At 39.7% G+C, this 72,089-nt stretch overlaps 2 protein-coding genes across 4 annotated transcripts; both read left to right on the forward strand.

Moving 5' to 3' along the window:
- Window positions 1–14,131: 14,131 nt before the first annotated feature.
- BNIP2 (BCL2 interacting protein 2) lies at window positions 14,132–38,183 on the forward strand. Of its 3 annotated transcripts, XM_032297288.1 has the most exons (12): window positions 14,132–14,383; window positions 21,436–21,542; window positions 23,891–23,958; window positions 24,429–24,605; window positions 26,296–26,472; window positions 29,829–29,931; window positions 31,271–31,402; window positions 32,862–32,948; window positions 33,282–33,380; window positions 34,102–34,137; window positions 36,304–36,337; window positions 37,454–37,587. In XM_032297288.1, exons 2-11 carry the CDS (start codon window positions 21,493–21,495, stop codon window positions 36,314–36,316), a joined length of 942 nt encoding a protein of 313 aa, XP_032153179.1. In that variant the 5' UTR covers window positions 14,132–14,383; window positions 21,436–21,492; the 3' UTR covers window positions 36,317–36,337; window positions 37,454–37,587. The 3 variants fall into 3 exon arrangements, with proteins under 3 accessions (XP_032153179.1, XP_032153177.1, XP_032153178.1); XM_032297286.1 differs by lacking the exon at window positions 36,304–36,337 and having other exon boundaries at window positions 37,454–38,183; XM_032297287.1 differs by lacking the exons at window positions 34,102–34,137; window positions 36,304–36,337 and having other exon boundaries at window positions 37,454–38,144.
- A 5,045-nt stretch (window positions 38,184–43,228) lies between these two features.
- GTF2A2 (general transcription factor IIA subunit 2) lies at window positions 43,229–60,674 on the forward strand. Its single transcript, XM_032297289.1, has 5 exons — window positions 43,229–43,379; window positions 48,836–48,956; window positions 50,053–50,157; window positions 58,256–58,382; window positions 60,382–60,674. The coding sequence occupies exons 2-5, from the start codon at window positions 48,885–48,887 to the stop codon at window positions 60,405–60,407; spliced, it is 330 nt and encodes a 109-aa protein (XP_032153180.1). The 5' UTR covers window positions 43,229–43,379; window positions 48,836–48,884; the 3' UTR covers window positions 60,408–60,674.
- The last annotated feature ends 11,415 nt before the right edge of the window (window positions 60,675–72,089 follow it).

Consider the following 72,089-nt stretch of genomic DNA (forward strand, 5'->3'; position numbering starts at 1 on the left):
CTTCCTTTTGAGTAATGATCTATATGTTTAAACTTGACATTTTAACAGTATTTTCAAACAATTTCATTCATTATCAAATAAACATTTACTACACTATGGCAATTTCATACCATTTACTGAACCCTTTAGACACTCCTAAACAATGATTTATCAACCAATATACAGATTTTAATGCTTATCACAGCAAATACAGAAAGTAACATTAAATAGTGACTTGACAAGAGATAAGTAAATTATCTTTTAAAAAAATCTTGATGAGTCATGTTAGTAACAGCCAGTATGCTTTTACAGCTGCACTGATATTAAAAGTATATTAGATTGTTATATTCCTTATGTATTAAGTTGATTCATTTTAAAACCTATATGAACACCAGTTATATAACCTCAAGTGTTGATTTTAATGGAAAGAAAGAAGAAAGAATATTTTAAATGTTTTAGATATTGGCCTTCTTGATAGATTTTTGTATCTTGGCTTCCCCATAGGAGGGAAAACAGTCCAGCTCAGAAAGTCATCTCTGGGTTGATAAAATCGGGGATGATCCAGATGGACCGTGTTGTATGAGACAAAGGGCTACTTAAAATAATCCTATCTGCTTGCTGCACATGAGACATATCCAGATCATTTTAATCCTCATGAGGTCTGCTCATATCCTCCTTGCTGGAGCAACCGGCAGAAGTTACATGGTTGTGAACTTTTATGGAGGGGGGAAATTGAATTTCTCTGTGCAAAGAAGTCAAATCAGCAGCAGAATGGTACTACAGTCCTGAGAAAATGCTAAGAGAAGGTTTAGGTTTATAAACAATTAACAAGGACAGAAAGGGAGGCGGGAGAAACAAGACAACTTCCTTTCAAGTAGGATCATTTACATAAAACATTAAACCTGATGAAGGTGTCTGTCAGTGTGTGGGAGGGTCTGTATTTCTTCAGTTATTCACATCCAGAATGAATTAACTTGACACTAATTGCAGAAGGATTAAATTTATTCAATCTTTATAGACTACTCCTTGACTATTAAAATTAAATGAAGATAAAAATGAATTATTCTTTCCCAGATCAAAAATGAAATACCAAACCAATTTATAAGGGTGTGGGAGAAGATGGGCAGTGAAGACCGCAACCTGTGACTTAAAAAATAAATAAATAAACAAATAGGAAGCTTCACTTTGAATAGATTTGTTAGTTTAACAAAAAGATTCCTTATTTAGGAGGCCCCTAGGACACATTTGGAAATATATTGTACCCTACCTAGAAGAACCTAAAAATACACACATTTTTATTAATACTTTATATATAGCTGAGCCAAGAAATTCATTTGCTAGGGAATGGTTTTTTTTAACAGTCAAAACACAAAAAAGAATTATTAAAATGGAAAAAAAAAAAAAGAGAAAGTTTCGAATGATTACATTTCAGCATGTGTCCTCCAGGTTGGATAAGAAACTGAGGCAAAAACTCTTACAAGAAGAGGCAGTCTTGGCCAGGCGAGATGGTTCACGCCTGTAATTCCAGCATTTTGGGAGGCCGAGGCGGGCGGATCACTCGAGGCAAGGAGTCCGAGACCAGCCTGGACAACATGGTGAAACTCCATCTCTATTAAAAATATGAAAATTAGCCAGGCGTGGTTGCGCGTGCCTGTAGTCCCAGGTACTCGAGAGGCTGAGGTAGGAGAATTGCTTCAACCCAGGAGGCAGAGGCTGCAGTGAGCAGAGATCACACCATTGCACTCCACACCATTTGGGCGACAAAGTGAGAATCCATCTAAAAAAAAAAAAAAAAAAAGAGGCAGCCTTATCGATGAAACTTTGAAGACCACGTTTTCGGAATGGGCCTTAAAAATTATCAGTTCGAGGCGATGCCTGAAACTGTCATCTGTTTCTTCATATACTGTTGCTTGGTTTCTAGTCTTAGATAAGGCAGGTAGGAATTATGTGGGAGGGAGTAGGGGTAGGAGGATCCACAGATTTAATGCTCAAATTGAAATTTTAAAGAAAATTTGCTGATTCTAAGTTCAGGGCTCTATCACCTATACTGTGCAAACCTGAAAACTATAAATACCAACATACCTTGTAAATACTCAGATTTTTAAAGTATCTTTCCTATTACCTAGCATGGAATTATGTATGTATTTGGATGGTCTTCTTGTGCTATGCCGTTTTTTTGAAGACAGAATATAGGTATGTAAAATATAATTTTCAGATGCTTATACTTCAATATCCATATCATATTTTGGTGAATTTCTAAAATGTAAGGAAATAATCATCCCAGCTTTAGGCAAAATGCTAAATTAGATAAAATGAGTCTTAGGTATGTCAAAAATTACTGAAAAGGAAACAAAATGTCAGGGGAAACTAGGTAACTTGCCCAAGATCACAGAGATTGTAGAAAAATAAGGACTAAAATACTCCTCCTAACCCCAACCAAGTTCTCATGCCTTCCATTTTAGCATAAGGTTTATGTGTTAAGCCCTTCTATGAAAAAGAATCTAATTTTAACATGGATCAGTGTCATAAGCTAATTAAGGAAAGACTAATAATGTAATTCCAGGCATTAGTCATCTTACTGATTCAAATCCCACCCCCGTACCTCAAACTACACACAAGGCATATTAGATACAATTTTGTAAATAGTGCCTGCGTGAGACATTGTTAGATGGAATGGCATCTCATTCATATATGTGTGTGTGGATGTCTTATATTAAAATCATTCATATTAAATGAGTAATCTGCTAAGAAATGAGTAAAGAAAATCTACATGTTAGAGATTAAGGATCTTTTAAAGATGATAATTCATACTAAAGTTCTCATTTCATTTCTCCCTATTATGTATATACCTGAAATTGGAAAGCTTTCTTCTTTTTCCTGGTAAGTATAATTTGGTGTTTTAGCAATTGTATTAGGAACTGTTTCTCCTTTTTTATCATTAGGGAACAATATAAATGAGAAATAATGTTATAATTTTAATATTTTCTTCTCATTTTGATGACATTCATTTTTAAAACTAAGTTAATACATTTTTATCAATTTACAGAGTTCCCATGTTTTTTTTAAACAAATACAAATAATCACCTAGATTCTCTCAGCTCAGTAAGTTACTTTTAGAATGTAAACTATTTTTGGAAATACACTTGTAGAACAATTTACTCCTTGCAACAGTGAATTAGATGATGCCACCTTTTAATTTTTATGTTTGTATTATATAAAAATGCATGTGTCTTAATGCAGCTGTATCAGTGCTCTGTTTTGTTAAATATAATAAAATTTCCAGTTGACCCAACAATTATTTGTGTATTTTGAAATGCGTTTGTTTTCTCTAAACAAATAAGATTGTGCTTTGACTCTAAAAATGCCGAATGAATGATTAATGCTTTGATGAATGAGAGTGTCATGTCATATTTTGTGTTAATGTAGATGAGGAGACTGAAATTGACTGCAAAACAGTTAGCTTTCATCAATTCTCACTTTTACTTTCCCACCCCAAAAAGAATTTAGGAAATATTACCACTGAAAAAATTATTGGTCAACCAAACAAACTGCTTTTTTCTAATTGGAGGCTCTTGCTTATTCGCGTTTTTCTACATATAGATGACCATAGTGTTACTAACATTTCATATCCTGAAGAACAGAAGAAAGAGTGAAATCCACTTCCCTCATCAAGATTAATCTCTATTTTAATTATAAACTGAGCATGCAGATACTATGTATTATTACTTTTGCATGAACATTAATTACTTAAGTGAAGAATAATTTTCGTAATGACCGCTATTTAGTGTAGACAATCTTGTATACTTCTCAGTATAGAGGATTCAGTGTACATGCATCTCTGTCCATTGGCTGCTTTCCAAATCGCAACCATGATAGTAACCAAATGGTTGCCATGATTTTGCCAAAGTTTATGATTTTATATTATAAAATATATATCCTCAGGTAATTTTAAACTCATATTTGTAAGTGTTTATGATCACAGAAATATTCTCACAGAGGACTTGAATATGGACTCTAAGATTGCTTCACAATGGCCAGGCATGGTGGCTCAAACCTGTAATCCCAGCACTTTGGGAGGCCAAGGTGGGTAGATCACCTGAGGTCAGGATTTCAAGACCAGCCTGGCCAACATGGTAAAACCCTGTCTCTACTAAAAATTCAAAAATTAGCCAGATGCAGTGGCACACATTTGTGGTCCCAATTACTCAGGAAGCTGAGCCACCAGGAGAATTGCTTGAACCCAGGAAGCAGAGGTTGCAGTGGGCCGAGACTGTGCTATTGCACTCCAGCCTGGGTGACAGAGAAACTCTCTCTCAAACAAAAAAAAAAAAAAAAAAAAAAAAACAAGACTTCTTCACATTGTTGGTTTTGATGAGTTATCTAAGCTAGTGTCAGCCTTTCCCAACTTCTATTGAGTGAAATGCACACCCCTCCTCCTCAGCAAACCCAACTATGCAACTATGTCCAGATCTGAACTCTTAGTCTTGCTTCACTGCAAACTATAACCTACCTAGTTCATTGAATGAGCTGAATCTCTAAAATCCTGTCCAATAAAATCCTCCAACAAATAAGCCTAGTTTTTCCCTCGAATAGCTATAATCTAACTGTATATGGAAGTATTTCGTAGAAATATGTATTGCTGCTTCTCTCTTGCACACTCTGGAATGTGGAAGCATCGCACAACAGTGTTGTGTAATTGTGGACAGTCCAATTTGATTTTCTGACATCAGGAAGCACAGATTCTCTCTGGAACAATTTATTTGACTGGTTCATTGTAGAAAGGAAATTTGTCACCATGCCGAAGACAAAACTGCTACTGGGTTTTGTTTGGAATTTTATAAAGTGAACAAGTGAAAGCTATATACACAGTCATTTCAACTTGACTTATGAATAATTAAATGAATATATAATTGTATCCAGTTTTACCCTCAAGCTTAACCAGCAAAGACATGTTCAGTCCATGTAAAAAGTTTACTTCATGTTTTTTTTGAAAATTATGAGCAAGCTGCCAAACATCACTGAATGTATATGCTTGTAAGTGAGAATAACAATTTCTTTATAAAATCCTACAGTGGAAAGTGAAGCATCATGCAAGTTTTGTGCAATGTATCTTATATCTTTTAAATACCTTCTTCATTCTCTCTCATCTTCTAGTCCAAGGTTGGGAGCAGTTCCAGTGAACATCATTAAGGAGTGTATGTGAATGTATCTAGAAACAGAGTTTTACATGTTGAGATCCAGTCCTCCAAAAATGCTTTGTTTTTTTTTTTTTTTTTTGAGATGGAGTTTCGCTCTTGTTACCCAGGCTGGAGTGCAATGGCGCGATCTCGGCTCACCGCAACCTCCGTCTCCTGGGTTCAGGCAATTCTCCTGCCTCAGCCTCCTGAGTAGCTGGGATTACAGGCACGCGCCACCATGCCCAGCTAATTTTTTGTATTTTTAGTAGAGATGGGGTTTCACCTTGTTGACCAGGATGGTCTCGATCTCTTGACCTCGTGATCCACCCGCCTCGGCCTCCCAAAGTGCTGGGATTACAGGCTTGAGCCACCGCGCCCGGCAAAATGCTTTGTTAACAGAACAATAAAGGAGTCTTCTTTTTCATTAAGAGAGGGTCTCGCTCTGTCGCCCAGGCTGCAGTGCAGTGGCACAATCTCAGCTCACTGCAACTACCACCTCCTGAGTTCAAGCGATTCTCCTGCCTCAGCCTCCTCAATAGCTGGGATTACAGGTGTCAGCCACCACACAGGCCTAATTCATTTTTGTATTTTTAATAGAGATGGGGTTTCACCATCTGGAACAGGCTTGTCTGGGATTCCTGACCTCAAATGATCCTCAGGCCTCAGCCTCCCAAAGTGCTGGGATTACATACTTCGGCCACTGTCCCCGGCCCAAGGAAGTCTTCTTATTATAGGAAAAATAATTACATGTGGCTCCAAGACTTTGGTGGAGAGGTAGGCCAGTCTGCCCAGTTGAGCAGGTTGCGCCCTGCACATAGCACTCAGCTGAGGGAGCACTCCATTTATCAAGCCACATGCTCTGGAGCAAGGCTTTTCCTGCCCAGCTGGGAGGGCTATCTTTAGAAGATTTGCACAAAGATGCCTATTGAGCTTTATCAGCTCAAGACACCAAGGAGCTTTATCAGCTCCCTGGGGCAAAGGGCTGAGCTAAACCAGAAGGGCTCAGCCCATTCTGAAGTCCTCCCCATTACCCAGAAGGGATTCCTTGGTTAATTTGCAGAAAAGTGTCACATGGGATGGCAGCACTGTGTGAGGAATTTTCCCATTCTAATAGATATCTTGATTTTGCCATCTGTAAGGTAGAAATTATATGACACACTTAGGGGAAGACTGTGAGAGGACATGCTTTTCATTATTTACAAAAATGATTTGAAGGAGTACAACATGCCCTCTTAGTCCAAAATAATAGCATACCCCAAATCCTCCATCTTCTGGGACATGCAGTGAGGCTGGTTTGATGAAAGGAGGAAGGACTAGCAATGGAAGAGTAAAGCATAAGGAAACAGAAAAAAAGTTCCCCAAGAATCTGGGTGTGGAGCAGGACTCAGCAAGACTCTCACACTTCATGGTAGAGTGGGCCAGAGGGAGAAGGGAAGCAGGATATAAAATGTATCCAGGTGGGGCGCAGTGGGTCACACCTGTAATCCCAGCACTTTGTGAGGCTGAGGTGGGTGGAGTTCGAGTCCAGCCTGACGAACATGGTAAAACCCTGTCTCTACTAAAAATACAAACATTAGCTGGGCATGGTGGTACACGCTTGTAATCCCAGCTACTCAGGAGGCTGAGGCAGGAGAATCGCTTGAACCCAGGAGGCAAAAGTGGTGGTGAGCCAAGATCACGCCACTGCACTCCAGCCTGGGCAACAGAGCAAGACTCTGTCTTGCTTATGCATCCCAATACAGAATAACTACAAACAAAAAAAGAGGATATTTGGGGAGTGAGGGACCGGAGGAGTAATTAGTAATTCCCAGGCTATACATGTTCCTTCCCTATGGAAACTCTGTGCCCAGTAACAGAGACAGCTTCCCAGAGAACAGCCACTCCACCACGTACCCTGAACACTGTTATCATTTTTTGAAGAAGTTGTCAGAGGCCTGTGCTCACCAGAGTCTGATACATCACTTCCTGCTAGCACAGGTCAGATGGTGCCTTCTGCCTCCCCCTCTAGCCCTCCTGTCCTTGCCTGTGGTCTTTCTTCGCTCCCCACCCCTCTTGGCACAGGCTCAGCACCTCTTCAAGTTCATGTTGGCTGAGCACTTTTATTTTGGTGTATGAAGTGTGACAATGTATCATAAATACTTTCAACACATATTGAAGCATATATTCAAATGAGTGCAGCCTTCCTCAAAGTCTATCCTCTTAGGAGAACTTATCCTGTTAGGCACGTTGCTCGTGTAAACAGACCAGCAGGCAGGCTTTGTGTGGGCAATGAGACCATTTTATATCGCGATTGGGTGCAAGCGGGCCAAGTCCAAGAAAGGAGTTAGGCAGGGGGTGTAGGAATGGGGACTGGTTATGTGGGTTGGGGCAAATGGTCAGTTAAAGGTGGTAATCTATTTTAGGGAGGGGAAGGGCATCACAAGATGCATAGTCACAAGGGTAGGGGTTATCTATTACAAACAGGCATGGTCATAAGGGTGGGGGTTATCAGTTGCAAGCAGAGGGAAGGATGCGGTAAATTACATGGTTACAGGGGTGGGGGTCTTGAGAAACCCATGTCTAGAGGTGAAGTTTCGCAAGGCTGAGCAGGAACAATGGTGGAATGTTGCAGGGGGAGAGCAATCAGCTGAGGCAGGAGCTAGTTGTTTCACTTCTCTTTGTGGCCATCTAGTTACTTCAGACTTTCTGGCTCCTGGAGACCATCAGGAGGTGTACATGCAGGTCACCAAGGCTATAATGGCCAGGCTTGGACTTGGAGGCCTGACACTAACACTGCTGCCACTGTGCAGGATACCTTTCAATCTCTTCTTTTGGAATGCAATTATTAATTCATAGGTGATTGCATTTCCACATAGCTCATTATATTGGCTGCAAATAAATCTTTACTATTAAAAAAATCCCTTTTTAATTGGGCCTTTGACTACTTCCGTTTTGTTAAGGGCTGTTCATAGCCACGCCTTCTCCCATTGCTTGTGCTCTGGTCATGCTGAATATTGCAGTTCCTTGAAGCCTCTGTGAATTTGCATATGCCAATTCCCTCTGCCTGAAAGATCATCCTCTTGTTACTAAGCTCAAGATTTCCTCCTTCAAAAAACCTCTACTGCCTTTATCTCCCACTCCCTAATCTGTTTAGCTCCCTTCAATTTAGCTGTACCTTGAAAGTACCAAGGTCACCTCAATCCTCCAAATGGTTTATTGTCTTCATTGCTCCTCTCCCTAACCTGTTGATAAGCTCTTTGAAGGCAGATACTATGTCTTTTTTTCCTGCATCTATGAGGCATGTCGCTCACGTAAAGAGACCATGAGGCAGGCTTCGGATGGGCAACAAGGCCGTTTTATTTCATGTTTAGGTGAAAGCGGGCCAAGTCCGAGAAACGAGTTAGTCAAGGAGAGCAGGAAAGGGGACTGGTTATATAGGTTAGGCAAAATGGTCAGTTTAAGAGTGGTAATTTACTTTGGAGAGGGGAAAGTGGTCACAGGATACACGGTCACAAGGGTAGGGGTCATCTGTTACAAACGCATGATTGTAAGGGTGGGAGTTCCTGGTTGCAAGCAGAAGGGAGGGTGCGGTAAATTACATAGTTACAGGGGTTAGGGTCTTGAGAAACCTAATGTCTGGGGGGAAGCTTTGCAAGGCTGAGCAGGAACAATGGTCAAACATTGCACCGGGGAGAGCAGCCAGTTGAGGCAGAAACTAGTTGTTTCATTTCTCTTTGTGGCCATCCAGTTCCTTCAGACTTTCTGGTTCCTGGAGATCATCAGGAGGTGTACGTGCAGGTCACAAAGGCTATAATGGCCAGGCCTGGACTTGGAGGTCTGAGAGTATCCTCAGGGACCAACAGCATTGATTTATAACATTGTTCAACAAAGATTTATTGGCCAGGTCAGGGGGCTCCCACCTGTACCCCCAGCACTTTGGGAGGCTGAGGCAGGCAGATGACTTGAGATCAGGAGTCCGAGACCAGCATGGCCAACATGGCAAAACCCTGTCTCTTAAAACAAACAAAAAAAAAAGTTTCAGGTGTGGTGGCACACGCCTGTAGTCCTGCTATTCAGATGGTTGAGGCACAAATCCGGAAGGTAGAGGTTGCAGTGAGCCAAGATCTTGCCACTGCACCCCAGCCTAGACTGCAGAACGAAACCCTGTCTCAAAAAAAAAAAAAAAAAAAAATACCTATATATATCTCTCCAGTGGGCATGGCAGAGCATTTTTAGTGGCTGAGGCAGGAGGATTGCTTGAGAGAAGGATTGCTTGAGGCCAGGAGTTGGAGACTAGCCTAGGTAACATAGCAAGACCCCATTTCTAAATAAATAGTTAAATAAGTAAATAAAGAGATATCAAATGAATGGAGACTTGAACAAAGTGAGTAATCTAAAATGACAACTTTGAAAGTAAACATTCATTTGACTGAGTCCTAGTTGAGTCCAAGAATTACTGAGTTATTCAATAAATGCTTTTAGGCAAACTAGTCTGTTTAGTAAAGTTAGATTCCCTATTCATATCATATACAACATTCCAATTGGATTTAATATTCATATGTTTAAAAAAAAAAAAAAGAAACTATAAAACCACCAGAAGAAAACAGCAGTGACTGTATAATTTTAGTGTGAGGAATGCTTATTTAAACCAAAGCCAGAAACTACACAGGAACGGGTTGATCATGGCTCTGAGCTAATGTATCACTTTCCAAGTGGTACCTTCTATATAAGGGGTAAGGCTGGAAGCCACACTCCCCCTCCCCCGCCAACTGAATTTTTCCCCAATTTTTAAGAGCTTAAATGTCTGCCTATTCAAGGAAACAAGTAATTGTAAAACTACCCTAAGTCTTGTCCAAAAAGTCTGGTAACACAGGAAATACAGTGGTTTGTTTGTTTGCTAGTTTGTTTTTTGAGACAGAGTCTCGCTCTATCATCCAGGCTGGAGTGCCATGGTGTAATCTCGGCTCACTGAACCTCCATTTCCCAGGTTCAGGGGATTCTCCTGCCTCAGCCTCCTGAGTAGCTGGGATTACAGATGTGCACCATCACACCCAAGTAAATTGTTTATTTTTAGAAGTGGGGTTCCACCATGTTGGCCAGGCTGGTCTGAACTCCTGACCAACCTCAAGGGATCCGCCCACCTTGGTCTCCCAAACTGCTGGGAATACAGGCAGGAGTCACCACATTCAGCCTACAGTGTATTTTTAATATCATATTTTGGATTAACAATTGGATATATTGCCTTAGAGACACCTGAGACAGTATGTGGAAGTCGAAAGAAAATATATTGAGCAATATTATCTCAAAATGTTACGAATGCATTGTTTGAAAATAAATTAGTTCTATGTTTCTGACTTTTTGAACACTCTATGAAGTGTTGCCCAGCACTTTGGGAGGACAAGGCAGGCAGATCGCCTGAGGTCAGGAGTTTAGGACCAGTCTGACCAACATGGTAAAACCCCATTTCTTCTAAAAACACAAAAATTAGCCAGACATGGTGATGCACACCTGTAATCTCAGCTACTTGGAAGACTGAGGCAGGAGAATTGCTTCAACCCAAGAGGCAGAGATTGCAGTGAGCCAAGATCATTCCACTGCGCTCCACTGCACCTCTCTTCCTGACCCCAAGATCTTACAGGGGTCGGGGAAGGGGCAACAAAACGAGACACCATCTCAAAAAAAAAAAGTGGAACAAGATCAGGTGTGGTGGCTCAAACCTGTAATACCAGCACTTTGGGAGGCCCAGATGGGCAGATCACTTGAGCCCAGGAGTTCAAGAGAAGCCTGGGCAACATGGCAAAAACCTGCCTCTCCAAAAATACGAAACTTAGCAGACATGGTGCCACTGGCCTCTAATCCCAGGTACTCAGGAAGCTAAGGTACGAGAATTATTTTAACCAAAAAGTCGAGGCTGCTGAGACTATGCCAGTGCACTGCAGCCTGGGCCACAGAGTGAGACCCTGTCTCAAAAAAATAAATAAATAAATAAATAAAGCCACATTGGAATATATTTATTGACTTGAAAAATAGTTTATAACATATTTTTTTTTTTTATAAATAGATTCCCATGTCTTTCCATAGACTGTAGAAGGTGAAGCCTGGGAATCTGTATTTTTAAATTTTATTTCATTTTTTTTTGAGACACAGTCTCACTCTGTCACCCAGGCTGGAGTGCAGTAGTGCAATCTTGGCTCACTGCAACCTCCGCCTCTTGGGTTCAAGTGATTCTCCTGCCTCAGCCCCCTTCCCCACCAGCAGCTGGATTACAGGCGCCCAACACACCCAGCTAATATTTGTATTTTTAGTAAAGAAGGAGTTTCTCCATGTTGGCCAAACCAGCCTCACACTCCTGACATCAGGTGATCCACCTGCCTCAGCCTCCCAAAGTGCAGGGATTACAGGTGTGAGCCACTGCACCCAGCCCATAATATATTTTAAATGAAAAGAAAAAAATGGAGATTATAAACCATTAAGTATATTATCTGATTTTCATAAAGACTTATATGTGCAATTTATACATAAAATATGCGTGTCTATATATATAATCTGAAATGCTGTACATAAATATGTTAATAATGATTATCTTTTTGGCTTACCTATAGTTGGTAATGTTTCAACAATAAGTATGCATAATTAATGAGATTGGGATAAAAAGACAAATAGTAGGATGGCTTACTGAAAACCAAAGCAAACACTGATCAAGCTTATTAAATGATAAAGTTACTCAAATGAAGAAGGAACTAAAGATCTAAAAAAAAAACTCATAACTGTGTATGATTTCCAATGATTTTCTGCCACCCTGTGGGGAATTCTGCACATTGCAGAACTGAATAAGCGAAATCTAAAATTATAAAAAATTCTTTAACTCAAGATGAAATTTCTTGGCTCAAGAAGTTGTTTAGCTAAAATTCTGTTGACCAGTTTTATTTTCTATACCAGCTATTTAGTGAAATTGCTAGCATGGGATAAAAATAATACCCAATACTTCCAATACTTAAATGTGATTATGACAAGCAAGGTCCTAATGAATATATATGACTTCATCTCAGAAAAAACCTTATGAGGTAGGTATTGTTTTCTTCCCATTTTGTCAAAGAGACAGAGTTTAATCTACCAGTGGTGAGTAAATTTTGCCAAAGCAGTGTGAAATCCAGACAGAGTGCTGCATTTTAGGTCAATGATTTAAATTTTTGAGTTTCTCTGTTTCCCTCAGGCCTGATCGTTCTGTAATGGAATCACCCAAATACCTGACTGCTGAGTCTTTGGATTTATCAGATGAAACTTTGGAGAGGGATTTTTTTTTTTTTTTTTTTTTTTTTTTTTTTTAGACAGAGTCTCACTCTGTTACCCAGCCCAGGCTGGAGTGCACTGGCAAGATCTCAGCTCACTACAACCGCTGCCTCCCTAGGATCGCCAGCTCAGCCTCCCAAGCAGCTGGAACAACAGATGCATGCCACCACACCCCTCTAAGTTTCTTTCTCCTCTCTCTCTCTCTCTCTCTTTTTTTACCGTGTTGGTCAGGCTGGTCTTGAACTCCCGACCTCAGGTGATCCGCCCGCCTTGGCCTCCAAGGCGGATTACAGGCCTGAGCCACCATGCCCAGGCTCCCTCTCTTTTTTTGGTAGAAATGGCGTCTCACCATGCTGCCCTGGCTGGTCTGGAACTCCTGAGCTCAGCCTCTCAAAGTGCTGGGATTAGAGGCGTGAGCCAGTGTGGCCGGCTGAGTGAGATTATGATGTCCTCCAAACAAATCTCGTTCGGTTGAGGCTGAGTATGGTCTAATTTGAATAGTTTACCTTGAGTACTCTGACCATGGTCTGCAGACCTGGGCTTTTCTGAGAACTGTTTGTAAACAGTCTACAGAGAGATAGTAGAAAACTCTACAGCAATTTTCCGGGTAATTTTATGGATGTTAACTCTAACGATAAAAAGTTTTCACTTGGACTTTGTGTGTCTTTTCATTTGTCTGTTTTATCAACTCGTGGTCCACAACTAATTGAAAAATTTTTAAAATTAACATATCATTCCCCACATTGAAGAGAAGCACTACCGTAAGCTGTTCACACTCGAAATTACCAAACACCAAGGACGCTTCTGAGGCCTAGCTCCCCAAAATGAGGTCTCGGATATTTTTCCTCCCCTTTTTTCTTTTCTTTTTTTTTTTTTTTGTTTGTTTGTTTGTTTGTTTTTTTGAGACGGTGTTTTTGGTCTGTTGTCCAAGCTGGAGTGCAATGGCATGATCTCCGCTCACTGCAAACCCTGCGTCCTGGGTTCAAGGATTCTCCTGCCTCAGCCTCCTAAGTAACTGGTACTACTGGTGTCCGCCAGCACGTCCCAACAATTTTTGTATATTTAATAGAGGTGAGGTTTCACTATATTGTCCAGGGTGGTCTTGAATTCTTTTTTTTTTTTAAAGACGGGGTTTCACCATGTTGGTCAGGCTGGTCATGAACTCCCGACCTCAGGTGATCCACCCGCCTTGACCTCCTAAGTGCTTGGATTACAGGCGTGAGCCACTACACCCGGCCTGGTCTTGAACCCTTGACCTAGGGTGATCCACCCGCGTCAGCCTCCTAAAGTGCTGGGATTACAGGCGTGAGCCACCTCGCCCGGCCTCCTCCCCTTATTTCATCCATTTTACAATTCACATTATTCACATTATTATTGATCGTTGATAATTGCACCTATCGCAATGATACTGATAGTTGCACCTGTTGTCATAATATTGCTATTGGTAATTGCACCTATTGCATTATAATATTATTGATATTGATAATTTCACCTATTGCAATGTTCAATAAAAACAGGCAAAAAGAAAACAAAAATGACTGAGACTACAGGGCAGCGTCCCAGCGCACAACAAGGAAGAAACGCCACCAATAAGGAGTCGAAGCGACGGGTCTGCCCAGAGACAAGGAAGGCTGACGCGAGCGATAGCCGGTGAGGCCTGCGTGGGCTGGGGGATGCTATGTGGGTTTCAAGAGGACGGCACGCCCCCGCCACCGCCTCCTCCGCTGCCGCGCCCGGAGGTCGGAGTGTTGTCACTTCCGCCGGGATCTTTCACTGCGTCCGGGTCAGCTGCCGCCGCCGCCGCCGCACCGCTGCGGCCGGGGAATTGGGCCGGGGTCTCCAACGCCGACCGAGGGGAGCGGGCTCCGCTCGGCACCGCTTTTTGCGACCTGGCCGTCAGCCCCACGTCGCCGGCCTGGAGGGGCGAGGAGGACGAGGGGGCCAAGGCTTCCTCCGGGGTGAGTGCGGCCTGGGAGGACTCGGCACGGTGGCTCCGGAGCCGCACTGGAACCGGCCTAGGGGCGCAGATTTGTCGGGCGCTTACCCAAGACGCCCGGGGAGAGAAAACGCAGGTTACCCGTGGTAGGGGGCGCCATAGAACCTGCTCGGGAGGTGCTTCCTGGATACCCGCCCAGCATAGGTCCCCGCCCTTGGCTCGGGTCCTGTTTGTATTTGGCAGTTTGGCCCCCACCCCACTCCTTTTCCGTTTCTGGTAGTTGTGCTCGGGATAGAACCTTGTCCCTCCTCCTCTCCCCTACCTTTACCCCGGTGTGGGTGAAGTGGCTGGGCCACGATGGTTCAGTATTTATGACCAGCCTCGGTCCTGGTGCAGAACAAAGAAACTTGGACTTCTGAAATGCCTTGTAACCTCGGGGAATAGACACGGGAGCAGCATAAGTAATCAGGGCTTTAATAGATCTTCCCGAGCACGCTAAACCAAATCTGGAGTGTGTACGTCAAAAGCCGAGTCCCGGCTTGGATCCAGACACCACCTTTTCTGTTTAAATACCTGGCACAATGGTTTGTATTTCTAGATGCATCTCTTGCCGCCGGAGAGTTACTTGTCTATCCTGTGAGCTCTTTGAGGGCACAGCTTTTGCCGTGTTCATCAAGATAGGCACAGCCTCCTGTTTAATCGAATGAATTATGTGATTGCATTCTAGTGTTGCTTTTTTCATTCTCACCTTCTCTTGATTAGGATCTCTGTCTCTCGTAATACCTGATTTCTTATTTTCAGTTAAATGTATTATTTTTCTAACATTTTACAGGAATATCTGCAGTTGTAGAAACAAATACTGTAATTTGTGAATGGATGTTTCCAAAGAATTACAACTGTTACCCCTGCAGACTAGTTTCTTGATTATTTTGCACATATTCTTCTTAGTTCTTGTTATTTTATGGTTTCTCTAAACTCTGTTCCTAGTCTTCATAATCTGAAGTGCAGCCTAACATTGTTGGGTTTAGACAGGAAGTATGACAGATCGATTTCTGCAAACGGAACTTGAACTGGATTATCATAAGTCAGTGCTATTACAGTCTTCAGGCATTACAAGATCTTTGAAGCTAAGTGCAACCAAATCGGGCATTACAGGCTTATTCTGTATGAAGTTGTCAGTGCATTGCAGACGGTGTGCTATATTAGAAGCAGTTCTGGACTAGGTAGGTGGACCAGGATGTGGTCCCTCACATGTAAGATGAAATGAAGATAACACGAGTGTCATGCATCGCAAAGTTACTGCTTGGAACATGCGATGATGGCTATAAAAGGGGTTAGTAAATGTGAAAAGCACTCTGGAAAAATTCTGTTCATTCTATCTTGAGTAATGCTGGTAGAAGGAACAATAGGGTGAAGGGTGTCCGAGAAAGTATGTGTAACCAGATCCATTAAGTTAAAGTTGGCTGGTAGTAGATGGAAGATGTCTTGTCACTTTGGGAGGCCAAGAAAGCGGATCACCTGAGGTTAGGAGTTCGAGACCAGGCTGGCCAACACGGTGAAACCCCATCTCTACCGAAAATAAAAAAATTAGCTGGGCCTGGTGGTGCATGCCTGTAATCCTAGCGACTGGAGAGACTGTGGCACAGCAATCACTTGAATCTGGGAGGCAGAGGTTGCAGTGAGCTGAGATTGCAGCACTGCGCTCCAGACTGGTCCAGCCCGGGCTACAAAGTGAGACTCTGTGTGTCCCCGAGCCGCCACTCCCACGAAGAAAAAAATGTCATGTTGTGTTCACATGCTGTGAAGCAAAATACTAGTATGATATGATGATAGTAATATTCCACGATTATAGTTTTATGTTACAGTTAATTTTTCTAACTACAACAAACTAAGGTCTCAGCATTTTCAGTACATTCTGCAATGATAATTCAATAAAGATAACTTTTGTAGGCAGCACAATCATCTTTTGCTTTATTTTCACAATTTTGAGAGAAGTCATCACCATTCTAGTTTTTCTTCTTAAATTTTTTGTTAACATTTATTTTATTTTATTCATTTATGTATTTATTTTTTGAGATGCAGTCTTGCTCTGTCACCCAGGCTGGAGTGCAGTGACTCCATCTCCCCTCCCTGCAACTTCTGCCTCCTGGGTTCAAGCGATTCTCCTGCCTCAAGATTGCAGGCAGACACCACCACACTTGGCCAATTTTTGTATTTTTAGTAGAGATGGGGTTTCACCATGTTGGCCAGGCTGGACTCAAACGCCTGACCTCAGGTGATCAGTCCACCTCAGCCTCCCAAACTGTTGGGATGACAGGCGTGAGCCACCGTGCCTGGCTTGTGTTAACATTTCTGATAGAGCATCTTCTTTTATTGTTTAAAAACTATATACCTCTCCCCTCATGGAAGCAATGACAAGCAAGTATATAGGATTTTTCCAAGGATGTTTGGTGATCTCCTAAATGTATAGGCTGTTCGTTAAAAAGTGAACATAAATGTTTAGAATGAAACCATTTCGTTTAAATGGGGAAGTGAAGGGCTTGCCTGGGCATTTTCATCTGCCTACTGGAATTGATTTCAGCATAAATAGTCGTTTCTGGCGCATGTTGCAGCAGCACTGTTAAACTGCATATACCGAAATTATTGTGTAAAATTGTGTTACAATCTAAACACTTCTAATGTGATCTTTAAAAAAAAAAAAAATGTAGAGACAGATCTCACTTTGTTGCCCAAGCTAGGCTTGAACTTCCGGGCTTAAACCGTTTTCCCACCTTGTCCTCCCAAGGTGTTAGGATTACAGGAGTAATGCCACTGAGCCTGGCCTAAATGATCTTAACATTTAATTTTTGCATGTGTTGCTAAACTGCCTGGGGAAAGTTTCTTTAGCCTGGTTGAGTTTACCAGTACTACTCCCCTTGAAGCTCTACATCAGAAGGAATCCATTATCTCTTTGATTTTTTTTTTTAACCTAAGATCCACTGTTTTGAATTTATTTTTGACTTCGACAGGTAAGTGGCATAAGTAAGGATGTCCCACCACTACCAAGAGTCAATCCATTGAGAAATTAAGTTATTTCTGTCGCAACAGCTTATTTTAACAAATAGCATCTTAAAGTGTTATTTCCCATTCTAATTTACTAAAAAAATAACTATATGAACAAGAAATGGGAAGCAACCACAGTTAACTTGTGAGTCAGCAGTATCCTGATCTTCTTCAAAGTGGTTGTGGTTATATTAACTCCTTTCTTATTTGTTTCCTGTTCTTAGCAGCTGCTTGATAATAAAGTGCTTCCAAGAACAGTATGCCCTCAATTGTTTACATTGTTTTCATCTACCTAGTGTACTGTCCCCTAAAATTTGTGATGAAATGGTAGACTAAATCTATCTATATCTCTCTCCCCAAGTTCCATTTAACTAGATTAATTAATTATCCTCAAACTAAATACCCATGTCTGTATACTGAGGTATTAACACATGATTCAATATGATATTAAGGGAAAAATGGAATAAATAGGGTGAGATAGCTGAAAGACGTGGGCTTTCTGTGTTTTGAGAAGCTATTTTCTTTTCTTTTCTTTTTTTTTTTTTTTTTTTTGAGGCAGAGTCTCTTTCACCCAGGCTGGAGTGCAGTGGCACAACCTCAGCTCACTGCAACCTCCACCTCCCAGGTTCAAGTGATTCTCCTGCCTCAGCCTCCCTAGTAGCAGGGATTACAGGTGTTCTCCACCATGCCTGGCTGATTTTTGTATTTTTCATGAAACAGGGTTTCACCATGTTGGTCAGGCTGGTGTCATACTCCTGACCTCAGGTGATCTGCCCACCCCAGCCTCCCGAAGTGCTGGGATTACAGGCATGAGCCACGTGCCCAGCCCCAAGGAGCTATTTTCATGGAGATAAACTTGTTCAAGTGGTTAAGCAGCTGAAAGGCCTGGTTTGTCCTCTGGAATTTCCCAAGATAAACCTTTCCTCTTACCAGTGAGGAAAATTTTACCAACAGAAATTATTATTGCAGATGTGTAGGTTCCCACAGAATATTTTTGTTACATTTTTGTGGGGTAACAAGGGGCAAATCCTACTCATGTAGTTTAATAAGCAAAATAAGCCTAAGAGATTGAGCAAAGGTTTGCTGACCAGTGTCATACCCTACAGATATTATTCATTTAACTAATTTTTATAGGCCTGTTATGTGCTAGGCACTGTGGTAAGTATTGGGAATACATTGGTTGCAACTTTCAGTCTCTGCTTTTATTTTTGAAATGCTGAATATTTTTCTGAGTATTTGAGATATTTGAAAAAGACACCCAGATGCATTGGAACCCAATCATTTTCTGTGTGCTTAAAGAAAAAGACACCCAGAGAACATGCTGGTATTTTTTTCAACACTCAATAAAAAGGTGCGTCAAGATAAGAGAGCGCTTTTCTGATTATTGAATTTAGGAAAATGCATCGTTCACTTGAGAGTGAGTACCAAAGTCTTAAGAAAACTTAACATTGGGAAATCACTAAATTAAAAATCTAGAAGAGAGTATCAGTTTTCAGTCTTTAGTGATAGCATGCTTTGGTCTCACTTGAGCATTGTAATTCTAGAGTAATAAGTATTTTCACCATTTGGGCTTGTTGATTGTAATAGTGGGCTCCTTTCTATTTGTGTTCTAAACAGAGGGGATGGTTTTGTAAGGTTGGTGTCCCTTTTTTTGCTTATTTTTCCCTCAGAGAGGAAAGGTTGCTATCAGAAAGCAATGTATATATAAAGACATTATTGAAGATGGGTATTAATTACTTAACAGTATAGGTGACATATTAGAAACAGAGAAAGTGCTAAATAAGTCATGATTATTGTTTTTTAAATGTTTCTCATTAATTTATCAAAATTGCCTGGATCATTGTTTTCCCAGAGAATTAAAAACCTTACTCCTATATGTAAATGACTTTTTAAAGCAAATAAGTTGGTGTGAAAAAGACAGCATCTGCCATTTTCTTTCTGTGCTAATAAGTGTATCGTCAAAAATTGAAACTTTTTGAAAATGTTTAAAACCTTCTCTTGAGTGTAAGGAAAAAATCAACAAGGCAGAGAGCCTTCCAGCCTTGGCAGAGATACAAATTTAGTTTACCTCGTGAAATCTAACACTTGAGGACGTTTCCATTTTAATTTTGTTGTTCCGGAGCATAAGACTTTTTTTCTGTATAACTTTGTGCATCTTTTGAATGTTATAGTGACGTAGCAGATAGGGCAGCTGTAGGACGTGATGACATTTTTCTTTTAGAAGACTGGTTGATGTGAATGGCTGGCATAATTGATTTTATTTATTAAATACTTTTTAAAGTCATATATAGTATAGTTTTAAAAATCAAATGGTGTAGAAGGACTCACTACGATGAAAAGCGTTAGTCATTTTGTCCGTTTCACCCTCGTTCGTCTTCTACTGGTGTCAGTCACTTTTCTTTTTTCCTTTGAGACTGAGTCTCTGTCGCCACACTGGAGTGCAGTGGCGCTATCTCAGCTCATTGCAACCTCCACATCCTAGGTTCAAGTGATTATCCTATCTCAGCCTTCTGAGTAGCTGGGATTACAGCTTCACACCACCACCCCTGGCTAATTTTTTTAATTTTTAGTCTGATGAGTTTCCACCATGTTGGTCAGGCTGGTCTCAAACTCCTGGCCTTGTGATCCTCCCACCTTGGCCTCCCAGAATGCTGAGATTACAGGCATAAGCCACCACGGCAGCTTTTTTTTTTTTTTTTTTGGACGGAGTCTTGCTCTGTCACCCTGGCTGGACCTTGGCTCACTGCAACCTCCGCCTCCCAGGTTCAAGTGATTCAACCTTCGCCTCCCAGGTTCAAATGATTATGCTGCTTCAGCCTCTGGAGTAGCCGGAATTACAGGAGCCTGCCACCATGCCCTGCTATTTTTAAAAAATTTTTTTTTTATTTTTAGTAGAGATGGGGTTTCAACTGGTTATCAACTCCTGACCTCAAGTGATCCACCCACTTCAGCCTCCCAAAGTGCTAGGATTACAGGTGTGAGTCACCGTGCCCGGCCTGGTGTCACCCGCTTTAAACTTTATTTTTAGTACTGCTAGTGAGGCTCTGTACCTCTTAAGAAATATATTACTGCAGAATACCTATATATATTTGTCAGTGCTGGTTTTTGAATAACTTTAGATGTCTGTTGACTTTAATGTAAATGAACTAAATACTCATTGATACCTCTTCTATGGTTTTTGCTGTTTCATTGCATTGTTAACCAGTTGATCTTTACCATACCTAAACTTCTGTTTCTTTCTCTATCACCAGAAGGAATATCTCTAGATTTCTCACTTTTAAAATGAGGATATTGGCACTCACATCCATCCTTGGAAAAACTTAAGACCAAAGTTCACGGCATATGTTAAAATATGTAGTTGCATACACAAAGACATTGACCAAGTTGAGTGTTTGAAAGTGTATGCGAAGCTATATGAGAAAAGCATAGCATAGCTGTGGAAGAAATCAAAAGATAACATAGTTTATTTACTGGACGAGTTACTGAATAGACTTCTTAAAGGAGCTCAGGAATTGTGGCATCGAACTATTGAGAAGAAAATATAAAAGCATACTACTTAACTCTGCCGAATCATGAGTTTAAATATTATTTATTTACTGTTGTTCACTCTCTAGATTCAATCTCTATCCAAGGGACAGAAAGTTTAATTATGAATCTGTAATAAAGAACATTGTTATTTCTTACCCAACTTCAAATTTTTTAATATAATCCATAGTATGAAATTTTAATTTTTATTTTTTAATATAATCCGTAGTATGAAATATGTTTTAATTCATAACCTGAGACACTATACATGCAACTGAAAACAAGTATTTTGACTGAACAGTATCCTTACTATAAACACTATTTTACCAGAGTACATATAGTCTGAATAGTCTCTAATTTAAAAAAAATTACAACCCAGTAAATGAATTTCATGACCAGACTACTGTACTAAACATCAGGTATGAACTAAGATATAAAGTTACTACACCTTTTTATTGGATAAAAAGTAAAGTGGCAATTAAGTTATACATTTTTCTCTCTTCATAGGACATTGGCCCTCTGGATTATCAAGAGTTTGTAGTTGACATTGAATCCAGGCTGAGGATGGAAGGTGTGGAACTTAAAGAAGAATGGCAAGATGAAGATTTTCCAATGTGAGCAGTGCTTTTAAATGAAAACAATTTTAGAACAAAACTTCAAAATTTCTTTATTGAGATGTCATTTTTTTGAGTCTCGCTCTGTCATCCAGGCTGGAGTGCAGTAGTGCAATCTCAGCTCTCTGCAACCCCTGCCTCCCGGGTTCAAGCAGTTCTCCTGCCTCAGGCTTCTGAGTAGCTGGGACTACAGGCATGTGCCACCACGCCCAGCTTATTTTTGTATTTTTAGTAAAGACTAGGTTTCACCATATTGGCCAGGCTGTTCTCGAACTCCTGACCTCATGATCCACCCACCTTGGCTTCCCAAAGTGGTAGGATTACAGGCATGAACTACCATGCCCCACCGAGATGTCACTTTTTAAGTGAATATTTGGCTTCTTAAACTCAGTAATACAAGGTGATCATGTGATGCTAGGAAGTAGAAGTTTCTTTTCAACAGTTAGATTGATTCTCTTGTATCTTACTTTCTAACCAAATATATATGTAGTCTTCTGTAATCTTTCATTTTTGTTTTGGACATTTAAGTTTCCAAACTTTTATTTCCTTTTTGTTCTGAGACGGAGTCTCGCTCTGTTGCCCAGGCTGGAGTGCAGTGGCGTGATCTCAACTCATTGCATCCTCCGCCTCCGAGGGCCAAGCAGTTCTTCTATCTCAGCCTCCCAAGTAGCTGGGATTATAGTCATGTGCCAGCACACCTGGCTGATTTTTTTTTTTTTCTGTATTTTTAGTAGAGATGGGTTTTACCATATTGGCCAGCCTGATCTCGAATTCCTGACCTCATGATTCACCCACTTTGGCCTTGCAAAGTGCTGGGATAACAGGCATGAGCCACTACACCTGGCCCCCTTTTTTTCCTTTAAACTAGGTCTGAGGGATTCCTCAGAGAAGGGGTCTTTAGTTGTTTTTAAAATTTTTCTTTAATTTTATGACCAGCTGCAGTGGCTCACACCTGTAATCCTAAGACTTTGGGAGGCTGAGGTGGGCAGATCGCTTAGGGCCAGGAGTTTGAGACCAACCAGGCCAACATGGCAAAGCGCCATCTCTACTAAAAATACAAAAAATTAGCCAGGTGTGGTGGCATGCATTTGTAGTCCCAGCTGCTTAGAAGCCAGAGGCACAAGAATTGCCTGAACCCGGGAGCCAGAGGTTGCAGTGAGGTGAGATCATGCCATTGCACTCCAGCCTGGGCAACAGAGCAAGGCTCTGACTCAAAAAATAATAATAATTTTGTGGGATCCCCTCCCCCCCCCCAAAAAAAACCTTACTAAGTAAATTAACAAGGATTTTCTACCTCCTCTGGCCAGCCACCTTGACATGTTGCATTTGTATTTACAATTGTATTGGCACCAGGTTGGCTAATGAAAAGAGAGCAAAGGCAGACCTTATAATGAAATACTGCTTCCATGCCATAGTGATCAGAAGATATCCTAGTCCATAATCAGGTGCTTTAGCAGTTGGAAGATGGACAGCTGATAGGAGACCTGAGTCATTGTTGCACATGGTGGTGACAGTAATATAGGAACGCTGATCTCAGAAGAAATGAACCATTGTTACTGTAGTCTCATTGTGAGTAAAAATTGAGCTTCATACATTGCATCATAGATCACATTATATTTGTGCATTTCAGTTATAGTTGTTTAAAATTTTTACATGTTTTATGATTCTTTAATACCTACTGCGTGAGGTATTTATATCTGTTTTTGTGTGTTGCTTATATATAATAAGTGTGTAAGTCAGCTCTGACAGTCGGAGAATTTTTAAAGCGTAGCCAAGCACAGCAGCTCACGCCTATAATCCTAGTGCTTTGGGAAGCCAAGGCAGAAGGATTGCTTGAGACCAGCCTGGGCAGTATAGCAATACCCGGTCTCTACAAAAAACCTTAAAAATTAGCCGGGCTTGGTGGTGTGCAACTGTAGTCCTAGCTACTCAGAAAGCTGAGGCTTTATCTTAAACGCTGCTTAAGCTGGGCACAGTGGCTCACGCCTGTAATCCCAACACTTTCGGAAGTTGAGGCGGGAGAATCGTTGGAGCCTAAAAGTTGGAGGCCAGCCTGGGCAACATAGCAAGACCCTGTCTCTACTAAAAATTAGCCGTGTGTGGTGGCACGCACCTGTAGTCCCAAATAGGAGGATCTGTAGAGCCAAGGAGTGAAGGCTGAAGTGAGCCATGATTGCGCCATTGTGCTCCAGCCTAGGTGACGGAGTAAGTCCCTGTCTCAAAAACAACAACACCACTTCATTCCATTTTCCACGTAATTATTTCTATAAGCTGTATGTTTAATAGATTGAACTTGAAAAAAATTCTTTCTTAATTTCTGGGTTAAAAAGTATGCCTGTGTCTTCTAGACCTTTACCAGAAGATGATAGTATTGAAGCAGATATACTAGCTATAACTGGACCAGAGAACCAGCCAGGTAAGAGCTTAACACTTTTACTTTCAATGAAATGATGGACTTCTTGATTTTTTTTTTTAACACATTTCTTTGTCCAAAAAAAAAAACAACTTGAGTTTTTATTCCATCGCAGAAGTCAAGGTATAAGCTTAACATTGAGGGAAGCATTTTTAGAAAGCTTTAAAAAATTAACTTCCCAAAACATACGCTTGGTTTTTGGAAAGTTTTACAGAAAACAGGTGGGAGGAAATCATTTTTATTGGCAAGAGGTCTCTATAAGGTCTGCCTCTATTTTAAAAACATTGATAGTTTATTGATCTCTTGCCAACAATGTAGAAGCAGTAGTGATCAGAATCAAAATTTTGTAAATAGGTGCTTTGAAGTTATGTTTAATGGATATTATTTTTCTCAAGAATGGAATTTTTCTTATTTATCTTTGGTATCTAAGCATTTTTTTGTTACATATCTTTTTCTTTATTTTCCAATTCCAGGTTCCCTAGAAGTTAATGAAAATAAAGTGAGAAAGAAACTAATGGCTCCAGACATTAGCCTGACACTGGATCCTAGCGATGGCTCTGTATTGTCAGATGATTTGGATGAAAGTGGGGAAATTGACTTAGATGGCTTAGACACGCCATCTGAGAATAGTAACGAGTTTGAGTGGGAAGGTAAATGTTTCACTGTTTTTAATCTGATCTTTATTAATGTATTAAGGGATTTTGCTTGAAGTATGTAATTCTTTCTGAAGTTCATTTATTTGTTACCAAGATATGAAATTCTGTTAACACTTGAATATTCTCACGGACTTCAGAACTGTATATAGTAGATTACACCAGTGTTTTCCCCCTCTTATTTGCCCAGTGCTGTCATGTTTTTTTCATAGTTGCTTAAAAAATATTTCTTGATAATTATGGCATGCTCATTTTCAGTCAATCAAGTAAGAAACTTTTGAAGCGACATATAGTTAACAGTTTGTGGGAAGGGAGTTCTGAAAGGCATTTTGGGGGTGACTTTTTAAATAGACTTACCTGACATTGCTCTACTTTGTAAAGTGACCAACTTAAATTAATACATACTTTTAGCCCCCAGACCTAGTATTTCTTATCATTAATTATTTGTAATTCAAAGGAATTGTGCTGTGTTTTACTTTGCATGCTTTCTTTAATTGGAAAAGTGTCTACAGTATCTTATATATACTAGTTATAATTTTTATATATGGTTTTTCCATCTTGAAAATGTTTTTTTTTCCCCAAAGTAGTGTTTAGCATTCAGTATTTTATTATAATAAAGTGTGATGTGCTATATTTTTGGTTTCTTCTTTCTTCTCTGTTTTACTGGTTCATTAAACAGTCCAGTAATAAGCAATGTTTTATAAAGATACTGAAATAGTTTTGTGCCTGTGTGTTTTGTCTCTTCTTTCTTTAATGCTGCTGTAGTCATTTCCTGGAAGGATATTTTCCGTTAACAGCTTTGTCTTGGAAACAACTAACATGCAGTAGGTTCCCCCTTCCCCCATCTTTTGGTAAGGACTATAATACTGGAATTTTGAAAATCATTACTAAATTAATAATCAGCTAAACTGCAATCTCAAAACATAAATTACACCTAATCATTGGTGCTTATGCTTTGGCTAATGCTAATTTAAATAGACGTCTGCATGTATACCTCAAAATATCATAAATACATTTCTGCATTATAAAGCTGATCAAATGAGAAGTGATCATTGAGTAGTTAACCACTTCCTATCTGGTATTACAGTTAATTTATGTGCTCAGCAACAGCAAAATTGGCTCCCAGATAGCTTCTTAAGATAACCTATAGTCATAACTGCCAGGGACAGCACTGTCACGGTTTGAATATGGAAAGGTGTTGTAAGGCCAGTGTGCTAAGATTTTGATGACTCTATGAATTAATATTTTCTGAACTTTGGATATACATTGCTCTGTAATTAGGTGTTTTTTTGTTGAATTGGGCAATAAAAAAAGTTAAAGAACCATGATTTCCAAAGATTTAAGATGGCCTCAGGTTAAGAATAGGCCTTTTCCTCCATTATGGAAGAGACGTTTAAAATTGCGCCCATTGGCCTGGCGTGGTGGCTCACGCTTGTAATCCAAGCACTTTGGAGGCCAAGGCGGGTGAATCACCTGAGGTCGGGAGTTCAAGACCAGCCTGACCAACATGGTGAAACCCCATCTTTATAAAAAAAAGAAGAAAAAAGAAAAGATAAATAAATAAAATAAAATTGTGCTCATAGTATAATGAAAATTCTCTGAAAAACCTGGATAGTAAAGTGGTTAACATATAATTCGATTTTTGTTGTATAACAGTTTGTGATTCAAAAACTTTTTATTTTCACAGATGATCTTCCAAAACCCAAGACTACTGAAGTAATTAGGAAAGGCTCAATTACCGAATATACAGCAGCAGAGGAAAAAGAAGATGGACGACGCTGGCGTATGTTCAGGATTGGAGAACAGGACCACAGGGTTGACATGAAAGCAATTGAACCCTATAAAAAAGTTATCAGCCATGGGGGTAAGAGTTACTGAGGATTTCTCAGATTGCTTAATGCAATATCAGATTTCTAAATGCTTTTAGAAACTCTGCCTAGAGATATCATGTAATTTTGAAAGAATAATAAGCATTTCTCATATCATTTTAGAAACATGACAAGGTTAAAGTACAAGAATAAAGCTACCATTTAAAAATGATTATATGCATACCGGAAGTTGAAAAAGTACAAAAGAATTTGTAGGGAAAACTGTCAGGTTGGGCACAGTGGCTCAGGCCTGTAATCCCAGCAGCTTGAGAGGCTGAGGCAGGAGGATTACTTGAGCTCAGGAGTTCAAGACCAGATTGAGCAACATAGACGTTGTCGCCACAAAAAAAAAAAAAAAAATAGCCAGGAGCGGTGGCGTATGTCTGTAGTCCCAGCTACTTAGGAGGCTGGGGTGGGAGGAGAGCGAGCGTGAGCCTGGGAAGTTGAGGCTGCAAGTGAGCCATGATCATGCCACTGCACTCCAGTTTTTTGTTTGTTTTGTTTTTTGACAGACCCTGTCTCAAAAAAATTAAAAAAAAAATTTTTTTTTAACTGTCTGTAGGCTACCGAAAAGTGGGACTGCCCTTTCTCCCTAAGTTATAAACTGTGAAATGCTCTGATCTTAAGCGTGTAGTTCAGTGAGTTTTGGCAAATACATACACATGTATATAACCCACACCCCTAAATGTATAGTACATTTTTAGTGTCCCAGAAGAATTTTTTAATACCCCTTCCCAGTAAATACTCACTTCCAGTAGCCACTATCATATCTACCCCCTGATTAGTTTTGCCTGTTCTAGAATTTCATATATAGTAACTAAAATCATCCTATGCCCTCTTTGGTCTATTTTTCACCATGAAGTTTTTGAGATTCATCCATGTGGTTGCACATATCCACAGTTCATTCCTTGTTATTGCTGAGTAGTTTTCCATTGCATGGAGAAACCATAATTTGCTTAACCATTCTTTTTTTTGATGTGCGTGTGAGTTCTTTCTAACTTGAGCTATTATAAACAAATTGCTTTTTTTTGTGGATATAAGTAAAACTTGGACTTTTAAACTTGTAAGTCTTAGTTTACCTTAAAACTATGAACAAATTATTTTTTAATAGAGAACTAGTTCACACCACATTTTTTTTTTTGAGACGGAGTTTCGCTCTTGTTACCCAGGCTGGAGTGCAATGGCGCGATCTCGGCTCACCGCAACCTCTGCCTCCTGGGTTCAGGCAATTCTGCCTCAGCCTCCTGAGTAGCTGGGATTACAAGCACGCGCCACCATGCCCAGCTAATTTTTTGTATTTTTAGTAGAGACGGGGTTTCACCATGTTGACCGGGATGGTCTCGATCTGTTGACCTCGTGATCCACCCACCTCGGCCTCCCAAAGTGCTGGGATTACAGGCATGAGCCACCGCGCCTGGCCCACACCACATTTTTATAGAGCACCCACTTTGCATATTTATGGGGTATACAAAAATACAAGGTTTAAGTCCCTTAAGAAATAGGAAAAGCTATAAGTTTAAGTTATAAATCCTTTCAGTCTAACAGTACCATATATAGAAGTTTACCTAGGCGTGTTGTAAATAGTGCTGGAATGTTAGTGCCAAGTCAGAACACAACTCACTATAGAGTATGTCATACTACTTTAAATTCTCCTAATGCAGGACGGGGGCACATGGGTCAAGCAGATTGATGTTTTTTTCTAAGTTATTTCCACTTAATTTACTCTCTACCAAATGCATTCCCCTGCTTATTTCTATAGTCTTCATTCATCTGAAAGCAAATCACATGAATATTTGTAGTTGCATTCTTCTGCCTAATTTAATCTTACTCAGATGAAGAAAATGGCATAATCTGGATCAGGAAGTCCACCGACATACATTATTGAGCTAGCTCATAGGAATCAAATTATAAGACCTGATTTATAGCTTACATCTTTTATCTTTCAGAAATAGCACTTTTTTGTGGGGGAAGTAATCAAGGCCACCTTATGCTTTTGCATCATCACAATATATTTTGTGACTAATTAAGAAAGATAGTGAAGATTCTGATGTTCTTGAAATGTTCAAATCTTTTCACGTGCAAATTTATAAACAATAGAAATGAAGGTTACAGCAGATGTGTTTGTTACTAATTATGGGCTTAATATCTGAAGACTGCAGTTGAAACATAGACATTTTATCACTGTTTTTTGTTACTGAAAATTATGTCAGAGATGTAATTTAGTTTTGTTTTTTTTTTTTTTGAAACCAAGTGTTACTCTGTCACACAGGCTGGAGTGCAGTGGTGCAGTCTCGGCTCACTGCATGCTCTGCCTCCCAGGTTCAAGTGAATCTCCTGCCTCAGCCTCCTAAGTAGCTGGGGCTACAGTTCCACACCACCACTCCCGACTAATTTTTTGTATTTTTAGTAGAGATGAGGTTTCACCATTTTGGTCAGGTTGGTCTTGAACTCCTAGCCTCAAGTGATCTGCCCTCCTCAGCTTCCCGAAGTGCTGGTATTGCAAGCATGAGCCACTGTGCCCAGCCTAATTTAGTTTTGATATCCTAAATTCTACACAATGCTAGCATTTTTAAATATAAAACTTACGTTTTAAAAATCACCCACTTATGGGTCTGGTGAGGTGGCTCATGCCTAGCGCCAAAGGAGGAGGACTGCTTAAGGCTAGGAGTTCAAGACCAGTTTAAGCAACACTGAAACCCTATCTCTACAAAAATTTTTTTAAAAAATTAACCAGGCATGTTTGTGTGCACTACAGCCTCAGCTCCTCTGCAGGCTGTAAGGTGGGAAGATCCCTTGAGCCCAGAAGTTCGAGGTTGCATGAGCTGTGATTGTGCCGCTTCACTCCATCCTGGCCAATAGAGCAAGACACCTGTCTCCAAAAAATATTTTAAAATTAAAAAGCACCCACTTTAACCATAAGCGTGCATATATATATTTAATATATATTTAATGTGTGTATATATATATATATATATATATTTAATTTAATTTATAGATATATAAATTAAAAATTAAAACAAACTTTCAAATGTTGTATAGTGTTGGTATTGTATTGGGTTATATCACTGCATTTGTCTACTTGATAAAATAGGGGTGGCATTTTAAGTATGCTTATTTAAGTGGTTTTGGGGTTTTTTGTTTTTTCTGTCCACTGTCCTCTTTAAATTTTACTGTTCTCTTTTGGGGAAGAAGAAATTTAAAATTCTATGTAAGACCATATAAGATTTACAAAACATTTTAATTCATAAGTTTGTGAGAGGTAAACTGTTATTTATAATTTACCAATCATACAGATGTCTTCTGAAAATTCCTAAGAGTAAAATCATGCTGGTGTGTTTGGTGTCTTTTTCAGGATATTATGGGGATGGATTAAATGCCATTGTTGTGTTTGCTGTCTGTTTCATGCCCGAAAGTAGTCAACCTAACTATAGATACCTGATGGACAATCTCTTTAAGTAAGTATATATTTAACAAAAACATTTGGACAGAATTCTGAGCTAATTAGATCTACACTTTAAAAAACTTAAGGTGTGTAAAAATTATAAATATCCCAGTTCCTTGGGAGACTGAGGCGGGCAGGTCACTTGAGTGCAGGAGTTGGAGACTAGCGTGCGCAACATGACAAAGCCCTCTCTCTACACAGACAAAAAATTAGCCAGGCATGGTGGTATGGGCCTGTAGCCCCAGCTACGCAGGAGCCTGAGGCAGGGAATCACCTGAGCCTGTGAGGTCAAAGCTGCAGTGAACTGCGATTTTGCCACTGCACTCTAGTCTGAGTGACAGAGTAAGACCCTCTCCCAGAAAAATAAATATCCCAGTTCTGAAAGTGTCCAAATCTTTTCAAGTGCAAGTTTGTGTACGATAGAAATGAAGATTAAAGCAAAAGTATTTGTTACTAGATACGGGACTAGATGAGTCGTTATTCTCTGACATTATGAAATAATCGTTTTCCAACTCAAGAGAAAAATTGTCATTTTAAAACTGGGAAATAGATCTCAGATTAGTTGTTCCAACTTTTGTTTTGTTTTGAGATGGAGTTTCACAGTGTCACCCACCCTTGCTGGAGTTCACTGATACAACGACGGCTCCCTGCACCCTTGACCTCACGGGCTCAAGCCATCCTCCTACCTCAGCCTCCCTAGTTACCGGGACTACAGGCACATGTCACCACATCCAGCTGACTTTTTTATTTTTGGTAGAGACAGGATCTGACTAGGTTGCCAGGGTTAGCCTCAAACTCCAGGGCTCAAGTAAGCCACCATGCCCCACCTATCCCAGCTTTTTAATTTTACATTTGCAGTTACATTAAGTGTAAAGAAGTGATTTTTGTCCCAAAATCATGTGGCCACATTACATTCACCCCTAGAAGGCCAGTATAACTGAACTGAATCAGTTCTATTTCCACAGGGTCATTCTGTTTCTCAGGTTAATCCAGTTTTTAAAAGCTTTGTTGTGGAAAGTTTTAAACATTCACAAGGGTAAAGAGAAGTAAATCAAATGTTCATTTATCAGTTACTTCAACAATTATCGATTTAAAGTTTGTTACCATTTCTCCCCCCGTATATACTTTTGAAGCAAATCCCAGAAGCAAATCATTTTCATCTAAAAACATTTTCATATATATCTCTTAAAAAGTAACGTTTTCAAATAATCGTAATACCAGCTAATGCAGTTTGAGCATTTTCATTGTTTGCATTCATTGTAGAGGAGAGAAGGGAATTGTATAATTTAGAGAATCTAGTTCAGTTATACACGGTGATTTTTAAGGCTTAAACTTAAATCTGTTTTTTACAGATACGTTATTGGCACTTTGGAGCTATTAGTAGCAGAGAACTACATGATAGTTTATTTAAATGGTGCAACAACTCGAAGAAAAATGCCCAGTCTGGGGTGGCTCAGGAAATGTTATCAGCAAATCGATAGAAGGTAATACAAATACAAGTTGAAAGCTAGTCTGAAAAGTTTTTATAATGGCTTTAATAGATCAAACTTTGTTTTCTGTTGCTATTTAAAAACATTTATTTTTAAAATTTCATTTATTAATTTCATGACACATTGCTATTTTCTAAAAATAACATTTTAGAATGTTATGAGGGAAATCAATTTTGATTTTTCTGTAAAGAATAACCTTAATTTATAAAGTAGCTCTACATTTCTCCTTATTTATAAGGAGAAATTTTCTCCACATTGAACACTTTCCTACAGTTTACATCTTGGGAAAGGATGGAGAATGTAGTATGTTTCCTGTTTTATTACATTCTGAGCTTTGCCTAATTTGTAGTGCTTAGCTTGTTGTATGCTTTTGTTTTTTGCTTTGTTTTGAGACAGAGTCTCACTCTGTTACCTAGGCTGGACTGCAGTGGTGCAATCTCTGCTCACGGTAGCTGTGACCTCCCAGACTCAGGTGATTCTCCCACCTCAGCCTCCCAGGTAGCTGGGTGTACAGGCGTGTACCACCACAGCCAGCTAATTTTTGTATTTTTTGTAGAGACAGCGTTTCAACATATTGCCCAGGCCGCTTCTCTAACTCCTGGACTGAAACCATCCACCTGCCTTAGCCCCCAAAGTGCTGGGATTACAGGCATGAGCCGCAGTGCTCAGTCTTACATTTCTTAGTAATGCTTGTTTAGTTGTAATCTTTCTTTGGTTTAGAAGTGTATTCTCTTGGGAGTTAGTCATCAGTACTTAATGGAAGGAGAGTGCTCTTCCAATTGGTTTGATCTTGCCATGGCTAATTTAAATCAAGTCTGTACCATTAATAATTTTCTCTTCACATCCGAATTTGACATTGGGTAGCTCCTGTGATTATATAACTTGATGTGTGAAAATATACATAATACAGTAAGTTTTTATTTAGTCATTTACAAAGAAGCTGTCTAGGATAATACCTTTAAGTTTTAATCAAAACTTTAAATTCCATAAGAATAGGAGTTAGATCTGATTTGTTTTTGTTCCTGTGGTCATCTCCCCCGCACACAGACTTCTCTGCCTTTGCAGTGCTTTAAGAACTTAGCACCAGTTTCTCCCCAGTCTTGGAAAATGAGAATAGTTTACTTTTATATTCTTTTATATTGGCCTCTTTCCCTGGTTGACAGAGTCCCAAAGACAAGTGAATGTGTATGCTAGGAGACATTTAATAACAGGCTATACTATGGACATAAATTTGGCCAAATAAAGTTCATTTCATAGCAATAGGAAGAACCATCGAAATTCAAGAGTGTACTTTCTTGTCTACAGGAATATCACACCTAAATGAGAACTCTTGGGTGAGATTTTTCAATTACTGCTTTGCACAAACTTGCACATATTTATTGAGGTCTTGACTTTTAGCATTAGAATTTGTAGAGATTTTTAATTTTGTTTGTTTTTTTTTTTTTAACTCCAGGTTACGGAAAAATCTAAAATCCCTAATCATTGTCCATCCTTCTTGGTTTATCAGAACACTTCTGGCTGTTACAAGACCATTTATTAGGTAATTTTTGAGAGCCATTGACTTTAATTTTATTTTTACTTCTTTTTTTTCCATTTATTTTCAGTTGACACATATTAGCTATACGTATTTATGGAATACAGAGCTGTATTTTGATATGTGTATACCTTGTATAACGATCAGAGCAGGGTGACTAGCACATCCATCACCTCAGACATTTATCATCCTTGTGTGTTGAACGTTCAAAATGATATAATTTTTTTAAAAAAATTTCTTATATCCATTTGTATATAAGAAATTTTTGTATCTTGTAAACATTGTTTCCATTCTGTTTGTCAGAAACATGGAGGTAATTATTTTTATTTTCTTTCATAGCTCAAAATTCAGCCAAAAAATTAGATACGTCTTTAATTTGGCAGAACTAGCAGAACTTGTCCCCATGGAATACGTTGGCATACCAGAATGCATAAAACAGTATGTTTTGTTTTATTTCCTTAATTGTATTGGATCTTAATATTTTGATGTGCAACAGGCAATCCTTTTCAATACTCATTCTTTATGCATTATGTGTCATAACTCTGTGTGTGTGTGTGTGTGTGTGTGTGTGTGTAACAAAGAAAAAGAGGAAGAAGCCATTTCCCACATCGTCCCAATAAGTTAGCATTTTCTTCAGGCTGTCAGCTGAAGAACTCAGAGAAATTATTTCTGGTTGTGATCCATGTTATTCTTTCATAGAGTGGTTATAATCTAAGAGATGATTTTTCTAATTGATTAGTACTAACGAACATTCTCCAAAGTTGAACATGGTGCTCAATTTGAGTAAACTCATCATGAATAATCATTGCTAAACAAATAAAAATATTTAAGTCAACATAACTTTAATGTTTTCCAGTGACGAAATTTTGTTCTCTTTATTAGATTCACATTCTTCCATGTAACTTCCTGGACTTGGTAGAAGGCTATTAGCATAAATACCTGAGTATTACAATGCATGTAGAAAAGTTTCTTTGTTCTGCTCACCTGAGGTTTTAGTCTATTTAATGTGTGATGGTCAGATTTTTACTTTGGACATCATGTATTAAGTATTTTTGGTTTTGCTGGAAAATTTAAATGAGTTTATTTTTAGTACCTTTTTTCAAGTTTTTGTTCATCTTCATAATATGTATATTTACTGAAATAACTCTTCCCTACAAAGGTATGAAGAAGAAAAGTTTAAAAAGAAACGAAAAAGGTATATGCACACCTCGACTGGGTTGCATCTAGACTAGTCCATTTGCATTGCAGACTAACTCCTCCTTATTGGTTGGTTAGCTTGTAGACAAAGATAATAGCATTTGTAAATATAAATATACCCCAACTTCCAAATACAGGGTGAACCCAGAGTTCCTAAGGCTGAATATGACCGGATTCACCATGTTTTATTGCCATATTTGATGCCAATTAGCAGTTAAAGACCACAGACCCTTCTCTTTCCTTCTTACTCTAAATACTAATGGTGAAAGCAGAGAAATTACTAAAAATGATATTTGGAACACCAAATACTTTTAAGACGTTATCTGTTTCACCATTTTCTTTAAATCGCTAACTTGTGCTTTTGAAATAGTTATGCATACATTTTTAAAGTTATCAATTTATTTCCTTGGGGTTATTTATTATATTTGCAATGCATATATTCTTTGGCTAACCAACATTAATTTCCTTTTTCGCTTAAATTAAATGGCTTGCTAACCAGTCAAATTCTACATGTGATGAAATACCTAAAATCTCAATGTACCACTTAACAATTAAACACTCTGCTTTCTATTTTAAATTTTATTTTGAACACCTCTGCTTTGAGCATAACAAACTATTATCTATTGATACCTTGGCGTAGATGATGTAAGGCAAGGGTATACAGTACTTACAATTTTATGTAATAATTTCGAAAAATGTAGAATTTGGAGCTAGTTGTCAAATCTTTAAAATATTGGCAGTTAAATTAGCACAACATAGTTTAATACAATCTAAAGAGTTATGGTGACAGATTTATATGTAATTGTCTTGTCCATTCTAAGGAGCCAACTGTAACTAACTGGAATATTCTTAACTTTGAACACATTTTGTTTCTGTTGATGAGTGAGAATTCAGTAGGCCCTGTGATAGAATCAGTTTTACACTTCTACATGACACTTCACAGTTTAACCAACACTTTAACGTAGAAAGGTAGACACTGGTCATGCTGATTTCTCATCCGTTTCTAGGCATTCCTGTGCATTTGCTAGACAAGTGGCTGAAAGTAAAAATATGGTAATTGTAGAATATTTTGAAGCTAGCTGCTTCATAGATTTCAAAGTGAATTGCCTTTGTTGATGAAATGTCCTGTATTAAGCCCTTTTTTAAAAAAGTTTTTAATACTGCGAAAAAGTAATTTAGACATCAGGAAAACTGTGGAATTTATACTTTTTATTGAAATTCATTGTTTGAAACCTGTCACTATTTTATCTTGATTTTTTTTTTCACTTGGGTTTAACCATAAACAGAATTATTGCTTGTATCTTTTAGAAACTTTATGGTTTTTGTAGTTTCTTTCATCTTAAAAAATAATAAATTTTTGTCAATCTGAAAATAAAATTTTAAATTAAATTTAGATAGAGAGGCATGTTTTGTTTTGAGACAGAGTTTCTCTCTTGTCACCCAGGCTAGAGTGCAGTGGCACAATCTCAGCTCACTTCAGTCTCCGCATCTTGGGTTCAAGGGATTCTCTTGCCTCAACCTCCCAAGTAGCTGAGATTACAGGTTCCTGTCACCACACCCAGCTAACTTTTTCATTTTTAGTAGAAACAGGGTTTCACCATGTTGGCCAGTCTGGTCTCAAACTCCTTGGCCCCCCTAAGTGCTGGGATTACAGGTGTGAGCCACCACACCCAGCCATGTTTTTAAAAGCAAACCTTACAGAGGCTATGTGCAAAGGAGCTTATCTGAGGTGACAACTCCATGACATGATAAGTACTGGTGCTAAAGAGAGTATGAAACTATGAGTCCCTGTGGCAGGATTTTGGGGAGCAGGGGAAGAAGGGGTAAAAGCATTTTATTGAGGGGCTTGTGGGGAAGAGGGTTGAAGAAATGCTGACAATAGTGAGATCCAGTGTCCCCAGTGACAGAAAAACGATAGCAGTTTTAAATGTTTCAAATGTTTGTTTCAGAGAACTCAATGCAAGTGTTGCCATATAGATACAGAGTGTTAAAATGTTTCAGTGGAGTTTAAAAATAATTATGAAATTAGTTGGTAAAGATAGTTCAGATGTTAAGAGGATTTGATACATCCTTATATTAAATGCCTTATCAGAAATATGTACCTTTCAAATTTTTGATAACAGTATTTAAAATATTTTAAAATGTTACTTTGCCTTTACCACAGACCAGGCTTTTAGGTCTGCTTCACTGATACTCAGGTGAGCACAGTAATGGGTGTTAATAATAAAAACATGAAAAGTACCTTTTTATATCTAATACCAGATTGTTTTCAGGGTCCCTGCATCCACTATTCAGACCATCACAAATGTAATACTAATAGACTGTTACCTTTGAAGGGTTGTCTGTAATTATTGTGTGGTAATTATGTAATCCTTCTAATCCCCACATGCGTAAATTTTGATATGACTTATGTGCAACCCACCACTAAATAGATTTTTTGATGGGTTTTTGTTTTGGTTTTTTTGAGTCAGAATCTTCCTCTGTCACCCAGGCTGGAGTGTAGTGGCACAGTCTTGTCTCACTGCAGCCTGGGTCTCCAGGGCTCCAGCATTCCTTCCACCTCAGCCTTCTGAGTAGCTGGGACTACAGGTGCACACTACCACACCTGGCTAATTTTTGTGTTTTGTGTAGAGACAGATTTCGCCATGTTGCCCAGGCTGGTCTCGAACTGCTGGTCAAGCAGTCCGCCTATCTTGGCCTTTCACAGTGCAGGGATTACAAGTGTGAGCCACTGTGCCCAGCTAGTAATTGATTTATATTTAGATAGTTTTGAATGTTAAATTCTTAGGGCTTCATACTGTCAAAATAAGTTTAAGGCACTCACAGACTGGGTACCAGTAAGTTTTAGAGAATAATTATGGGTTCTGTAAGTATGCATTTTTTTAATCACTGGATTTTAACATATTGATTGATCAATTAGTGGCATTTTTATATTTTAGTTAACAGTCATTTTTGAGGGAGTTTTTATTCCTGCCAGTCTCTTACCACTTGGATCCCTACCACAGCCAAGTTACAGGTCAAGATTTTAATATGCCATGTAATTTGAACTTTTAAGAAAGTTTATGTGCATTTGTATGTAAAGTATTTTATAATTTTTAAAGAAACAACAGTCACATTTCTTGCGAGTGTCCTCGTGCCTTTAAAAATTTTCTTTTCTGGTTGGGGAACTGATATTTGGTAACTGGTTTTACTATGTCTGCTTCTTTGCAAAGCTTTGTCTTTAACAGAGTGATATTCTATGCTAAAATAGTCATGTTTAGAAAGAAAATTGTTCAGTTGCTAGTTTCTTATTATATATATTCTTCATTAAACAGAGTTGATCAAGAGCTTAATGGAAAGCAAGACGAACCGAAAAATGAACAGTAAGTTTGGCATCTAGTCCAAACAAGACTGAAGAATGTGCTGATGAAGCAGTGCGGTTTTTGCATTCATAATGCATTTATTGGCCCATATTTTTATGTAACCTGTTACAAGATTGACTTGACTTTTCTTAATGGACTTTTGTATTATGCAAGGGACTGTTCACTGCTGTACTGGTTTGCAAATCTCTTGAATTTAGCTCTTTAATAGCTAACTGTATTATCATTTTATATTTTATATTGCTAAATAGCAGAGAACCACACTTTATATACAACAGTTTTTGCATTTGTTTATTGAATGACACATCATCTTCGGTGAAATATTTATATGCATAAAAGGCAAAGGAAAGAAATAATATATATTTTTATGTTTTTGAGCAATATTTTTTAATGTGTACTTGTTGTATGGAAGAAATATGCAGGTAAATAAGACCATGATTTTGTAAAGTGCATATTAGAATTTTTGTTTTTGTAAATGGTTCAATACATTTCCTAGGTAACTTAGAAAATTAAGTTTCTCATAAGGCAACAAACAGTTAAACTGATTCTCATGGATACCCAAAGATCATGTACATAATCAAAGTGTATTAGTACCATCCCAAGGTTTTTTTCTCATTTAACATATATCATTTCATAATTCAGCAAGTACAAATGCAGGCACATTGCACACTTTTTTCTTTTTAAAGACAAGTCAAAAAGCCATTTTTAGAACTAGAGGATTTAAGACATTAGGAATGGGGGTTTGTAAATATGTATATATGGAACATTTTATTTTCTGACCCAAAGTCAGAACTTTATAAAAATCTTGAGTTTGTTCACTAATGTGAAATACGCCGTGTGTCCAGGGTATTGCTCCCCTGAATGTGTGTGAGTGCTGTGTAGTATTGCAGAGAATATGATGAGTTATTCACTGTCACAACTTTTTCTGTAGAAAACAGGGGCTGCTTTTTTTTTTTTTTATTTTTTTTTTTTTTTTTTTTAAGACAGGGTTTCACCATGTTGGTCAGGCTGGTCTTGAACACCCGACCTCAGGTGATCCGCCCGCCTTGGCCTCCAAAGTGCTTGGATTACAGGCATGAGCCACCATGCCCAGCCCTGGGGCTGCTTTTTAAACTGCTCTCACTGTGGGCACTTTACCAAAATACTTCCATATCAACTATTTCAACTCAGTAGTTGTTTGACCTAATTAGATGTGGTGTTTGTTCAAATTTCTATGAAATCATGTTTGACAATACTGTAAATTAGGTTAATTCTGTAAGTCTTAGAGAGCATCATTATATTGTGCTGTTTTCGATAACACATTTGATACAAGCATTTAAATGGTTTCATTTGGTAAGTACCATTACACTGAAATAAATTGTGTACGTGCCTCCAAACAAAAGCTTAATTATCGAAAAAATTATTTCTGAAACAACAGATTGATCTAATATTGTGTCATATACTTGAAAGACTCATGGACAGCTGGTCAGCATAATACCTTCCTAATCTGAAGGTTATGCTACTGCAAACCTTTCTGTAAGGTATTTTACAAAAGAGTGGCCTAGAGTAGCCCAATTGAAGTGGATGTGAGCTAACCTCTTAAGATTTCTTCTATCCTAGATTGAACACACATGTGGCTGTTACCATTCTCACATAATTATAAGCCTCCTGTTACAAAAGGGAACTTTTCAATCTATACTTTTTGTCCTCCTCAGTCTTATACTTGGCATGCTGACTTAAAACCAATTATAAGAGATGCTGGAGGATTCCCAGAATGAAACATTCCTCAGCAGCCTCCTGACTTAACTCGGATCCGGCAGGTCTTGGCAGATCCGGAACTAACTTCATTACAGTGAATTGAGCCAAAACCATTATTGCTTGCTCACATCTTAGGAACACTTTTTGTTGAAGAAGCAAACTAACAATAACAAGTTAGGCATTCCTTCTGAATTTACCATATGAGGATTACGTGTAAACAATTGATTGTGACTAGATTCTCTATTTGTAGACCAGTTAACATAGTCTTTCATTTATGCATCTTTATCTTGCTCAAAGTGGGCTGAGGTTTTTAATAGGTGGTTTTCCACCACATTAAGTACTTGGTCTTCAGTCTGAAAAATAGGAAAAATAACTTTCTTTTTTGTGTTTTTTGATTTTGCAGTCATTACTCCTAACTGTGGATATGTGTTGCAAAAGCAATGTTTTTATGGATTTTTTTTTTTTAAATAGAAGAAGCCTATATTCTGTTAAACATAAAAATTCAGAGACAACAGTGTTAATACCTGGGATATAGAGAAAAGGCGGTGCTGTGAATCACTAAATTAAAGGGATACTTGCTTTAACCTGTACCTTAATGGAATCTGGCATAGGGGTGCACCCACAGTAAATGTTTTATAACTAAGATTTAAGATCATAACCAGTAGGTTAGAGGAAGATCATTTATTAAGTTTGTTATTTCTAATTTATAGCTATGTAAAATGTTCTCAGTTACTGCATTTTAAGTTCCCATTACTGGGGTGAGAGTGTATGTGATTGTACTGTTTTATCTTTCTGCTGGGATCATGGATCTAACGTACCTGGCTTAATCTGATGCATTTGTCACTAGGCTCCAGGTGCCCCTTTTTTTAGTCAGAAGTTTTTCATGTGAAATAATTTGACCCTGTTTTCTGCTTGATCATACTCCTAAGCAGGCACCAAGGGAAGGTGTTCTATTCACCCCGTAGCTTCAGCTTAACAGTCTTTAACTCAGAGGGAGAGATGAAGAAATATGATTCTAAGTAGGGTCTAGCAGAGTCACTGGAAAGTGATAAAACTAGGAAGGGAAAGCCAACCTTTATAAAGGGACAAAAACATAGCTGTTACCTAATATGCCACTGTATGTGTGTCCTTCTTAAGAGAAGTACTATATATGACAGCTAGTGGTACCATTTCTTGTATCCAGCAGGAAAACCTACAGGCTACACAGAAGATATGTGAATAAAGACTGGATTGAAGGAGAAAAGGCCGATAATACATACCTATGATGAAAATTCATATTTTCTCTTTCTGTGTCCCTTCATACAGAAGCAAGTTTGAACAGAAGGTTAGCCATTGCAGCACTTAAAGTTTGATTTTGAGGGGTTTTTCGTATTTCACTGCTGTTGAACATTGATGTAGTTTTCCAAAATCAACATCATTATTTAGTAAGGGCACTGAATACTGAAGTCTGTTGATTGGCAAGCGTATATCTGTAGCTAGAATTTCTTCAATTGTAATTCCAGAATTTTAAAAGGTAAGAGATCCGCTTTTTCATAGAGGCCTTTAAAAAAAGACTATTTAACACTTCTATTTGGCTGTGGATGTGAATGCTCAGGGAATTTGGAAATGTGTTTAATACAGAAGTGGCTTTTTATAGTTCTTCAAGTGATAAATTAACATTAGGACATATCAGGTAGAACAGGCCAGTTTGCTGATGAGGTTGGTAGAGATGTGACAGTCGCTTCATCCTTCCTTTTTCCATGTCATATGCAGAGAAGTGTTAATCTTGCTCAATCAGATGGCAGTAGGAGATGGGCTGAAAACAGAGATTGCTACACCATTCTATTTAGTTTTCATGCCTGTTTTTTCTCCCATCCTATATGGACATTTGAGAAATGGATTACAAATCTGAGACGAATGGAGTAAAAAGAGGCAATTGTGTACTTATAAGTTAGGCCTATTTTGCTGTTAAAGAGTCTGTCTTGTTTCAGGTCATCAGAATTGGGTGGTGTGAGTTGCTGGGAGAGAGAGTCAAGAACTTAGACTTGAATGGGAAGGGCAACTGGCGAGGGAAGCGGGGTATTCTCTACTCAGTGTTCTAAGTTAGTACAAAACTGGCGAGCCCCTCCACTCCCCCCTGCCCAGCCACTTTTCTTAAGATTCTGAATGAGATCAGTGTGGAGACCCAGTAATGTAATTTACCTTGGAAGTTCTAAATGATCATTGAAAATAAAGTAGTATGGTATGTTGAACAGTAAGGAGTGACGCTAAAATTTGAACATAACAGTATGTTGCAACTATCTATAATACACCTACCTATGTTTTGAGAACTAAGTAAAATGCTATGAAAAATTCACATAAATAGGCACTTAATAAATCAAGCACCAAATGAAAATAATTTTGTGCTTTTAAGTTAATGATATTAAGCTATTTCGTTTCAAATAGATGATTCTAAGACATCCTACAAGAAGTTAAAATATTTGCCTTTTGCAGTTTTAATGCAATTTGGCTAAGGAGGAACTTGGAAAATAACATTCATCAGTTACTACACTGCACTTTTTGTATGTGGACTTTGTAAAGCTTAATGCCCCTTTAACAGTTGCTTGTTTATTTTCGTAAACCTGGCTAGTAAATATTGATGGTGTTCAGGGCCACAGACTTGCACAGCCTTTGGGGCACTATTCACACAGAACACAACTTCGAGCTTGTTAAGACACTAACGCACTTTGGTATCTGTTTCAAGAATACTTTTGTTATCACAAGTTCATTGTTGTCATTTAGACAAAATTAATGTACTGTAATATTTTCCTACTGTTAGGAAGATGTTGCCTAGCCTAGTACTGTCATTTTGCATTGTGAGAAATTCAGTTCTGATGTCTGTGAGTGCAAGATATTGATGTGGTCCCTGTAAGAAATACTAGAGTTCGTCATGATTTACTAAGGAGATGTAATATTTTCTTTTCCTTTGACCTGTTAGGAATATAACTGTGTCTTTCATTTGTTGCACACCATATTTTTTGCAACATTAATGAATTTAAATAAATTAATTGGAACGTCCGTCTTTGCCTCATTTTATCACATTTTTCTATTTTTCATTATGCTACTAAATTTTTGCTCCGAATTGTCCTATAAGCTTCTGAAATAGTTTCAGGCCTTTCCACTTCTTATCCTTTCTAGTCTGAGTGCTTCTGTTGTTTGAAGAGCAGAGAGTTCAGCCTGCTTTCATTATTTTAATATCAAAACAATAATGAAACTTTGTGTTTCTTAGTTGACAATTTTTTTAGTTAATGGGGAATCCAAGGATGAAAGTTTATGGCTTAAAATGAAAACATGGCATAAGTAAGAACTTGTTCATAGACCTCAGAGGTTCCAGCTGATACCACCTTTTGTTGTTGGTTTTTGGGTTTTTTGTTTTGTTTTGGGTTGTGTTTTTTTTCACTTACTCTTTAATCAGTATTCAATTATTTTGTAGGATAAACTGCTCTACACATCACTGCTGCGTTTAAAAGCCAGTTAGTGTGCCATGCATCCTGACACCTAAAACAATTTGTGATTTTGCAAACTCGAAATGTAGACTGCAGTATCTCTTGCATATTAGAAGCAAATTTTAAATATAATTTCTCCCAAATTGAAATTTTTCAAGAACCAGTCACAAACTGAAAGCTTTGCTTGCCTAAATGAATTGCAGCACTCTTTCGAGTGGTAGAGACCCTGCTATAACCTTTTCAGAATTCGTCTGCAACGTCTTTTCAACAGTCTTATCCTGAACACACTTCCGGCGTGAAATATGAATACCCTACATTTCTTAAATTGTGCATCTAACAGTGGAGAAGATTCGGCTCCAAAAACGATAATTCCCTTAGGAAGGATTTCGCGTCAGTGCGCCTGCCCACCACTTTAGGGCTTGAAGCTCCAGCCCGACGCCCCTCCTTTCACCTCCTAGCCCTTCCCTCGCAAGGCTTGATTGGCGGGTGAGAGCAAGGCTGGGCGGGGCCTCCCGGCCCACCGGAGGGATGTCACTTCCAGGTTCAGCGAACACTTCCGGGTCGCCGGCTCCGGTCTGCGGCTTCTGCGGTGGCTGAAGAGGTGGTCGGAGAAGTAGGAACCTCCTGTTGGGCTGTGGCCGCTTCTGTCCGCTCCGCGGCGGGAAGCACCTTCCCCACAGGTAATGGGTGAGCTGGGCAGGGATAGGGAGGCAGGCAGGCCAGCGCTCCCTGCCGTCCCCGGAGCCGGGCTGCGCTGGTCGGGTCGTCTCTGAGGGCCCTTAGCTCCTGGGTTCGGCCCGTTATCGGCTGTTGCCGGCGAGGCCCTGCGGCCGGAACCGGAGAAGGGTGGCGAGGCGGCGGGACGGTCGCGTCCTGTGGCGGGAGGCTCGTCGTCCACTGGGCGCCCGCAGAACCCACCTGGGGGAGGTCCTCAGCCCGCCGCCGCCGCCGTGTTTTCAGCCAGGTGAACGTCTTAAAGCATTCGCCGGCGCCTTGTGGGTTTTGCGGAATTTCGGAGAGCATTTTTTAAATGTCTCATTCCTGTGCTTTGTTGCTTGTTGATCGAAGTCTGCCTTCCAACTTTCTTCGTGCGAACTCAGACAAAGGAACGAATTTAAAGTGGGTGGTTTAATTTTAAAAAAATGCAAGGACGAGTTACTTCCGAATTTGTAGACTTAAAATTTTCTGAACTGCAAAACGAGAAGGGAACAATAAATTTCTGTGGCTGATACCACATCTAAAAGAGTAGAACACTTTTAAGGAAAGCCGTTACAAAGGCTTTTAACAAGGAATTTTTAAATAATGTAAGAACATTTAAATCAGTAATTTTAACGTTTAAAAAACGCATAGCTATTTTTAGATAAATTTGTCAAATGGGACATGATGCTGTATTCCTACTTTGTAAACTTTTTGTCTTCCTATTGGGACTTGCCCTTTTTAAGCCCCCTCCCCTCCCACACACACCTGGCCCTTACATTTGCCTTCATTTGTTGAACAGGTGATTGATTTGGCGCCCATTGTGTGTCAGATACTGTTATAGACGCCCAGTTTATTTAAGTGAACAAAATAACTTGCCCTCATGGAGCTTACATTCTGTTAGAGCATGCAGAAAATAAATGTAAAATAAATATATAATGGTGTTAGAAGGTGATAGTGCCATCAAAAAATTGAGAAACATAAAGGAGTACGGGAAAGTTCTAGAGTGGAGGCGTGAACAATGGTGGTGGTCCGTGTAAGCCTCATTTAGTAGGTGTTATTTGAGCAAAGACTTGAAGGAATTAAGAGAGTTTGCTAAGTAAATGTCAGGAAGAGCATTCAGGCAGGTAGGAAAGCAGTTACAAAGGCTTTTAGGCCTGTCGTGTTTGAGGAATAGCAAGGAAGCCAGTATATCTGGAGAGGGATGAGCAAGTTTGTGGGGTGGAGGGACAAGAAGATAAAGTCAGATCATGAGTAGCTGGATTATTGTAAAGACTAATAGATGCAACGGGAGGTTTTGAGTAGAGGAGAGGTTTTTTTTGTTTTTTTTTTTTTTTTTTTTTTTTTTGGAGCCCTACTGCAGTTTTAGAAGATCAGCTTGGCTGTGAGTTGTGATTAGAGTGTAGGGGTGAGTGAAGAAGCAGGGAAATCATTTAGGAGGTTTTTGCCGTAATCCAGGTGACAATGATAGTGGCCCAGGCCAGGGTGATAACAATAGAGATGGTGAGAAATGGTTGGTTTCTGAATGCATTTTGAAGGTAGGCCTTACAGGATTTGCTAGGAATTGGGTATGTAGGGTGAGATCGAGGGAGTGGACGATGACTTCAAAGGTTTTGCCCAAGCTCGTATAAGTTTGGAGTTATTTAAGCCAAGATGCAAAAGATAACAGTAGAGATGTTGAGTAGGCAGCTAGATCCAGGAGTGAGAAGTTCTATGCTGGTGTGTGAATTTGGGGATCATCAGCAATGGTATTTAAACCATGACAATAAATGTTATTAGTAAGGAATGGGTGTAGACAGAAAGCAGCAGAGGACTAAGGACTGTGTCCTGTGACATTAAGAGTTTAGGGAAAACAGAATCAACCAGCAAACAATATTAAGAAGGATGAACTAGTGAGTTAAGAGAACAATCCAAAAAGGATAGTGTTCTGCAAGCCAAGCTAAGATCCTTTACAGAAGAGGAGGCAGTAATCAGGTGTGTCATATATTCTGGTTGAGGATAGAGGATTAGCTTTAGCAGTGCCATTGATGACCCTCAGCAACCTATTTCCTTAGAGTGCTGAAGGCAAAAATGAGCTTAAAATAGGAAAAAAGGAATTGGGCGACAGTGAATACAGATAAAACTAAGGAATTTTGCTGCAAAGGGGAACTGAGAAATAGGGTGTAGCTGGCAGGGTGAAGTGGGTCGAGGGTTTTTTGTGTTTACTTTTTAGGGTGGGAGAAGTAGCCACCTATTTGTTTGCCAATGGAAATGATCCGCAGAGAGGGAAAATCTGATGGTGAGCAGTAGAAGTGACAACTGAATTGTCAGAACAATTTCCTTGAACGAACTTGAAGGCAGTGCCTAATACAAAGGCAGAAGGATTGGATTTAGATAAAAACATGTATAGAGTTCACCTGCAGTGGCAGGGAGGCAGAGTATATGGGTACAGGTTGGGCATCCCAAATCCAAAATGCTCCAAAGTACAAAACTCTGAGCACCAACATGACACTCAGAGGAAATGCTCATTGGAGCATTTCAGAGCTTGGATTTGGGGCACTCAACCCATAAGTATATATGATGCAGATATTCCAAAATCCAAAACACTTCCAGTCTCAAGCATTTCAGATAAGGGATGCCCAACCTGTATAGCTATCAGTAGGGCACAAAATACCAATTGTGTGCCCTACCGATAGCTATACAGGTTGGGCATCCCTTATCTGAAATGCTTGAGATAAGCAAGGGATGCCCAACTCATCCCTTGATGTGGCTGCGAGAGTCTGGAAGCCACTGCCTCAGTTTCCTCAATAAAGGGGGAAACTTTGTATTGTACTTAGATACATTTCTAATATATTAGCACTTTGAAATACCTCTGAGTAGTTCACTCAACAAATACTTACTGAATACATATTACCTACCTTGTTCTGGGTGGTAAATATGTAACTGAACAAAAGTCCCTGTCTTCAGTGGGTTATCTATTTTAGGAGATGGGGACAGAATAAGCATATGTATGTCAGCTTCAGTTATTGGTGTGAATAAAAATAAAGCAGTGTGAGGAAGAAGGGAGGTAATTCTTTCTTAAAGGTTGATTACAGAAGGCCTTTCTGATGAGGTATCATTTGAGTCAGAGCTGAATCAAATGAGGGACTGAACTATGCAGGTATCTGGGAAGAATACTGACAGCAAAAAGAAGAGCTAGCACAGGCTGGGTGCAGTTGCTCATGCCTGTAATCCTAGCACTTTGGGAGGCTGAGGCAGACAGATCACAGCCTGCCCAATACGGTGAAACCCCCCTCTCTACTAAAAATAGAAAAAAAATTAGCCGGGCACGGTGGTGCATGCCTGTAATTCCAGCTACTTGGGAGGTTGAGGCAGGAGAATTGCTTGAACCCGGGAGGCGGAGGTTGCAGTGAGTCGAGATTGCACCACTACACTCCAGCCTGAGCGATAGAGACTCTGTTTCAAAAAAAGAAAAACTAGCACAAAGACCCTCAAGCAGGATCATGCCTGCCATGTCAAAGATCAGCAGGGGACCAGAATGACCGGAGCAGAGTGAGAGGGTGAATGGGCCAAGATAGGGCAGAAGGTATTGGGGGGCCCAAATCACATAGGTCTTGTAACCAAGGTCTTTATGGTTTTCACGGAGGTGGGATGCTGCCATTAGTGGTTTTGAATAGACTGGTGATGCGATTTGCCTTATGTTTTAAAGTCTTAGTGTGGCTGCTATGAGGGTGGGGTTGGGATAGTCAAGGGTAGAAATAAGGAGACCGCTTCATGAGTTACCACATTAACTTTAGTGACAGATGATGGTGACTTAGGGTGATGGCACTGAAGATCCTAGAAGCTTTCACATTCTGGTTATATTTAGGAGGAAGAGCTGAAAGGTTGGCTGATGGATTACATACTAGGTAAGAAAAAAAGTAGTTAGTCTTCATTGAGGTTTTTGATCTGTTACAGGAGGACTAGATTTATTGTTTACTGAGGTGGTTAAGACTGAGAACAGAGCAGATTTGCAAGAGTGGTATCAGGAACATGGTTTTTGACAAATTGAATTTGAGGTACCTACTTGATATTTTTATCCAGTGTCAAGCAGGCAGTTTTATATATAGGTACAAAGGGAGAAGTGAGGCCTGGAGATACAAATTTGGGAGCCATCACTGTCGCAGATAATAGATGGTATTCAAAGCCATAAGCCTGGATGAGGTAACTAAGGGAATAAAGCATGTGGAGAAGAGAGGACCCAGGAAGCCTTAGGGCAGTTCAGCATTTAGAAGTCAGGGAACTGAGAAGGAACCAGCAAAAGAAAACAAGAAATATGGTAGTATCCAGTGACGTGAGAGAACTGAGAGTGGTGTCTCAAAGCTGACGAAATGTTTCAAGAACGCAGAAAGGATCTGTTGTATCCAATGCTAGCAAGGTATATAATGTGAGGACTGATGGCTGGCCATTGCTTTTGCTGAGTTTTACTTGATGATTGTTCCTCAAATGTATTTTCCCCCATCCATCTCCAGACTGAAAGTGCCATGGGTTCAAGATCTTAACACCTGACATGTAGTAGAAGCTCAGTAAATATTTATTGACTCTGTACTGCTGACACCCTTTTTGAGCCCCCATCCCTCATCTGTTTTTAAATCTCGCACTCAAGCCCAGGTGTCTGACCTTTCCTGCCTAAAATGCTTCAGTGGCTCCCCACTGCTTACACCTATCCTGCCAAACAAGTCCATCTGTGCCACCTCTTTCAGCTTCATCTTATGCCACTCCCTCCCTGTTCATACTTATGCCCTGATAATGTAGAACAGTTTATGTTTTTCCCCACAGACATTTCATCCTTATTCTATTCTGTCAGCCTGGAATGACTTCCCTCCTCTGCTTGCCTAAAGTCTAGCTTTAAGAACCTGGAAGCTTTTCTGAGCTAACTCAGTCTGCGGGCAGCCTCCCTAGTACGCTTTGTATCTTTATCACAGTTCTTATACTGAGTTGAATCTCTTTTGTATGTTTGTTATGCTTTCTAGAGTATAAATTTTTAGGATTAAGAGCATGTCTTCAGTCATCTTGTTCCCCCTGGTACCTGTCACAGTGCCATCCTCTTGGTAGGCACTCTGTAAATATTGAATTTTGAGCGAACAGGGAAATAAAAGGGGCAGACATGCAAATATGAGCTGACGATTGGACGGCACGTAGAAAGGACGGTACATGGAAAATTCTAGACTATGTCAGAAGGCAGACATTTAAAAGAAATGGTAAAGATATTTTAATGTGTCAAAATCACAGGGAAAAAACTGGAAAATCATTTGTAGCTATTCCTTGTAATTCTAAAATGATACCGTAATTTGCAATCACCAAGTATTCTTCTAGTTTTATTTGAGAACATAGGAGGTAGACGATACTAATGTACATAATTTATGATGCTACATTATGATCTTTTTTTTTTTTTTTTAACAATTTTATATTAAATTTTTAGGACATCAATGCAAGCTTGAATAAGAAAAACAAATTCTTCCTCATAAGCCATGGCATATCAGTTATACAGAAATACCACTTTGGGAAACAGTCTTCAGGAGAGCCTAGATGAGCTCATACAGGTGGGAGACTGAATTGAAAATCAAACATTTTCATCTAGATGGGTTTATAATAATTCTTGTCTTATCACTTATCTCAGGCAAAGAGAAATGAGGTAAAATATCTTAGACTATTTGACCTAGCAAGTCAGTAACACTGACTGATGAATAACCTCAAACTCTTGTTTATTACACTGTCCTGACAACAGGACACAAAATATGATTGAATTATATCATTAAATATAACTAAATCTGGGTATGTGCAGTGGATCAGGCCTGTAATCCCAGCACTTTAGGAAGCCAAGGTGGAAGGATTGCTCGAGGCCAGAAGTTTGAGACCACCCATCTCCACAAAAAAATACAAAAGTTAGCCTGGTGTGGTGGCGCATGCCTAAAGTCCCAGCTACTCAGGAGGCTGAGGTGGGAGGATAGCTTGAGCCCAGGAGTTTGAGGCTTCAGTGAGCTGTGATGGTACCACTGCACTCCAGCCTTGGTGACAGAGCAAGACCCTGCCTCTAAATAAATAAGTAAAGTTAAATCTTCAAAAATTTTTGTTCAGCATAAAAATTGAGATTGTTGGTTTCCTACTTGTCAAATTTAGGGAAGAAAGGCATATTTTTTGTAGCTTGAAGATAGTTTTTGTCCAGTTTAATAAAGTCTTTAGAGATTTAGAAGTCTGAATTTATATTTCAATTTTAAGAGAATTAACCCTTTTATATCATTCTCCCAAAGTGGAACATATTAAGTAATTCCAGTTGTGGGTATATTTTATGAGCTTCAATAAAATTTAATAGGTTTATTGTTTGTTAAGATAGGCCCTTTGTGTTTAAAAGAAACATCTCTTTGTCTTCTCTTTCCAGCCACTGTGAAGGAAAGAGACAAAGTTTTGTTCTGGGTTTGTAACATCACTGCATGTTTTTAAGATTGTGTCAAGATAGTGCAAAAGATATCTTCCAGCTTTGCTGCTTCATCATCAGTTATGGCAAAGGAGATGAAGAAATTCTAGTTTAGAGGCTTGGGTTAACCACAGTTAAATTTTAGATGATAATTCGTGTATTTTTACTTACTTTGTCTTTAATGTTCTTCCCCAAGGGGATTTATGACCTTTACCTTTTCTCAGTCTCAACAGATCACCCCCCAACTTGCCCTTCAAGTTCTACTTCAGTTTGATAAGGCTATAAATGCAGCATTGGCTCAGAGGGTCAGGAACAGAGTCAATTTCAGGGTAAGGATATTTTCCTGAATCTAGAAGCCTGTACCAATGGTTGTTAAAACAGTGTGTTTTTTTTTTTTTTTAGTTATAAGAGGAAGAGGTGGCTTAATCAATTTTTGGAACTTGTTGTATAGTAACTGTACTTTTCAATCAACTATATACTAAGTTGATCAACTTAATGTGAGATACAGAGATGTTTTTAGAGTTTTATTTCATTGTTTCACAAATCAGCCTTGATATGTTTGGCTAACTTCCCTGAAGAGTTACTGAGATTCCAAACACCTGAAACATTATCTGCAGGATTAAAGGTAAGTGATAGAGTAATCCCTACAGTTCTATTACGGTTTTCAAACTCTGGCCTTTCCCTGTTCAGGGAAGGAGAGTTATTTCTAGAAACTTCATGTTGTCACCCTCATACTCTTAGGTAACCTGGCCGATAAAAACCTGATCTAGTGGTAGATAGCAGTGTATTCTGGTAGCTTGGTCTTACTTGAGTTACTTATACTTTGAACAGTCAGTCATCCAAAGCTGACTAAAGTTATTTCTCTCAGTTTCCTGATAACTTTAGATTAAGGGCTCATTGAAAGCATCATAGTACAACAGAAATAATTTTACCACCTTATGGTATTGATGGAGTCATATAGAACATGATGATGTTTAGTTATCCTATCTAATTTCATGTTTATATTGTACTATAAGGCATAACCTATAGAAATATGATTAAAAGTAGGTTAAAATATGATTAAAACACAAAATTTGAACATTAGGTAACATCTGCCTACTTTATTTGGTATTTAAAATACTCATTAAATAATTTGAGTGTCTGTTACATACCAGGCATGTTCCAGATACACAGAAATGAACAAGATAGACAAAGCCCCATTTGAGTTAAATTTTAGTGAAGGATAAAATAAGTCTCTTTTTTTTTTTTTTTTACCCCGCCACTCCCGCACTCAAGTCTCTTATTTATCAGTTTCATGTGCCAAAAAGATACCTGGAGTAAAATATACCTGTAAGACTATAAAATTTGACCAGTGGATTCTTGAATTACACAAACAGTAATGATTGTGGCAAAATTAATTTGTGTTTATTTACCCATATGCAGAAGTCTGCCCAGATGATCCATGTTAATACATAAATTTTGCTCTAGTAATAAATTTAGTGGACTACTTATCAAAGACAATATACTTCGCAAGGCCTAACTACTCTTCTAGGTGCATTATTGTAGCTTTCTAGTTTGGATTTCTTTAGCTAAAGTAATTTGGCATTTACATTTATCTTGTCTAGTATTTCGTAAGTTTGTCTATATTCCAAAAGCTATAAATAATTGCTCTCAGCCTTGATAAGGACTTTTCCATTCTTGCTTTTTAGTTTCCTGCTGCTGCTATTGTAGCTCAGTCTTTCATCGCCCTGCTCATGCGTTACAGCCAACTTGATCAATTTTAAGTCCAGAATGTTTGCAAATAACATTCTCTGTAGCTTAGTGTAGCACATGACCAAGACAAAAGACATACTTTAGAAATAACCAATTTTCAAAGCCATATTGCTAGATCAAATTTAAGTATATATTTTTTATTTATAATTTGCTGACCTAGGAGGGAGTAAGCATCCATTAAAAGAATAGAATAATCTTCTATGGCGTGTTAAATTGTTCTTTGTTTTAAATCTTTTTATGGGTTCCATAATAAGTGAAATTATTTAGTCAAGTATTATAGTAGAAAATCCCCTTGAGTATGAGAGCTGAGGTTTTAATTGTTTCTATGTTTTAATTTATTAGTAAAAAAATTCTAAATATATGTATCTTGAACTGAACTAATTTTTAGGGAGAAAATTCAGATTGAACTAGTATGTGTAAGTAGGCTTTTTAAGACCCATTGTATGTTTTTGGGAGAATATATGGCCATAGATAAAAATAATGATTACTTAAACATTGGAGTATTGGACTTCAAACAGTAAACAAGCATTAGAATATTTGATACCTTCCCCCCAAAAATAAGATTTAGTGATCAAGAAAAATAGCCCTTCTAAAAGACCTGAAAGTTTCCTTTCCCTGTTTTTTGATGTTTCCAAAATGAACATTTCTTACATAACTTTTAAGATGTTCTTGGCTGGCACGGTGGCGCATGCCTGTGACCCCAGCACTTTGGGAGGCCGAGTTAGGCAGATAGCTTGAGGTCAGAGTTGGAGACCAGCCTGGCCCTTGGCCAAGACAGTGAAACCTCGTCTCTACTAAAATAAGCCAGGCATGGTATTGCACGCCTGTAATCCCAGCTACTTGGGAGGCTGAGGTGGGAGAATTGCTTGAACCCAGAAGGCAGAGGTTGCAGTAAGTCGACATCATGCCACTGGGTGATCCAGCCTAGGCGATAGAGTGAGATTCCATCTCAAAAAAAAAAAAAAAATGTTGCCCAGTTGGGGATACGTGTAAAACAAAAAATGTATTTATTAAAGGTGCATTGAAGATAAAATTTGGCCAAATGATTATTATAATTAGTATTTGACCCTAGCCAAACATCTTATAGAAAGAACTTTTTGAATTTAAAGAATGAATCCAAAATTTCTCTTTAAAAAGTATAATTATCCAGGCACTGCAGCTCAAGCCTGTAATCCCAGCATGTTGGGAGGCCAAGGCGGGAGGATCACTTGAGGGCAGGAGTTAAAGACTAGCCTGGGCAATACAGTGAAACCTTGTCCAAATAATACATAAATAAAAGGGCTGGGTGCCGTGGCTCACAGCTGTAGTCCTAGCACTTTGGTAGGCCAAGGTGGGTGGATCACCTGAGTTTGGAAGTTAGAGACAGCCTGACCAACAAGGAGAAACTCCATCTCTAGTAAAAATATAAAATTAGCTGGGTATGGTAGCATATGCCTGTAATCCTAGCTACTCGGGAGGCTGAAGCAGGAGAATTGCTTGAACCCGGGAGGTTGTGATGACCCAAGATCGTGTCGTTGCACTTCAGCCTGGGCAATGAGAGTGAAACTCTGTCTTAAAAAAAAAAAAAAAAAAAAACGTAGCTGGGTGTGATGGTGTGTGCCCATAGTCCCAGCTACTTAGGAGGCTGAGGTCAGAGAGCAGCCTGAGCTCAGGAGGTTGTGGCTGGCTGCAGTGAGCCATGATCACGCCATTGCATTCTAGCCGTATGTGATACAACTAGATCCTCCCTCAAAAAAAAAGCATGTATATAAACATACAGATTATATATTTATAATTATATAATATATGCACACAAACTGAAAGATGTATATATTATATAATGTTTATCTGATATATAATTATAGAGTATATATGTAATATATACATGTCTTAGTTTATATACTATACTTGAGATACTAAATGGATTTTGATTTTCAGATGGAGAGTGAAAAAGCCAGGTATTTAAATGAAAATTATACAGAAAAGCTTATTTAATGTTAGAGATTCTAGATGAAATTATTCTAAAAAGATTAGATTTATATTATTTAATCTTTTGGGTTAAACTTTTTAAAAACATTTTTTGGCTCAGAAGTTATCTAGCTAATGTGCTCTTTGATTATGTTAATTGTCAACTTAATTTTCATCTGAAATTTTAAGGCATTTAATAATTTTTTTTTTTTTTTTTTTTTTTTTTTTTTTTTAAAGAGCAGGGCCTTGCTATATTGCCCAGGCGGTCTCGAATTCCTGGGGTCAAGGTATCCTCCCGCCTCTGCCTCCCTAGGAGCTAGGATTACAGGTGTGAGCCACAGCGCCCAGCCTAATACCTTTTAATTAACATCTTCAGTCAAGTTTTGTAGCATCTTTGTAGTAAAAATAATGAAATATTTACATTTATACTGCAACTAATGGAATTTTAGCGTATGCTTATATGCAAGTAGATTTTTCACTTCAGTCTACATCTACAATGGTTTATTTATATTTGAAAGTGAATACTCAATACTGGCTCATAAATTCCAATAACTTGGAATTTATTTACATAACAATGTAAAAGTATTTACATAACATTATTTACAAATTATTTACATAACATCCAATGAAGGTAATTTTCTGCAAGCTAAGCTATGAGGACACAAAAGCAAAATAATGATTTAATGACTTTGGGGACTTGAGGAAAAGGGTGGGAGGGTGGTAAGGGAGAAAAGAGTACATATTTTTAGATGGCATGCAGTATTTTTTATACTGAAAATATAAAAAGTAGCTGGTTGTGATGGCGCGTGCCTGTAATCCCAGCTACTTGGGAGGCCGAGGCAGGAGAATCACCTGAATTTAAGTGGCGGAGGTTGCAGCGAGCCAAGATAGTGCCACGGCTCTCCAGCCTGGGTAATGCTGCAAGACTCTGTCTGAAAACAAAAACAAAAAAAGAATACACACAATTTTTTTTTTTTTTTTTGGAGATGGAGTCTCCCTCTGTCATCCAGGCTGGAGTGCAATGGCGCCATCTCTGCTCACTTCAACCTCCACCCTCTGGGTTCAAGTGATTCTACCACCTCAGCCTCCCCAGTAGCTAGGATTATAGGCACCCACCATCATGTCCACCTAATATTTGTATTTACATAGAGACGGGTTTCACCCTGTTGGGCAGGCTTGTCTTGAACTCCTCAGCTCAGGTGATCCTCCCAGAGTGCTGGGATTACAGGCGCGAGCCACCACACCTGGCCAGTAATATATATACTCAAGATTATGGATTACACACAAATTCAGGATGCTGGAAATGAACATTGAGGATAGCATCTACCTGTTCAGCTTTTAGAGGCTCAGACTGTAGCAAATGAGCAGATCTAATTTTTAAATATATCTTACAGGTTTACAGTTTTGTGCCTTTTTCCCTTAACATGATGTCATAGATGATTTTCCATGTATTGATCACTCCACTGAAATTGTTGTTGCCAAGTTATTTTTCCTAAATCTCATGCATCATTTGTAATACTAGTGATTATTCTTTAACACCCATATTTCCCTTGAAAATCATACTGTGTGAGCTTTTCTCCTATTCCCTGGCCTCTTGCCCTCAGATTCCTTTAGTTATCTTCTGTCTTTGCTTATGATTTAATTGTTGGTATTCCTCAGGGTTATAGAGTGCCTTTCTACCTTTGGTTTCATCCAACCCTCTGGCTTGGTTAAAGTGAGTATCACGTTCCCATGCTTTCTCCTATACTCTACCTACTTATTGAACATCACGACTTAGATATATCTGAAATTCAACAAGGTCCAAATTTAACTTTACTCCCAAACCAGCTTCTTCTGTGAATGCATTGTCATTCCATCCAGAAACTTGGGAGTTACCATGGATTTCTCTCTTCCCCAACCCCACCATATTTATAGTTGTTAGTCCTACTGGACCTTCTTTTAAAGGTAGGCTACCTTTTAGAGTCTCTGCATTTCTGTAGATCCCTTTACTCTTACTGTACTAAAGCCACTTGCACCTCTTTGGTTCACCCAGCTAACAGACATCAGCTTCATAGCTGGTCTGTCTTCCTTTGGTCATACTCCTGTCTAATCCGTTGTCTACATCATCACCAAAACAAATCTGATCATGTGACTTTGGCTTAAAATCCTTCACTGACCTCCCAGTACCATTAGGATGGGGCAAATGTTTTCCAAGGTTCTCCTTTATCTTAGAATCTCCTGACACGATCTGTTTTCTGAAATGGACTACCCCATTCCACATGTTTGTCTTCTTTTCCATTATCCCTTCTTTCCCTTGACTCTTACTCTTCCGGACTCAACCTTCACTTTTTGAGAGAAGCTCTCTGCCTTGTGTCCTCCATACTCTTGAGTGCCTTTGCTGTACTCTCATTGTACCCAGTAACTTTCTCTTTCATAGCACTGTTATACTATATATCTATTTGTTTTAATGATCTCCCTACTAAACTCAGCTCGCCATTGGCAAGGACTGGTGCTTACCATTGTATCCTCAGAGCCCAGCATAGTCTAGCACACAGTGATTACTCATTTATTAATTCATTCATTAATTCATAGCCATCAGTTTTTTTTTCATCAGTTTTCTTAATCTCACTTGATAGACTATTTACATTGCATCCAGTTTTTGCTATTACAGTAATATTTCAGGGAGCATTTCTGTGCTTGAAACTTTGTTTCTAAATTGAAGATTTTAGTCATTTAAGTGTTGCATACTTAATTTCCTCTGTGACTATATGTGCACATGTGTGTATATCTCAGGTTTTAATTATATTCTGTTGGTGTCTTTGCACGACTTTCATCACATTCTTTTTAAAAATTTCCGGCCGTGCGTGGTGGCTTATACCTGTAATCCCACCACTTTGTGAGGCTGAGGCGAGTGACCTGAGGTCAGGAATTTAAGACTAGCCTGGCCAACATGGTGAAACCGTCTGTACTAAAAATACAAAAAGTAGCCTGACATGGTGGGAGGCACCTGTAATCCCATCTACTTGGGAGGCTGAGGCAGGAGATTCGCTTGAACCTGGTAGGCAGCAGTTGCAGTGAGCCTAGATCACGCCACTGCACTCCAGCCTGGGCGACAGAGTGAGTCTCCATCTGAAAAAGTAAAAATAGGTTGGGCGCGGTGGCTTACACCTGTAATGCCAGCAGTTTGGTAGGCCAAAATTGGCAAATCTATATAAATATTTACATATAAATATTTATATAGAAATTAGAGGGTCTGCTGGGCGCGGTGGCTCACACCTGTAATCCCAGCACTTTGGGAGACTGAGATGGGCGGATCACCTGAGGTCAGGAGTTTGAGACCAGCCTGGCCAACATGGTGAAACCCTGTCTACTAAAAATACAAAAAGTAGACAGGCATGGTAGCCTGTGCCTGTAGTCCCAGGTACACGGGAGGCTGAGACAGGAGAATCACTTGAACCTGGGAAGTGGAGATTGCAGTGAGCTGCGATTGTGCCCTGCACTCCAACTAATTAGAAGAATGTGGCCTGGCTGTGGTGGCTGACACATGTAATCGCAGCACTTTGGGAGGCCAAGGTGGGAAAATTGTTTGAGGCCAGAAGTTTAAGACTAGCCTGGTCAACATAGGAAGACCTTGTCTCTGTTTTTAAAAATGTGAAAATAGGCTGGGTACAATGACTCAAGCCTGTAATCTCAGTGTTCTGGGAGGCCAAGGTGGGTAGATCACCTGAAGTCAGGAGTTTCAAACCAGCCTGGCTAAGTGGTGAAAACCTGTCTCTACTAAAAATACAAAATTTAGCTAGGTGTGATGGCATTTGCCTGTAATTCCAGCTACTCAGGAGGCTGAGGCAGGAGAATCACTTGAACTCGGGAGGCGGAAGTTGCAGTGAGCCAAGATTGCACCACTGCACTCCAGCCTGGGCGACAGAGTGAGACTCCGTCTCAAAAAAAAAGAAAGCCGGGCACGGTGGCTCAAGCCTGTAATCCCAGCACTTTGGGAGGCCGAGGCGGGTAGATCACGAGGTCAAGAGATCGAGACCATCCTGGTCAACATGGTGAAACCCCGTCTCTACTAAAAATACAAAAAATTAGCTGGGCATGGTGGCACGTGCCTGTAATCCCAGCTACTCAGGAGGTTGAGGCAGGAGAATTGCCTGAACCCAGGAGACGGAGGTGGCGATGAGCCGAGATCGCGCCATTGCCCCCCCCCCGGGGGAAAAAGAAAAAAACCCCTGCCCAAAAAAAAAAAAAAAAAAGAAAAAAATTGTACAGGCCAATAAATGTTGTAGTGTTAGTGACTAATATAGTAATGCATCTGAACCAAGTCACAGGATTAACAGTTTGCAGGAGATCCCCGCTTTTGTACAGCTTTGGAGAATTAACATCCACAACGAAATGTAACTTAAATATTTCCATAATATTTTGAATGAACTTTCATAACTTAGCCACCTGAGGGCAGTAGCAATACAAACACAAGGCTTTTTTTCCTTCCTGTTTCAGGTAAGTAATTTGCAGATGAATTTGCAATACTGAAAGTACTGTGTACCAACTAAAATGTTTTTGAACTATTCCTTTAGCAAATTTGTCTCGTTTTTTTCTCTTCTCAGTAACTAGAATTAAAATTAAGGAAAATCTTAAGCATTAAACTTCCTAACAATTATGTACTTGGCAGCTAAGATCTCAAATTGCTTTGGTGAAAAATGTCAGGGGAAAAAATAACTTCATGGTATGTCTAAATGTTTTGTTTTAAAGGGTGCGCTAAATACGTACAGATTCTGCGATAACGTGTGGACTTTTGTATTGAATGATGTTGAATTCAGAGAGGTGACAGAACTTATTAAAGTGGAAAAAGTGAAAATTGTTGCCTGTGATGGAAAAAGTAAGTGTTTGCCTAAGTTCTTTAAAAGCAAAGCTACTGGAAACCTTGATTTTATGAGCCTTTAGAATATCTGCATCTATATGAAAAGCCTAAGGGGAAAAATGGCCAAATGCTCAATGCCCAGATAGATCCCAGGCTTCTAGCTCAGCCAAATTCTGAATTACAAATCTGAAACAGTGCTCTGATTGACTGTAGGTGGATACATTTTTAAATGACACATAGACTACTTACACAGATTGAATTTGGGTTGGGGAAAAGTCTAGCTTAAGAATTTTAGAGGAATGGATATTTTCCATCATGACACCAATCTGTTACGTATATGCACCAGACCTAGGACTTCAGGTCCTTAAATGTTTCAAAAGCTATACACCTCTGGTTTCTGTTTCATGGTTATTTCCTTTTTGTGATTTATATTTTAAATACAAATTTTTAAATAGAAAAGACTGCTGTTTTTTAAGAGGGGAAGTTTTGAAAAGCAAGAAAAAGAAATGCAGAAAGTAATAATACTCTCCATTTCCTTGTTTAAGTTGGATTTGTTTCACATATTTTGGATTTCCAAACAGCTAATTACTGAAGAAATGTAGAGAATACCAAAAAACACATTATAACACTACCTGATGATGGTGTTATATGATGGTGTTATAACTACTGTATTAAATACTATATATATATATACTCTATATACACTATATATATATAAATACTATATATATATTAAATGCTATATACTTTTCCCAAAAATGTATATGTAGATATTTCTAAATATATCATTTCACTAGTCTGAAACCTGATTTTTAATGGCTGTATAAAATTACACCTTCAGCCCTTTTTAAAGAAATAGTCTCTGAACCTAGCAATGGTACTTAGTGTTCCTGTAGGTTAATTTATAATACCTAGACCTCTGTTAATGCTTAGTGCTGCTTAGAACTTTGTTACCTTGGAAATGTTTTAACTTGGTTATCATGGAAATGTTTTGTTGCATTTTGCAGTAGCCACTCATGGCTATTGTATTTAAAATGTGGGTAAGGCAAGTGAGGAATTTAATGTTTTAATTTTGTTAATTTGCATTAATGTGAATTTAGCCACGTATCACTAGTCAGTGGTTACCATATTGGACAGAACAGATGTAGATTAGTAGACTGTCAGTTTCACTCCTTTGAACCATAGCTGAGAACCAAAAAGTCAGTAAAATAAATATTTTGTTCAGAAGTTCTTTTTACTGATAGGAGCTCCTGTCTGGTAGGCCTTTAGAGTGTGTGGCTGTTAACTGTACAAGATTGTTTTCCAAAGCACAATAGAAGAGAAGTAGCAGATCAGCCTTATTCATATAAATCTATATTTATTTCTTTCCCCCACTTATAGTACAGTGTAGTAATTGATGGACTCAAGCTGAAATTGTATTCCATTTACTTTAATGCAATGGTAGAAGTTTGGGATAGTAGGCTGGGCATGGGGCTCATGCATGTAATCCCAGCACTTTGGATCACTTGGGGCCAGGAATCCAATGCCAACATGGTGCAACCCCATGTCTACTGAAAATAGAAAAATTAGCCATGCATGGTGGGGCACACCTGTAATCCCAGCTGCTCCAGAGGCCGAGGCAGGAGAATCACTTGAACCGGGGAGTCGGAGGTTGCTGTGAGCTGAGATCATGCCACTGCACCCTGTGCAACACAATTAAGAATAAAAAACAAGTTTGGGACAGTAAAGGACCTCGAAAAGAAATATGTTACATATGAACCCAAGGCAGTTCAACTTGGTTTTACTCTAGTATGAATAGGAAGAGCAAAGCATCTTTTTAATCTGTTTGTTTGAAAAGGTTATTGAACTTGTGAATGTATTTCCACTGTCACCTTCCCTCTCTAGCCTTGCTGTCTGTTCTTCCCCACCCCTCAAGCTACCACCATTAGTCCTGTGTTCTCATTTTTGATATTCTTAAAATACTTACATTTAAAATTAAATTGCTCCTTGAATTTACTTTCTTTTCTTTGTTCCCTAGATACTGGCTCCAATACTACAGAATGAAAAGGGAAAAATGCCCTTGTTTTATGCCATCTTCTGTTATTCATTGCTTTTGAAGATGATAAGCATAGAAGAGACTTTTTATTTATTCTAGAATTGCAGAAATGACTACACTGTGCTATACCAGAGAATTCCACTAGGAAGACGCTTATCACTCTGTAGCCTCTTACCTTTATTATACAGCATGAAAAAACATAAAACTTTTTTTTAATGACAAAAGTTGTTGCCTTCTTAAGAACCTTCTTCAATAAACTCATTTTACAACTCTGAGTAACAAGTGGTGAAGCTATAAGGTAGCAATATGAAGATCGATAGATACTAGATAATGCATTTTCTCTGCTAGGAACACGATATTCTTTCATAAGTCTTAATGTCACTTTACCTGATCAGCAGCGGCAAAACCAGGGTGGAATCAAGAAATCCCCTTGTTTTTTAAAGTAAAAAAGCATGATTGGCATGAAAAACCCAGGTACAACTTAATTAGGAAAGCTTAGACAATCACAGCAAAAACAAAACCAAAAAACTTTCCTTAGACCACGTAACATGAGGAAGGGGGGTTAGGGTTGCTAGCATGCCATTGTAGTACTAGATTCTGAAAACTTTTTGGCTAGGTGCTGGTCGCTCACACCTGTAAGTAATCCCAGTACTTCGGGAGGCCAGGGCTGGAGGAGTACTGGAACCCAGGAGTTCGAGACTACCCTGGACAACAGACTGTCTTTACAAAGAAAACTGCTTCATCCTCCAGCTCATCCTATCCTATTTCCATATTCCCTTCCTAACCTCCGCTACTACCCATTACATACTCTGCTCCAGTTAAGCTCAAGAAAAAAAGACACCTATGATTTCTTAATGTTTGGTTAGGCTGTTTCCTCCAATTTTCATGTCTTTACTGTCAGTGTAAAACATCCTCCCCAAAACTTAAACCCAGTTGTATCTGAGTGTATTCTTTCTGACCTCTTGCAATGGAGTCATTTAAATACATGAAAAGCCTGGGCATGGGAACTCAACGCCTATAATCCTAGCACATTAGGGGCCGAAGGAGGTGGATTGCTTGAGCTCAAGAGTTTGAGACCAGCCTGGCCAACATGCGGAGACCTCGAACTACTCAAATTACAACAACAACAAAAAAAGGCCAGATATGATGGTGCGTACCTGTGGTCCCAGCTACTTGGGAAGCCGAGGTGGAAGCATTACCACTTGAGCCAGGGAGGCGAAGGTTGGAGTGAGCCAAGATCATGCCACTGCACTGCAGCCTGGGTGACACAGTAATACCCTGTCTCAAAAATAATAAATACACGGAAAAACAGGACAGAATATAAACCTTTTTGACAGCAGTAATGCATGTTCCTCCCAGAGGAGGTCAGGATAATCATTCAGATACATTTATTTGGTTTCACAGCTAACGTTTGAATAGTATTCTCCAAGGAAAACATTCACAAACTCTTACTTAACTCATATATGCCTGACACACTAGAAAACTACTATTGGAGTAGAACGTGGAGTTCAACCTAGACTTTTCCTGTTTTCTTGAGATGGAGTCTCACTCTGTCCCTCGCCCAGGCTGGAGCGCAGTGGTGTGATCTCTGCTCACTGCAACCTCAGTCTCCCAGGTTCAAGCTATTCTCCTGTCTCAGCCTCCCGAGTAGATGAAATTACAGCTGCACGTCCCCACACTTGGGTAATTTTTTGTATTTTAGTACAGATGGGGTTTCACCGTGTTGCCCAGCTGCCGAAGCAATCCACCCGCCTTGGCCTCCCAAAGTGCTAAGATTATAGGCGTGACCACCATGCCCGGCCCAGACTTTTTCCTTTAAACAGCTCTGTACTAGAAAGTGGTCTGTACCTAGGGCTTTGCTCAGCATTATTTAGTGGGAGGCCATCTCTCTGATGGGACAGGTTTTTGTTTCAGGCTGACTGAAGTAGAGTCACAATAGATTAGCTAGAGTACTCCTACAGGTAACTGCTATGGAATACCTGGGATTTTTACATTTCATCCATTGAAACCAGTTTACATATTTAGCTTAGCCACCATACATACGTACCTCTGCTTTTGTCTGGGCAGAGGTGCAGAAGTCAAAGCCTGGCATTTCCTCCTGTGACTTCTAATTATCGCATACACATCACGTGACTGATACTTGCACTGTGGCGTGTCCTCTAATCTTCTAATCTTACCCAAGCCACTGGAATTAAAGTAAAAGGTCACAACAGGTGCATGTATCACTTTGTGCCCTTGCAGCTGGCCACAGTTTCTAGTCTAGGGATAGGATCCTAGTTGCCTGCTGATTCCTCGAAGATCTTGAACCACAAATACCATTTGACCCAGTAAACCCATTACTAGGAATATATGCAAAAGAATGTAAATCATTACACAGATACATGTATGTTCATTGCAGTACTGTTCACTATAGCAGAGACATGGAATTAACCCAAAGGCCATCAATGATAGACCGGATAAAATGTGGTACATACACACCATGGAATACTATGCAACTGTAAAAGGGAATGAGATTATTCCTTTGAAGGGACATGGATGGACCTGGAAGCCATTATCCTCAGCAAACTAACACAGGAACAGAAAGCCAACCACCACATGTTCTCCTAATTGTGAGCTGAACAATGAACACATGGACACAGGGAGGGGAACAACACACTGGGGCCTGTCAGGTTGTGGGGTAGGGGGAGGGAGCACATGAGGAAAAATAGCTAATGCATGGGGACTTCATACTTAGGTGATGGGTTGACAGGTGCACCAAACCACCATTGCACAAGTTTACGTATGTAACAAACCTGTACATCCTGCACATGTGCCCCGGAACTTATAAGAATCGTAGGTGCCTGTTAATGTGGAAGAAAGAAATTCATTAATTCACCTACTGTCAGGAATACAAGTCAGAGAAAGCTGGGCTTTTTGTGATAGTGTAGAGACAGTCCTCCAGGTTAGCTATTTTAACACCCAAAGAGTGGACAAAGAATAGCCTCTTCCTTGGGCTTAATGCCAGACTGGTGACTGACTGGCTTCATATGATTTACATTCACCCAGCTGGGGAGAAAACAGTATTTCCTCTCGGTACATTATCAGTCATTCATAACACACTGATCTGTTGCCTTAAGTTTTGAAAAGGTCACAAATGTATACTAACGGTAAATTTCTGGAATATTTTTAAAGTACACATATTTACAATGATATATATGAATCAATTGGGGAAGCAATTTGTAATGTAAGTTATGAAACTTGGATTCAAGTGGAAAATATAGTTGATTTTGTAACATGAGAGCAGATTACAGGAGGCCTTGGAAAGCTGGGCAGGGAAATTCTCAAGAGGCCCTTAATGGTCTTTGAGGGTGGGAGACACATGAAACAAAGCTGAAACATGCAGGAAACATAAGAGTATCCAGGGAGCAGTTAAAACTAGACTGGCTTAGGGGTTTAATTATGGGAATGAGAAAGCCCAGATGAGGGAAATTCAAATTCCAATGAAAACTCAGAGTCTGGAGTTCAGGTGAACATACATATGAACATTTGTCAGAACTTACTAGCCAAGATGCTAAGCCATGGACACATGAAGGCTCACAGATCAAAACCTTTCAAAGCTGAATGGAACCTCAAAAATGATCCAGTGACTTCAGCCTCCTCTTTCAGTGCACAAGAAAATTAAGACCCAGACAGGGATGCACCTTTTGAAGACCAAAAATCCAACCAGGAGGAAACCTGAGTATAAAACTCCCAAAATTATATGACTACATGAAAATAAATTAAAACCTGTCATTTATAGCATTATTTAAGCACCTTTAAGTCCCTACTACTGCGCACCTACATGCACACTATATGCAGATAAGTGAGAAGCCAATGGATTAAAAATCAATGCCTACTACTAAAATTTCTAATGAAATGGCATTTAGCACTTCAAAAATAACTGGGTAGGGGGATGGATTGCAGTCAAACAAAATGGACCATGCATTGATAGCTGCCGAAGCTCTGTAACAGGAAAATGAGATTCATTATATCCGTCTTGGTTTTGCCTGCAGACAGAGACGTGAAGGTGTTCTTTCTACTTCTGGAGACACACAGGCAGCACCAATTCTTTGGCCAAGTTAAGGAATGGACACAGAAACTTTATGCATTTCTCTTTCCTGCTTCTTCTCACTCTACTCCCTATTATGAAGCCTCTATCTGGAGACTTCCACATCTAGTCATGCCAGAGTAAGAAGGGTGTGACTTAACTTTCTCTATAAACAACTAGAAAAGTAGATTAAATACATGAAACACATGTTTTTCATGTATTGGATCACAGGCAGCACAGGACTGTAATCACTGAAAAACAAAAAAAGTAGGATGAACCCTACAGTCATCCGAGCTCTTTTCATAGACGCAATATCCGAGCTGCAGACACAGGGAAAGGAAACCCAAACAGAACTTGTCAGCATTGCAGAGTTGAAGGAAGCTAAAGTCGCTGGAAGCTGCAAGCACATTTCCAGAAAGGAGACCACTATGGAGAGGAAAAAAAACCTCCAGGAATCTATACCGTGGTCCCCTAGAGTCCTTACTGAGTGCCTGGCTGCGTAGAAGCAGAGTGACACTCTACTAGGCTAAGCTAAGAGTGGGGAGTTGCAAACAGCAATTCCCAAAGCTCACGGTAGGGGATGCCAGAGTAAAGAGTCCTCGGTAATCACCCAAGACATTGGAGACCGCAGACCAGTCATGCCTTAGTAGCACGCATCCCTTGAATGAAAGCTGCTTGACTTGGACTCACCCTAGCAAAACTGAAAAGCAGGACTCAAGGGCATCACGCTGTTCCACAAAGAGTTGCCAAAACGAAGCCCAACACAAGTCAACAAAGTCCAGATCCTCAACAACTTAAAAGTTACAGTGTCCTGCGTCTAACAGAAAAATTACAAGACTTGCTAAGCAACAGGAAAATGTGACCTTTATGAGGACAAAAAGTAGTGAACAGGAACAGACACCGAAATGACAGGGGTGATAGAGCCAGCAGACAAGGATGTTAAAACAGCTATTTTTATGTTCATACAAGTACTTAATGACAAAAATGAAAGATGAAAAAAAAAAAAACAAGCAGAACTTCTAGAGACGAAAGATACAATATATGAAAAAAAAATGTAACTGAATAGCAGACTAATACTAAAGAAGAGATCAGTGAAACTGAGGAAACACAAACTTTCTAAAATACCTCACAGAAAGAACCTAACTAGGGATAAAAAAGGAACTGAACGTCAGACATTTTTGAAGTAGTATCGAGTGGCTACATACGGGAGAACAGAAAAATGAAATGGAGGCAATGACCAAATTTTTCCAAATTTGATGAAAAGTATAAACCAACAAAGAAGCTTAACCCCAAGCAGGATAACCACAGTACATCGTAATCTAACTGCTGAGAAACAGTGATAAAACTTAAAAGCAGTGAGAGGTCGGGCGCGGTGGCTCACGCCTGTAATCCAAGCACTTTGGAGACCAACGCGGGTGGATCACCTGAGGTCGGGAGTTCAAGACCAACCTGACCAACATGGTGAAACCCGTCTTTAAAAAAAAAAAAAAAAAAGCAGTGAGAGCCAACAGACACTTTATACTCACAAAAACAAAGATAATGATTTCCAAAGACTACATGTTACCAGCTATGCCGCTAGAAGGCAAAGAAATAAAATCTTAAAAATAGTGAAGGTCACCTCACATCCCTCAGGATGCCTACTAGCAGGGGAAAAAAATAACAAGGGTTGATCAGAATATAGAGAAATTGGAATTCTTATGCAGTATTAGTGAGAATGTAAAACTGCCGCAGCTACAGGAAACAGTATGACAGTTCCTCAAAAAAATTAAAAAGATAATTACCAGCCAGGCACGTCGGGTCATACCTACTTTGGGAGGCTAAGGCAGGAGGAATACTTGAGGCCACTACTTAGAGACCAGCCTAGGCAACATAGAGACTCCAGTCGCTACCAAAAAAAAAAAAAAAAATTAGCCAGGTGCGGTGGCATGCACCTGTAGTCCCAGCTACTTGGGTGGCCAAGGCAGGAGGATTGTTTGATCCCAGGAGTTCAAGGCTATAGTGAGCTACACCTGTGCCACTACACGCCAGCCTGGGCAACAGAGCAAGACTCTGTCTCAATCAATCAATCAATCAATCAATTTACCAAATGATCCAGCAATTCCAGTCTTGAGTATATACCCAAAAGAATTGAAAGCATTGGCCAGGCATAATGGCTCATGCCTGTAATTCCAGCACTTTGAAAGCTAAGGCAGAAGCATGCACTGAACCTAAGAGTTCAAGACCAGCCTGGGCAACATGTGGAAACCCTACCTCTATTAAAAAAAAAAAAAAAAAAAAAATTAGCTGGGTGTGGTGGCAGGCACCTGTAGTTCTGGCTACTCAGGAAGCTGAGGTAGGAAGATCATCCAAGCTCCAGAAGTCAAGGCTGCAGTAAGCTGTGATGGCACCTGTGTACTCCACCCTGAAAGACAGAGTAAAAATACTGTCTTAAGAAAAAAAGAAAGGCCGGGCATGGTGGCTCATGCCTGTAATTCCAGCACTTTGAGAGGCTGAGGCAGGAGGATCACAAGGTCAGGGGTTTGAGACCAGCCTGGCCAACATGGTGAAAACCTGTCTCTACTAAAAAATAAAAAATTAGCTGGGTGTGGTGGTGCACGCCTGTAATTTCAGCTGCTTGGGAGGCTGAGGCAGGAGAATCGTTTGAACCCGAGAGGCAGAGGTTACACTGAGCCAAGATCACACCACTGCAGTCCAGCCTGGGCAACAGAGCAAGACTGCATCTCAAAAAATAAATAAATAAAGCTGGGCATGGTGGCTCACGCCTGTAATCCAAGCACTTTGGAGGCCAAGGCGAGCGGATCACCTGAGGTCGGGAGTTCAAGATCAGCCTGACCAACATGGTGAAACCCCGTCTTTAAAAAAAAAAAAAAAGCTGACTAGGCATGGTGGCTCACACTTGTAATCTCAGCACTTTTGGAGGCTGAAGCTGGCAAATAAAGAGGTTGAGAGATCAATACCATCCTAGCGAACAAGGTGAAACCCCATCTCTACTAAAAATACAAAAATTACCTGGTGTGGTGGCACATGCCTATAGTCCCAGCTACTCGGGAGGCTGAGGCAGGAGAAGCACTTGAACCCAAGAGGTAGAGTTTGCAGTGAACTTAGACAATGCCATTGCACTACAGCCTGGGCAAGAGAGCAAGACTTCATCTTAAAAAAAAAAAAATGCCAGTCTTGGCCGGGCGTGGTGGCTCACGCCTGTAATCCCAACACTTTGGGAGGCCAAGGCGGGTGGATCACGAGGTCAAGAGATCGAGACCAGCCTGGTCAACACGGTGAAACCCCGTCTCTACTAAAAATACAAAACATTAGCTGGGCATGGTGGAGCGTGCCTTTAATCCCAGCTACTCAGGAGGCTGAGGCAGGAGAATTGCCTGAACCCAGGAGACGGAGTTTGCGGTGAGCCGAGATCGCGCCATTGCACTCCAGCCTGGGTAACAAGAGCGAAAACTCCGTCTCAAAAAAAAAAAAAAAAAAAAAAAATGCCAGGCTGGAGTACAGTGGCGCAATCTCAGCTCACTGCAACCTCCACCTCTCAGGTTCAAGCAATTCTCCTCCCTCAGCCTACTGAGTAGCTGGGACTACAGGGACCTCCCGAGTCGCTGGGACTGCTGGGACCACCACGCCAAGCTAATTTTTATATTTTAACTAGACACTGGGTTTCACCATGTTGGCCAGGACAGTCTCCATCTCTTGACCTCATGATCTGTCCTCCTCAGCCTCCCAAAACGCTGGGTTTACAAGCGTGAGCCACCTCACCCAGAAAGAATTTTATCTCATGATAAAATTTAAACAGATGAGGAGGTGCTTCTTGTAGATGAATAAACAAAGTACTTTCTGGACTTGGCATAGTGGCTCATGCCTGTAATCCCAGCACTTTCAGAGGCCAAGGTGGGTGGATCACTTGAGGTCAGTAGTTCAAGACCAGCCTGGCCAACATGGCACAACCCCGTCTCTACTAAAAATATTCAAATTAGCCAGGCATGGCGGCACATGCCTATAATTTCAGCTACTCAGGAGGCTGAGGTACAAGAATCGCTTGAACCCAAGAGGCTGAGGTTGCAGTGAGCTAAGATCATGCCACTGCCCTCCGGCTTGGGTGACAGAACAAGACTTTATCAGAAGAAAAGAAAAGGAAAGAAAGTAAGGGGGGAGGGAGGGCAGAAAAGAAGACAGAGGAAAGGAAAGGGAGGGAAAGAAAGAGATGTTTTTTGAGATGAAATTTACTCATGGCAAAGATGAATATTGTTGAAATGATAACAAAAGATTTAGAATATTACATAAACTTAGATGATCAAACAGCACTAAGCTATGAGAGATCTGACTCTAATTTTGGAAGTTCTCCAGGGAGTAAAATGTTATCAAACAGCATGGCATGCTACAGAGAACTCTTTCATGAAAGGAAGAGTCAATCAATGTGGCAAACTCTGTTGCTGTCTTATCCACAGTGCCCCACCTTCAGCAATCACCACCTTAACCAGTCAGCCCCCATCAACACTGATACAAGACCCTGCATGGGCAAAAACATTATGACTCACCGAAGGCTCAGATTAGTAACATTTTTTAGCAATGAAGTTTTTTTTTTTTTTTTTTTTTCCTCACTGACTGCCCAATAGCATTTTTAAACTAATGTATATACATTTCATTTCTAGACATAAGGCCATTGCACAGATACAGCATAAAGGTAACTTTTTTTTTTTTTTTTTGAGACGGAGTTTCGCTCTCGTTACCCCGGCTGGAGTGCAATGGCGCGATCTCGGCTCACCGCAGCCTCCGCCTCCTGGGTTCAGGCAATTCTCCTGCCTCAACCTCCTGAGTAGCTGGGATTACAGGCACGTGCCACCATGCCCGGCTAATTTTTTGTATTTTTAGTAGAGACGGGGTTTCACCATGTTGACCAGGATGGTCTCGATCTCTTGACCTCGTGATCCACCCGCCTCGGCCTCCCAAAGTGCTGGGATTACAGGCGTGAGCCACCGCGCCCGGCAAAGGTAACTTTTATATGCACTGGAAAATAGAAACATTTGTCTGACTTGCTGTATTGCAAAATTTACTTTATACTCAGTGGTGTGGAACCAAACTCACAGTAACTCTGATATACCTGTATACACACGTTTACTATAAAACATGTTCGAGAAGGCCCATAGGAGCACAGTTTATAATGGACAAAAGTTGGCAACACCCCAAATGTTCATCCATAATAGAATCGATCAACTATAGTATGTTCATACAATGGAATATTACAAGCAGTGAGAATCACTGAACTTCTGTATACCACACAGACGACTCTTGTAAACATAATGTCAAGTTTAAGGAGCCACAAACAAAAGAGAACATAGTATTTACATAAAATTCAAAAACAGGCAGAATAATCTGTCATATTAGAAGTGAGAACAATGGTTATTTTAGGAAAGTCGTTGGAAAAGGAACACAAGCGATACTCTGGGTTACTGGGAATTTCCTTTTTCTTGACTAATTACTTTCTAATTACACAGGTGTGCTTACTTTGTAAAAATTCTTGAGCTTTATATTTAGAACGTTGTACTTTTCCATACAGATATTGTACCTCTGATAAGACATTCATTGAAAAAGAGGCTGGATACACTGCTTCACACCTGTAATCCCAGCACTTTGGGAGGCTGAGGCAGGAGGACTGCTTGAGGCCAAGAGTCCAAGACCAGCCTGGGCAACACGGCAAAACCCCATATATACAAAAAAAATGTAAATTAGCAGGGTATTGTAGTGCATGTCTGTAGTCCCAGCTACTTGAAAGGCTAAGGTAAGAGGATCGCTTGAGCCGAGGAGATTGAGGCTGCAGTGAACCGTGATCGTGGCACTGCAATTAGAGAACCCCACAAATCCCATAATATCCACGCATTGACTACAACTGAGCCCATCCACGCTGCCTTCACTCCTGTTACTGTGGGTGAACTGTTCATACCTCCATCAAAGACAAGGCTTTCTTCTTGGGCACTTAAATAATCATTCCTCTTTCCTTTACAAAAATGTCATTCTGGCAAGCCTCCCAACTCATTCCTGCATCTTTTCCTTTTGACTAGATCCTTCCCATCAATATACAAACGTGTTATCACTTTATATGTTTTTAACATAACCTTCTCTTAACCAGTTACTGCACTTTTCTGCTTCTCTTAAACTCCTCAAAAGATTTATATATACTTGCTGAATGCCCTTTTGTTCTAGCATTCGCCCTGAACCACATCCAATCAAGCGTTCAACTCCACATTCCACAAAAACTGATCTTACCAGGGTCACCTCCACATTGTTAAATCCAATAGTCACTTCCTCATCCTCATCATATCTGAGTCTTATCGGCTTCTGGTGCAATCATCAACTCTCTCTTTCCTGAAACACTTTTTCCTGTTGGCTTCCAGAACACCAAATTCACCCCAATTTTCCTTCTACCATGCAAGTGACTCCTCTCCTCCTGCCTTTCCTGGTTCCTCCTTGTCTCCCTGCCCTCTGCATTTTGGAGAGCCTGGAACTCATGTAGTAGCCTCTACTCCATTTCCACTCCTTGAAAGCACTTTTCCATTTCATGATTTTACACAATCTATAAGCTGTTAACACCAAGTGAGTATCTCCAGTCCAGACCTGTCTCTTGAATTCAGACTTCTGTATACATGCATCTCTTCGACATCTCTACTTGGATATCTAATAGTAATCTGCAGTTTCCTACGTTCACAAAGTCCTGATCTTCCCCTGAAAAACCAGTCTTTCACAGGCTTCCCAACTTCATGGCAACACCATCCTTCTAACAAGGTAAAACCCTTGCAGTTACTTACTCCTTCATTTCTCTCAAGCTCAATCTGTCAGCAAATCCTCAAACTGAACCTTCAAAATACTTCCAGGCTGGGCGCAGTAGCTTACGTCTGTAATCCCAGCACTTTGGGAGGCTGAGATGGGGAGATCGCTTAAGTCCAGGAGTTCAAGGCCAGCCTGGGCAACATGGTAAAACCCCATCTTTACAAAACATAGAAAAGTTAGCCGGGCATGGTGGCATGCATCTGTAGTCCTAGCCATTCAGGGGGCTGAGGCAGGAGGATCACTTGAGCCCAGGAGATCGAGGCTGTGGTAAGCTGAGATCACGCTACTATACACTAGTCCGGGTGACACAGCCAGACCCTGTCTCAAAAAACATGAAAAAAAAAAAAAAAAAATCTGGAATCTGGCCAGTTTCACCACTTCTACTACTGCCGCTTTGCTCCAAGCCACAATCGCATAGTGCCTGGATTATTGCTCTAGTCTCCTAACTGGCCCTCTGCTCTACCCTCGCCCCGCCAGCAGTCTCTTCTCAAAGTAGTAGCTAGAGTCATCCTATTAAAATGTGAGTTCTCTGCCCAGAGCCCCCCACGATGATCTATTTCACTCAGAGAAGACAAACTCCATACAACAGCTTACAAAGGCCTCTGCTGGCCTCCTCTGCATACCCCCCTCTGCATACCCCTCTTTTATTTATTTATTTATTTTTTTAAAGATGGGGTTTTGGCTGGGCGTGGTGGCTCATGCCTGTCATCCTAGCACTTTGGGAGGCAAAGGTGGGCAGATCACCTGAGGTCAGGAGTTCAAGACCAGCCCGGCCATCATGGAGAAACCCCATCTTTAA

This window comes from Sapajus apella, unplaced genomic scaffold, assembly GCF_009761245.1.
Source record: "Sapajus apella isolate SASKATOON/1434 unplaced genomic scaffold, GSC_monkey_1.0 scaffold37, whole genome shotgun sequence".
In the NCBI taxonomy this organism is placed as follows: domain Eukaryota; kingdom Metazoa; phylum Chordata; class Mammalia; order Primates; family Cebidae; genus Sapajus; species Sapajus apella.

What these genes read in the sequence shown, in the direction of transcription:
- BNIP2 (XM_032297286.1), top strand. Translation starts at nt 21,493, where the DNA reads ATGGAAGGTGTGGAACTTAAAGAAGAATGGCAAGATGAAGATTTTCCA. An exon ending in TGGACCAGAGAACCAGCCAG is followed by an intron (nt 23,959 to 24,428) that starts GTAAGAGCTTAA and finishes TTCCAATTCCAG; the next exon opens with GTTCCCTAGAAGTTAATGAA. An exon ending in GTTACAAGACCATTTATTAG is followed by an intron (nt 32,949 to 33,281) that starts GTAATTTTTGAG and finishes TTTCTTTCATAG; the next exon opens with CTCAAAATTCAGCCAAAAAA.
- GTF2A2 (XM_032297289.1), top strand. Translation starts at nt 48,885, where the DNA reads ATGGCATATCAGTTATACAGAAATACCACTTTGGGAAACAGTCTTCAG. An exon ending in GCCTAGATGAGCTCATACAG is followed by an intron (nt 48,957 to 50,052) that starts GTGGGAGACTGA and finishes ACCTTTTCTCAG; the next exon opens with TCTCAACAGATCACCCCCCA. An exon ending in GGAACAGAGTCAATTTCAGG is followed by an intron (nt 50,158 to 58,255) that starts GTAAGGATATTT and finishes TTTGTTTTAAAG; the next exon opens with GGTGCGCTAAATACGTACAG.